This window comes from Lactuca serriola, chromosome 1, assembly GCF_051521515.1.
Source record: "Lactuca serriola cultivar US96UC23 chromosome 1, Lser_US96UC23_V15, whole genome shotgun sequence".
Lineage (NCBI taxonomy): Eukaryota > Viridiplantae > Streptophyta > Magnoliopsida > Asterales > Asteraceae > Lactuca > Lactuca serriola.
This window is the reverse complement of record NC_136408.1, coordinates 150,156,660-150,228,748: the sequence shown is the minus strand read 5'-3', so window position 1 is coordinate 150,228,748 and position 72,089 is coordinate 150,156,660. Positions and strand designations below refer to the sequence as shown.

The 72,089-nt window shown below is 37.1% G+C and overlaps 3 protein-coding genes across 6 annotated transcripts; 2 read left to right on the top strand and 1 right to left on the bottom strand.

The window, feature by feature from the left end:
* The first annotated feature begins 23,874 nt into the window (after positions 1-23,874).
* Positions 23,875-25,492, top strand: LOC145099876 (putative UPF0481 protein At3g02645). Its single transcript, XM_079037381.1, has one exon. The coding sequence runs from the start codon at positions 23,889-23,891 to the stop codon at positions 25,383-25,385; it is 1,497 nt and encodes a 498-aa protein (XP_078893507.1). The 5' UTR covers positions 23,875-23,888; the 3' UTR covers positions 25,386-25,492.
* Positions 25,493-39,843: 14,351 nt separating this feature from the next.
* LOC145099857 (valine--tRNA ligase, mitochondrial 1-like) lies at positions 39,844-43,715 on the top strand. Of its 4 annotated transcripts, XM_079037364.1 has the most exons (11): positions 39,844-40,457; positions 40,712-40,899; positions 40,994-41,396; positions 41,669-41,750; positions 41,953-42,002; positions 42,395-42,446; positions 42,531-42,715; positions 42,802-42,887; positions 42,976-43,030; positions 43,167-43,238; positions 43,507-43,715. In XM_079037364.1, the coding sequence occupies exons 1-3, from the start codon at positions 40,410-40,412 to the stop codon at positions 41,142-41,144; spliced, it is 387 nt and encodes a 128-aa protein (XP_078893490.1). In that variant the 5' UTR covers positions 39,844-40,409; the 3' UTR covers positions 41,145-41,396; positions 41,669-41,750; positions 41,953-42,002; positions 42,395-42,446; positions 42,531-42,715; positions 42,802-42,887; positions 42,976-43,030; positions 43,167-43,238; positions 43,507-43,715. The 4 variants fall into 4 exon arrangements, with proteins under 4 accessions (XP_078893490.1, XP_078893496.1, XP_078893486.1 ...); XM_079037370.1 differs by lacking the exon at positions 43,167-43,238; XM_079037360.1 differs by having other exon boundaries at positions 43,167-43,715.
* Positions 43,716-65,958: 22,243 nt separating this feature from the next.
* Positions 65,959-67,235, bottom strand: LOC145062890 (uncharacterized). Its single transcript, XM_079010483.1, has 2 exons — positions 66,377-67,235; positions 65,959-66,170 (listed from the first exon to the last, which is right to left on the bottom strand). Exons 1-2 carry the CDS (start codon positions 67,233-67,235, stop codon positions 65,959-65,961), a joined length of 1,071 nt encoding a protein of 356 aa, XP_078866609.1.
* Positions 67,236-72,089: the final 4,854 nt, after the last annotated feature.

Below are 72,089 nucleotides of genomic sequence, written 5' to 3'. Positions count from 1 at the left end.
AAGTGTCGGGATGCCCTGAGTGATTTTAAGGACTCGAGAGAGATTTTGGAGAGATTTCACATACTTGCAGAGATTTGGGAGAGATTTGTCATACTTGGAGAGATTTAATATACAGAGAGAGATTTGAGAGAGGTTCCACATTCTTGGAGAGATTTGGGAGAGATTTGACATACTTGGAGAGATTTCACATACGGAGAGACATTTGGGAGAGATTCCACATTCTTGGAGAGATTTGACATACTTGGAGAGATTTCACATACGGAGAGAGATTTGGGAGAGATTACACATTCTTGGAGATTTGGGAGAGATTTGACATACTTGGAGAGATTTCACATACGGAGAGAGAGTTGGGAGAGATTTGACATTCTTGGAGAGATTTGGGAGAGATTTGACATACTTGGAGAGATTTCACATACGGAGAGAGAATATAGAGAGATAGAGTGAAGGATATTAAGAGAGGCTTCTTTTGTGACCTTTTTGAGTGTCCGGCTTCGGAACGCAAGGTTTGTAAACCCCATTAAGCCATGTTTTAGGATCTTACACACTCCAGATGAGTATGCAACATTGTTTTATCGGTTTGGTTCGTTGTTTAGCACTAAGGCTAAGGAAAATTAAACACACGAATTTTCCAAATGATGTTTTCTCATTAAAATAGCGAGTTGTACAGTAATTACGTAATGTAAACCCTAATATACAAGGTTTAATTGAGTCAACCGGTTTGACTTGTTGACTTTGTTTGACTTTGACTTGACCCGAAATTGACAATTGCCACATCATCCCCCCGTTAGAGGGAATTTCGTCCCGAAATTTGCACTTTGACTGGGACTTTAAGAATTTGGAGAAAGGATGGGGGAACTTTTCGTAATATAAGATATTGATTATGGTGAGGAACGATCCACCTTATGTTGAATGACGACTTGGAATTTCTTATTGTAACTAGAGTTAAGTCGATTTAAAAGAGTGATTGTTCTGGAATGATAGTGCATTCTATGTGTCACACCCCAAAACCGGAACGACGGAAACGTTCGGGGGTGGATAACGTCATGTCAAGTATCACAACACATGCATTATAGTAATCAAGGTACAACAACCATTGCATTAATAGTAATAGTTTTACATGGTTTACATTACAATACATCAAAGTAATACAAATAAATAATATAGGTGCAGCTTGGTACTAAACTGTCTTCGTCAGAAGCTCCGGGGATGTACCTGTCTAATGCTGACCTGAGAATACAAGTTATTTGAAAAGTGAGTATCAGCATTTTTTACAAATGCTGGTGAGTTCATAAGTATTTAGTGTCATTTTATTCAAATAACTTTAATAAAAGTGGTAGTTTTAGAGTATCCGTTACATTAGTGTCATTTCTAGAAAAATCCTATATTTTCTTTCAATAAAAGTCGTCTTCTACCAAGACCGGACAGAGATATGTGGTAAAAAGTAGTTTTCCCTTAATCACTATCATTATCAAAACACAGAATTTGATTATTAAAGAAAGCAAGAGAAATCAGGGAAATAACATATGCCTCAACAGTGAAGACTGCTGACTAAGGCAAAGGAATCATAAACTCCAGGAGAGTATCGAACAAACGACACGCTTGGCTCAGTCTAACAAAGAGAGACACAGACCCCAGACGGTACCAAATGAAAGGTACGGCTACCAAGGTCTAAAAACAGTGAATACAGGCCCCAGACAGTATCAAATGAAAGATACAGCTAGTAAGGTCTAAAAACAGAGAATACAGACCCCAGACAGTATCAAATGAAAGATACAGTTAGCAAGGTCTAAAAACAGTGTGACTCTGAGAGTGGGTTTCCAACATACAGTGTAACTTGCTGGTAAAATACCGTTACCTTAAGGCCATGAATTATAAGGTAACCTGGGATACTCGTAACCATACTAAACGACACTAGAGTACCTGTCGCCCTGCAAGCGTCTATAAAACGTGACATTTGTCACCCCTTGGCATGGTAGGCCGTGGACTATAGCTAGCAGTCAGGGTGCGGGGGTGTCAATACCGTATAGATCTATAAACACAATGTCCGCTCTCCCTACAGGAGACTTTGGTTACCAACTAGACGACGGAGAAGGCCGTGTCCCGAAGATGCATCCCAAATAGTGGGTAGTGGGTTTCCAATATAAGTGTTGAACTAGAGGTAGAGACTCATAACTGAACTGACTAGAGTAAACCTATATGTCTATGGTCGTATACATAATATATAACTAATGAATCAAACGACCTTCGGACGGACATCCGATCCCACCAGGCCACATCTCAACGAAGAAAAGGAAATAGGGCGAACAATCCTTCCTAAGTCCTTAAACCATTATTTATATGCATCTATACAATCATATGCACAGATCCAACTACGTTTGAGTGTTTAACAAGTGGAGACATATCGTGAAGTATAACCAAATCGTGATGTATAACCGAATCGTGTGGAATAGCCAAATCGTGGAGTGTATACGAATAGTGTGGAATAACCAACTCGTAGAGTATAAACGTTACCAAATATAAGTGTATCACGAAGTAGAAGCGACAACAAGTGACGTAAGAGCGTCTAATAGGTATAAGCGACTACAAGTATAAGCGAAATAGAGGCAATAACAAGTATAAACGCATCATGAAGTGAAAGTTTTATCAAGTAGGAGTTTAAACTAAGGAGGAGTATCAAAACATGGAAGAAAACCTTTATTCTTGAGAAAATCACGACAGGGTATTCTTTTGTAAAATACGTTTGAAAACCTTTGGAAATTCTTTGGAAAACTCTCATAATTCAGCTTTAAATGAAACATTGATAAAACAATATAACTATAAGATTTGAACAAGTGAAAATATTTTAGAAAACCATTTATAGTGTCATACTCGGTAAAATAGTTTACAGTGTAATAATCCTTGTGCATGCGGGTTATCAATCACATGTGATTGATATGATAACTGGCATGTTTAACTTGTATTCCCCCCATATAAAACATGTAAAAACATTTAAAAGGTTCATTCAGGGGTATGAACTCACCTGGTGTAAATGGATCCGACGAAGGTGCCAGTTGGGTGCCTGGTGTCAAGTAAAGACTTGAACACACTTAGTGACCTATTTAACATATGATAACATATGTTCACATACAATTAGTACATTTAATACTAATAAAAAAAGTATAAGCACCCTAAAGAGCGGAAAACACTTTGGTTAAGTGTTTGGGGTGTCCCGGGTAACATTTAAGGGTGTGAATGGCTTAGGAATGGAGTTTACTCTCCAAGAGTAAACTCTATACATAGTGCTTACTGCCCTGGGACAACTCCCCTTGAGTTTACGGTCGTAAACTCATGGTGAGGGGTTTCTAGGATGTTTAAAGGATTTATCTAGGTCCAAATCCAAAAGGTATGAATGGGTTTAAGTCATTTAAAGGGACCAAATGGGACTTTACGACCCATGAACCACCCCTGTGGGAGTTCACGGCCGTGAACTCCTACCCTCTTGATTTTATGGAAGTTTCAGGCCCTTATTCAATCCTAGCATTTTATAGTGAAGGTATAAGGCCATTTAGGGGGTTTAAACCCTCAAATATGATGTTTTACTGGTCCCAAACTCGATATGAAATTTCCCTAAGTCATATCTCAAGTCCAAACATGCATTGGAATGTTTTTGTGGCATTTTTACAAGGATAAGAGGTGTTTATGGCCTAAGCATGTGCTTGGGCCGGAAACTCTCTTTTATGCCCTAAAACTTTGTGTTTTGATGTTTAAACACTCCTAGATAAATTCCCTAACTAGTATCCAAGCTCAAATAAGGAAGAATCGGGACTTTTGGCCACTTTTTGGGTGTTTACGGCCTAAGGAGGCTCTTAGGCCGTAAACTTCTTTTTCATGTCCCAATAATCTGATTTTTGAGCTATAAAGACAATAATGCATGTTTAGAACAAGTTAGGGTTGAAGATCTTACGTTTTGGAGGCGGAAATTCGCGGATTTGAGGCTAAAACGAGCTTTATGAAAGAGAGTATAGAGAGAGAGTGAAAAAGGGTGGAATGAAGTCCATTCCCCCTTATATAGTGGCTGGAGTTGAGCTCAGTGGGAATCTACCCGATACTGCCGTCAAACAGGGCTTTTTGGTCACACCCGATTTAGTGGTCGTAATAAAATTTAACTTTTTCCCAAATTGATATGGAAATGTAAAGTAATTGTTTTATTTATTTTATTACGACTATAACGACATAAAGAAATATAAATAAATAAATCATTTATTTATTTGGCGACCTCTAATTAACAGAACTTTTATAAAATGGAATATTTCGTTAATGGTAACGGGGTAATGTAACGGAATAAACTTGGGTTGTCACATCATCCCCCCATTAGAGGGAATTTTGTCCCGAAATTCAGGTCTAGGCAAGGTAGTAGGTACGAATGACCGTATAGAGGCAGGAGGGTACTTCCTATTTTGTTTGTCCTCGCATTCCCAATGAACTCTGGAATGTGTTTGTTATTCCAACAAACCTTCAGCTACGGGATGCGGATTCCGTCTCGTGTAGTTAGCGATTTCCGACTGGTGTATCTACTAGGTTAGGGTTCCCAATGGTTTCTATCAAGATGAGTGGGATACGAAGAGTGACGTCGGGTAAACACATATCAAGTCTAAGAAGTGGATCGATCTGGTGTGAAACTTGTGGAATATCCGAAAGTAGTAGTGGTCTGACTGGGGTTGACCAAATCTCCGTGAGGATTCTCAGATGGTCCTAAGCTCTCGGAAGGGTAGAGCTTTTCAGTACTTAGAACATAGTGTACTTCTATGGCAAGATCATCACTGGTGTGACCGCCATTCCGAAGTTCTATACGTTCTCACTCGTACTGGATGTGTAGTCCTTCAGGTTGGTTCTTAGGATGCTCGGGTTGTCTTTGGTTTCGCGTTTTCTGTCAATTGGATTTTAGAGGCTTTCTAGATCACTGGATGGGTTGCGTGTCTACGGTTATCTTTCCGTTGCAGAGTGGCTATCTCAATCTTGTGCAAAATGAACCTGCACTAATGGATCTTGAGATATCCCTAACGGAAACCCTCAGGGTTAGGGAGATAGGGTTTCACCAGACGAGTGTTGGACTATTTCGGGAGGTGGTTCTATTATTTCTGTGTGAGATAGTATTCGTGGAACACCTAATAGTCCAATAAATCTCTAAGACTTTGGTTTATTCTAGTGCGAAAAGCGCATGCTCCTGCATAACCTCTCGACTAACACCAAGGCTGGTGTCAAGTCTATAATCTCTTCGCACTTTGATCAAGTATTCTTGGCTGCGGAGTTTATCTTGTGGTTCTCGGTATTCTAGTGTTCACTTCGGAGAACGAAGTCTATCGTCTACCGGGCGACGACAATTTCCTCCATGCGAGAGGGTTGAGGGTCCTAGGCATTACTCGTCGGTAACGGGTAGACGAAGTGCCTGAGTAGTGCGAGCATCTACTGCAACTACTTTTCCGAAGTTTCTGAGTATTTCCCGGTCTAGTTCAACTCTAGTGAGTATAGTTTCCCATCACTCGGAACCTTTAATCTCTTTTCTAACTGAGGGTGTTAGCTACTATGTGGGTTTAACCGGGATGACAACAAATTTCGGATTTGTGGTCATTATAGTAGCTCAACCCGCAGTGGTTCCCTTGACTCCAGCTCCTATTCTATGGAATAGGATGAAGGGCTTTACTATGAGGTTCGTGGTAGAGCTTATACTTTGCTTAACCACTAATACTTGGTGTATGCAGTCTGTATATAATTGAGGTCGGCAGGATGTTCATTTGTGCGACTCCACCACAGACCCACAACCCAACGAGGAACAGGGAGTAGGGAGGAAGCACACATCTTAAATCTTTTTGATCTCAACTATATACCACCGTTATGCATATACCTGGTTATAGTGGTCAGTCCCATGAGTTCTATCCTCTGGGTTCACGAACCTGATGTGCGAGGTGCGAAGGGTCTTTCTGGAGAATCTACAAAGTATGCTTCGGATGCTCATCGTCTTCTGGAGTATCTTGCAGTGTCTTTCGCTTCGGTTTCCATATGACTAAGAGGGGTCGGTCACCAGCGCGCGGTACCCTTCTCTTGGGTACTTCGGAAGGTTTGAGATAAGAGGGACGACTGACGGATCACATTAGGTTTGATTATTTGTATTATGTTTAGGTTCGGAAGAACCTTTATTTGCCGACATGGGTACGGAGAAAGTTCTTTTTACACAGCACTAGGGATGTACACATGGTTGCACTACGTCAAACCATGATCGATAGAGTCGTCGAAGTTGGCATACCTCGACATGATATAAAACGAGGACTGATAGAGTCATATGCCGAACAGGCACACAAGTTCTATGCATCTCGGGTTTCGTCCTGTGTATCACTGCCGTGGATACTTGGACCGATAGAGTCGACGCGAAACTATAGAGAGTCCTAAGTGTTTCCGAGTAGAGTACCTTTTCATGAATGGATTTCTCACGAGGCATTTCTATATTCGCCTAACATATACTAGTCATGTATAATTAAGGTGGGGATGACTGTTGACTGAGCGACTCCACCCTAAATCCACAACCAAACGAGGAACAGGAAATTAGGCGGCATTCACTCACTCTAGGTCGATCCATCTTAACTATACATGGTCGTAACGTATATGTTTAGCCATTATAGTTTTACCAGATGAATTTTAAATTTTATAACAGTGCTGCGACTTTCGCCTTATTGGGGAAATATTTACATTTTGAATTAGTCTTTTAATGTTTTGCGTTAGTTATCTGAGATCGAGAGACGTACCAAAAATCTACCGGGTTCCTTGATGCTTCTCCCTAAGCAGTAGAGTTAGGCTCCTCCTGTATCTTTGTCTTTTCCTTCGGTTGGGCAGTCCCTTTTGAAGTGTCCCATCTCACCACATAGACGACAAACTGGATCGGTCGTCACATTGGTGATTGATGCAATATGCTCCACCGGGGTTCTGCATACGCGAGCAGTATGCCCCTTCATGTTGCACCTAGCACATAAGAGTTCCCGGCATATACCATGATGATGGTAGCTATACTTGCCGCAATGGGGAAGGTTACCTAGGTATGGTCTTTTTGAAGTCAGGAGGGAAGGATTGACAGGGGTATTGACTGCCTCAGCTCGTTGCCCTCCGGAAGGTCCTTGAGCCGAGGTACCTCCCTCCTCGATATTGAGTTTCCTCTTTAGTGGATTCGGTTGAGGTTCTTGGGTAGCTGGGTATGCAGGGGTTGGTTGCTGCTGTCCATTGCTAGGATCGGAGTTCCCGATAATGCCCTTGCTAACATCGGCGTTGTTAGCATTCAGGTGATCGATGACAGCTGCTACGGCTGCCGAGACTGCAGCTTGGAATGTAGCTTCATCGAATAAGAGAGTAGGTTTCTTGCTAGTGGGTTGGTTACGCTTCTTCAGTGGCATGGTTTTTCCTACACGGAAAGGAACACAAGATAATGAGAGACAATGGCTAACATGGACATATCTGTCCTGAGTGTATTAGGCATAAATTTTTCCCGTGCCTCGGGTACTGGTTGTCTGAGTGTCGACCTACATACCTATGATGTAGTTCCGGTAATCAAGGTAGGAGTGTGAGTATCGGAAAAAGGCCATAAGATGGGAGTCGTTCCTACTAAGTTACCTTTATACTGGGAAAGGTTTCACTCTCCGGCCTGGAAAGATTTGAGAACAGTTCGGAACGAAACCGCGGAAAGAGAGGCTTACAAAGACTTATGGCTAAATACTCTCAATAGAGGTGCGGGGATCTGCTCTAATCGTGTAACTGACAACGGGAAATGACGATTTTTACCTAACACATAGCGTGAGTAGTTGACCACTAACTCACTAAATTGTATTATTTTATGGATGTATTAGCGTGACGAACACGAGGAAAAGACACTTCTCGGGTTCCATGTACTGGCTCCCTCTGTCTGCCTCGTATCTTTGACTGGAATCGGCGTTGGTTTCCTTCGGGTAGTTACCTAGGGTTCTCTTCTCATGAAGACACATTGAATTTCTACTTCACCTAACTTCCGAATCCGACTCCGGGTGTCATCACTTCATGATGGATGATTGGAAATTTCGGAAGTGTAGGCGAATTTCACACCGATGTCCCTAAAATGATATAGGCACTTGGTGAATTCAATAGTCTCGACCCAGTTCATTTATTTCCGAACAGGAAATCTTCTCAATGAACCTCCTCTGGGTCTGAATCAACTCTTCTTCCGAGTACTGAAGTGGATAGGGTTGTCTACAGGGTTCGTGCGAGAATGGAAATGTCTAAAGAATCGTAAGAGATTATTAACATTTCACTGGATAATCCATATCGAGTCCTGCTATGATTACACAGGGTATACAAATCATATATAACTTAGATCCGATAGGCCTTCGAATATGTGATACTACCCTATATCCACATCCAAACAAGGAAAAGGAAGTAGGGCGAAACCACAAATTCTTAGCCTATGGGATCCTTATTATATATAACCTTGGGAGTATACCGTCTGTAGTTGTAGGTATATCAATAAGGATCTTTTTAGTTCTCCACACAAGGTTGGTTATGGATTCTAAAATAACCCGTATTTTAATTTCTTGTTTGTTTCTTATCTTCTGAATATGATTCTGGGATTAGTGTGAGTCTTTTAGTGTTCTAAAATACTCCTATAGTATTTTATCTTTATGTTTGGCTCTAACATTCCTAGTTGGTAAGTTTCGGACCTATTGCACACCACTATCACTCCCAAGCACATGTTCATCGCATCTCGAATAAATGTAGTTGATCAGGTTACATTTATTCTAGCTTACGATTACATAACTGCCCAGGTTTGACGGTAATGCTCAACATCCGAAGACTTTTATTATTGTTCTTCTTGTGATACTTGTGTTCGAGAGTTTAGATTCTGGATGTTATTATACTTTGGTAAAATATGGTTATATTTTAAAGTATAATTCTTGGTTAGAGTGTTTTATCCCATTGTATTTATAGGCTGTATATCTTTTATGAATTGATATACTTAGCTCACTATAAACAATGCTCTGATACCAATCTGTCACACCCCAAAACCGGAACGGCGGAAACGTTCGGGGGTGGATGACGTCATGTCAAGTATCACAACACATGCATTATAGTAATCAAAGTACAACAACCATTGCATTAATAGTAATAGTTTTACATGGTTTACATTACAATACATCAAAGTAATACAAGTAAATATTATAGGTGCAGCTTGGTACTAAACTGTCTTCGTCAGAAGCTCCGGGGATATACCTGTCTAATGCTGACCTGAGAATACAAGTTATTTGAAAAGCGAGTATTAGCATTTTTTACAAATGCTGGTGAGTTCATAAGTATTTAGTTTCATTTTATTCAAATAAGTTTAATAAAAGTGGTAGTTTTAGAGTATCCATTACATTAGTGTCATTTCCAGAAAATCCTATATTTTCTTTCAATAAAAGCCATCTTCTACCAAGACCGGACAGAGATGTGGTAAAAAGTAGTTTTCCCTTAATCGCTATCATTATCAAAACATAAAATTTGATTATTCAAGAAAGCAAGAGAAATCAGGGAAATAACATATGCCTCAACAGTGAAGACTGCTGCCTAAGGCAAAGGAATCATAGACTCCAGGAGAGTATCGAAAAAACGACACGCCTGGCTCAGTCTAACAAAGAGAGACACAGACCCCAGACGGTAACAAATGAAAGGTACGGCTAGCAAGGTCTAAAAACAGTGAATACAGACCCCATAAAGTATCAAATGAAAGATACAACTAGTAAGGTCTAAAAACAGAGAATACAGACCCCAGACAGTATCAAAAGAAAGATACAGTTAGCAAGGTCTAAAAACAGTGTGACTCTGAGAGTGGATTTCCAGCATACAGTGTAAATTGCTGGTAAAATACCGTTACCTTAAGGCCATGAATTATAAGGTAACCTGGGATACTCGTAACCATACTAACCGACACTAGAGTACCTGACGCCCTGCAAGCGTATATAATATGTGACATTTGTCACCCCTTGGCTTGGTAGGCCATGGACTGTAGCTAGCAGTTAGGGTGCCGGGGTGTCAATCCCATATAGATCTATACACACAATGTCCGCTCTCCTTACGGGAGACTCTGGTTACCAACTAGACGACGGAGAAGGCCATGTTCCGAAGATGTATCCCAAATAGTGGGTAGTGGGTTTCCAATATAAGTGTTGAACTAGAGGTAAAGACTCATAACTGAACTGACTAGAGTAAACCTATATGTCTATGCTCGTATACATAATATATAACTAATGAATCAAACGACCTTCGAACGGACATCCAATCCCACCAGACCACATCTCAACGAAGAAAAGGAAATAGGGCGAACAAACCTTCCTAAGTCATTCAACCATTATTTATATGCATCTATACAAGCATAGGCACACATCCAACTACGTTTGAGTGTGTAACAAGTGGAGACATATCATGAAATATAACCAAATCGTGATGTATAACCGAATCGTGTGGAATAACCAAATCGTGGAGTGTATACGAACAGTGTGGAATAAACAACTCGTGGAGTATAAACGTTACCAAATATAAGTGTATCACGAAGGAGAAGCTACAACAAGTGAAGTAAGAGTGTCTAACAGGTATAAGCGACTACAAGTATAAGCGAAATAGAGGCAATAACAAGTATAAACGCATCACGAAGTGAAAGTGTTATCAAGTAGGAGTTTAAACTACGGAGGAGTATCAAAACATGGAAGAAAACCTTTATTCTTGAGAAAATCACGACAGGGTATTCTTTTGTAAAATACGTTTGAAAACCTTTGGAACTTCTTTGGAAAACTCTCATAAATCAATTTTAAATGAAACATTGATAAAAAATATAAGTAAAAGATTTGAACAAGTGAAAATATTTTAGAAAACCATTTATAGTGTCATAATCGGTAAAACAGTTTACAGTGTAATAATCCTTGTGCATGCGGGTTATTAATCACATGTGATTGATATGATAACTGGCATGTTTAACTTGTATTCCCCCCCCCCTATAAAACATGTAAAAACATTTAAAAGGTTCATTCAGGGGTATGAACTCACCTGGTGTAAATGGATCCGACGAAGGTGCCGGTTGGGTGCCCGGTGTCAAGTAAAGACTTGAACACACTTAGTGACCTATTTAACATATGATAACATATGTTCACATATAATTAGTACATTTAATACTAATCTAACAAGTATACGCACCCTAAAGAGCGGAAAAAACTTTGGTTAAGTGTTTGGGGTGTCCCGGGTAACATTTAAGGGTGTGAATGGCTTCGGAACGGAGTTTACTCTCCAAGAGTAAAGTCTATACATAGTGTTTACTGCCCTGGGACAAATCCCCATGAGTTTATGGTTGTAAACTCATGGTGAGGGGTTTCTAGGATGTTTAAAGGCTTTATCTCGATCGTGGAATTTTTCTAGGTCCAAATCCAAAAGGTATGAATGGGTTTAAGTCATTTAAAGGGACCAAATGGGAGTTTACGGCCCATGAACCACCCCTGTGGGAGTTCACGGCCATGAACTCCTACCCTCTTGATTTTATGGAAGTTTAAGGCGCTAATTCAATCCTAGCATTTTATAGTGAAGGTATAAGGCCATTTAGGGGGTTTAAACCCTCATTTGGTGAGGTTTGGGGGAGTTTATGGTCTAAGCGTATGCTTGGGCTGTAAACTCTAAATTACCCCTCAAATATGATGTTTCAAGTCCAAACATGCATTGGAAGGTTTTTGGGGCATTTTTACAAGGATAAGAGGTGTTTACGGCCTAAGCATGTGCTTGGGCCGTAAACTCTCTTTTATGCCCTAAAACTTTGTGTTTTGATGTTTAAACACTCCTAGATAAATTCCCTAACTAGTATCCAAGCTCAAATAAGGAAGAATCGGGACTTTTGGCCACTTTTTGGGTGTTTAAGGCCTAAGGAGGCTCTTAGGCCGTAAACTCCTTTTTCATGTCCCAATCATGTGATTTTTGAGCTATAAAGACAATAATGCATGTTTAGAACAAGTTAGGGTTGAAGATCTTACGTTTTGGAGGCAGAAATTCGCAGATTTGAGGCTAAAACGAGCTTTATGAAAGAGAGTATAGAGAGAGAGTGAAAAAGGGTGGAATGAAGTCCATTCCCCCTTATATAGTGGCTGGAGTTGAGCTCAGTGGGTATCTACCCGATACTGCCTTCAAACGGGGCTTTTTGGTCGCACCCGATTTAGTGGTCGTAATAAAATTTAACTTTTTCCCAAATTGATATGGAAATGTAAAGTAACTGTTTTATTTATTTTATTACGACTATAATGACATAAAGAAATATAAATAAATAAAGCATTTATTTATTTGGCGACCTCTAATTAACGGAACTTTTATAAAATGGAATATTCTGTTAACGGTAACGGGGGTAATGTAACGGAATAAACTTGGGTTGTCACACTATGTATGTCTCTAAGCTCTCTGTTTTGTCCCTGTTGCTACTCTACGACTGCTTCATGTTGTGGTCAGTGAGTACTAGCACCATGAGTGCTTTCACAAATTTTATGACGGAAATTGTAGTATAAGTCCTACCAGTTCGTTTATAATCAAATGGTGTAAACTAGTCGTATATCATTAAGATTGCAAGGGCAGTCGAATGAGTGACTCCGCCTTAAGCCCACAACCAAATAAGGAACAAGAAATAAGGTGGAATTATACATTCTAAGTACTTAGAATCTTAATGATATATGACCATAATGTTTACACCAGCCATCATAGATTTGCTATTAAAACCCTGTTTTTTTTTCTTATATATGTGATAAGACTTATTTAGGTTCGTCGTGTTCGCGAGATTTATGGTTGATAAACCCTAACTTGACACTAATTTTAGTAGAATTTAAATCCTACAGGTGGTGGTCAGGAGCGCGTACCATTATTCACGGGTGGTTCTGGGGAAGTTTCTCCTGCGGTGATCATAAGTACCCTTCCACCGTTACCAGCATTCCTTATCCTTGAACAGTCTCTCTTAAATTGTCCCATTTTATCGCACTCGTAACAAGTTGGGCTTGCTCCAACACCGGGGAACTGGTTGATGGGTCGTACCGGTGCCTTACAGAAACGGGTAGTTTGTCCCTTCCTGTTGCAATTCATGCAATGCAATTCTGTGCAAGACCCAGTGTGATGGAAGCTACATTTGTTAAATTTCAGAAGGGTTCCAACATATCGATTTATGGGTGTGGGAGTGGCACAGGTTGTGGCAGCATGAACAGTGATGGTCTGCTGCTTATTGGTGGGGTCTTGGGTTGATTGATTCTTCATGTTGTCCTCCGCGGTGGTTGTCATAATGCCATGGCTGGCCCTATGGTCGATGAGTTGGTGTGCTAACTCATTGGCACTATCAAAGGTAGTTGGTCTTGAGGCCAACACACTATCTTGAATTTAGGGAGACAATCCCCAAAGGTATCGTTCCACCTTCTTTTCCTCAGGAGTGACCATCGCGGGACAAAGGAGTGCTAGATCATAGAATCGGTCGGTGTAAGTTACAAGGTCAGAGCCTCTAATCTTGACATTCCACAGTGCTTGCTCTAGTTTTTGTACTTTGCCCCTTGGGCAGTACTCTTTCAGCATCAGCGTCTTTAAGTCTTCCCAGCATAACGAGTTAGCCACTGCAAGCGTCAGTGACTTAACGTGGCTTTTCCACCAAGTAAGGGCTCGGCCAGGGAAAGTGCAAGCTGCATATTTGACCTTGCTTGCTTCGGGACATGCACAAACCTTGAAGACTGATTTTGTCTTCTCGAACCATTGCATCAGAGTGATAACGCCCCCGCTTCCATTGAAAGAATCCAGTTTGCAATTGATGAAGTCCTTATAGGAACATTCCCCCGTACGCCCCGTACTGTCCCCATGGTTAGAGTTTGTGGCACCAGATCCAGCACCACCTGTACCATTCGTACCAATTTGCAACATTGCAACAGCTACGGTTGTGGTTACTGCAGCTTGGAACATTGCGGAATCAAACTATGGAAGTGGTGGTGGAGGTGGTGGTGGTGCTGCGCTGCTGGATGGCCTGGACTTTTTCTTTGGCGGCATAGTTCTGTCATAAGTTTGTAAGGACGAACAGACGGTAAGTCTCTAATAGTTGTGACAAGTCAGATGTTATTGTACTAAGTTTTTATGTATTGTATTCCGACTTAAGAGTATCTTGTATGCAACTCATAGTGAAATTTCATCTAAATTAACTTATAAATTTAGTGATAGTGACTCGAATGAAATCTAGTGATTTGTTCCATGCCTGATCCACTCCTAAGATCACTCGATGTATACAAGTTTCGTATAATTAAGGTCCAATGGGCCGTTGAACTTAACGAGTCTGCCCTAGGCCCACACCCAAACAAGAAACAGGACCCAAGGCGGACTCACCATTTCTAAGTCAATCGTCTCTTAATCGTACATAACCTTGAGGTATACATTAAGTAATCTTAGAGTTACTATAAGCAAGTTGTTTGTAATGCTGAGTTATGGAATACATGGAAAATTCCTAATGAATTTTAATACGTGTCAATTTCTTTAATAAAATTTAGTGTATAGGGTTCAGGAAAACTTGACCTTATAATAAGTCTACATCTCATTAATGTAAGGAAAAATTTTGACAGTGCCACGATTCCCTTGAATAGTGTAGTCTTCAAGTTTTTGGATGATTCGAATGTCTTTATACATATATAGGGGTCGTCGTTAGACGCATGCTAGTAGACCAAGTCTATACCGATATGCCAATCGTGTACACCCTACTTGTGGCGGGTCATGCTCTGTGGGTCATATACTAAAGACATGAAAGTCCGCATTGCCCTAACCTCCACTGTGACTTTTGTTCTTCGATTTTCTGCTTTCACCACGCATTTTCTCTAATACTTGTTTGACGTTCCCATTACTCTACGATTCTTGGCTTAAGTTGTGGTCACTTCTATATGTAGCCCTTGATGCGGTTCCTGGCCTGTCATGTCCTCTATCCAGGTGACAAAGGATCATTGCGGTGATCTTGGTGGTAGCGCTTAAATTCCTAATTCGGTTGACTGGTGCTCGTGTTTGTATCCTCTGGTAAGCGATGCGGTATACTATGACAAAGAGGGCCTTGTCTACTGATCCTCCTCCATTGAGGTTGTAAAATCGTCTTTCTATACTCCAGAGGGGTGTTTGATCTTGTTCCAGGTTCTATCTCTTCAAATCTACAGTTCATCAAAGTGTCTGACCATGGAAGTTTCGTCGAGGTGGGGGACACTGGAGGGTGTGTTGCAGACTTCGGGCTCTTCGTCAGAGTCTTCTCCTATTTCCCCTTTGTCTTCGTCTTCATTTGGTTTCGCTTTCTCTGGATTCTCTTCCAGATCATCTTCGGGCCCTTCGCCTGTTACTTCTTTAGGATCCTCTTCAGGATTTTCTTTCTTCTAGCCACCATCGTCCCAGTTAGGATAATAGAGGTCTCTAGGTAGTTGGGTTCCCTCCATGTCGTTCGTGCGAGAACAGGGGTAGAAGAGATATTTAAAAGGTGTTTAATCCTATAATTACTTATAGGGGGTGATCTTTATTAGTCACTTCTATAATCACATAGTGCATACCAGTTATACATAATCTGAGACAAAATAGACCTTCGAATAAATGACTCTACTCTAAATCCACAACCAAACAAGGAACAGGAAGTAGAGCAATAGTCATAGATTCTGAGTCTATAATATCTTTGATTATGTATAACCTTAGCGTATGCACTTAGTCATTTTAGACCTACTAATAGGGGTCTTTTGTTTTCACATAAGTTAGTAATAGTTTCAGAAATACTCCTATAGTATTTTAAATGTTTGTCTTATGTTCTCGATGTTTCTTTGTAGATAGAGTTGGTAAGTTTTTAGACTTGTTGCAGCACCACGATCATTCTTGGGCATATGCTAATCACTTCTGGGTGAGACATAGTTGATCATGCTATGTCATTCCCAGACCTGACTATAAATCCCCAAGCCTACTCATACTGTTCAACAATCACCACTTATGTCCCATCCCACCATGATACTGACCCTAGTGTGTATGCACATGCTCATACTTTTTAACGAGAAACTATTTGTTTCTAAAAGTATAGTAATTTGGAAAATGTTAAATCAGAGACTTTCAGTCCCAAGATATTTATAGTTTGTATATCTTATATGGTTCGATATACTTAGTTCACTATAAACAATGTTCTGATACCAATCTGTCACACCCCCAAACCAGAACGGCGAAAACGTTCGGGGGTGGATGACTTCATGTATAGTATCATAACAACGAGTATAATAGTGAAGAAAGCAAACACAACCATCATCAATATAATTGAAAGAGTTACATCATATAGTAAGTTTACATGTTTCAAAATCAATTACATCATGATGACAAAATAGGTTTTGAATTTAACGCCTTAGCGTCCCGTCCTCGAAAGCAGTTGATTACCTGTTTAGTAATTTCCTGAGAATACAAGTTGTTTGAAAAAGTGTCAGCACAAAGGTAGGTGAGTTCATAAGGTTTTCATTGAGAAATAAACTGTTTTACTTGTAAAAGCAATTAAGTTGTTCCAGAAAATCTGATATTTTCCTTAAAGAGTGAATTGAAAGTTTCTATGTTATGAAATAGTGCATCCTAGAATTCCCTATAGTTTCCTTCCGTAATCTCCAAGTATATATATAAGTTATATAAAATTAAAGTTAGATAAAACGTCGAATGTAATGGGTTTGACCTAGGGCCACAACCAAACAAGGAACAGGAAATAAGGCAGGCCCACCAATTTTAAGTCAATCACGACTAGATTCTATATAACTCTAGCATATACACTTAGAAATTATAGCTGAAAACTAACAATTCTAGATAGAATGTAGTCTTAAAACCAATGACCGAAACCAAATCCTAGTGTAGTGTATGAAATAGTAGTAGTCGCTGTGAACATAAACTATACATATCATAGTTCATCGAATAGTGATAGTGGTAGTGAACATGAACTATGCATATTATAGTTTATCAAATGTGATGGTGATGGTGAACATAAACTATACATATCACAATTCATCAAATAGCGATAGTGGTAGTGAACATGAACTACGCATATTATAGTTTATCAAAAGTGGTGGTGATAGTGAATCCCTTCTTGTAGTGAGTTTGTAGTGTAGATGAAACATAAACTATATCTATTATTGTATATCACATTGTTTGTAATGTATATACGCCGTAACTGTACCGATTATAATTAGCGTATTCGTTCGTGGGGGTATAATAGACTTAACTATACTTATTATAGTTTATCATAATTATTCGTAGTCGTAGTAACCCTTTTGTATATGTAATACCTTTAGTAATGTGTTTGTTATGTAAATGAATCAAAAACTATACCTATTATAGTTTATCAAATAATTGTTGGGGTAGTGAGCATAAACTATACTTGTCATAGTTTACCAATGTTTGTATTTCAATGGATATAACCTTGTAATACCATTTATATATTTACCATACTTATGAAGGTAAGAATCCATTTGTTTTCTAATGTATGTCTATATAACAAGACAAAATGACATATATGGCAATAACATATCATCACATGAAGGTACACACCTTGCTCAACAAGTTACAAGGTGTAAATGAAATTGAAAACATTTTTCTAGTATTACCATTTCTATTCTGTTTTTAGAAAATTCATAGAAAAATCATTAAAGGTCCAAATCAGAATCCGTAAATTCTGAGAGGTTAGAAAATGAGTCTAGTTTGTTCATAATTTTTATTATGATTTTTACTGCTCTCTAACATTTGTGAAAATATCCATATTCACAGACTGGTCCGAATTTGTTCTTGAAATGATAGGCTGTTTTGTAAAAATCACCATAAATTATAGAAAAATCGTATGGAGATGTGAAAGTAGTCATTTTAAAGGTATAAAACTGAACTATTTTCATCTAATACATTTTTGAAAACTAAGATGTTTAAGTTGACCAAAACAGTCCGTGAATGGAGTTAAACTTTCTTGATGAAAGCTGTTGAAAAAGTTTAGTTGTGTTCTTGGTGTTTTAACTTGTATTCCCCCCCCCCCCTAAAAACTTAAGAAAACATGACAATACAGGGGTATGAACTCACCTTATGTGATTTCAGTGGATGGATGTTGAAGCAGAGAAGTGTTCAACTCAAGAACACTTGGGATGTGCTTGAAGATTTGAAGATCTAACACAAATATGACGATATTTGTGTAAGCAATCTATGATTTGGATGAAAGATAGTAGAATATCTAAGTGTGGGTGGAAAATACTTACCAAATGTCGAGGAAAAACCCAAGACCAGCCTTTGAATCTCGAATTTTTAGAGAGAGAAAGTGGAAGGGAGGTGTTTGTTCTTCTTAAGAAAGAGTGAATAAAGTGGGAGGAGAGAGGAGGATATCTCCAGCTTTTGTTCAACATTATGGCTGAAAAAGAGTAGGAAAATGACAATTATTGAATAGGTATGGGTGAATAGTGACTAGGGGTTGTACTATGAAGGTATGGGGATGTTGCTTGTGTCATACCTTAAGGCAAAGTCAACACTCCACCCATAAATCTTACCTACTAGATTGTATTCTTAGGCAAGGATTTTCCGCAAAATATAATTAAAATTTGAATATTTGGGGTTTATTATGTTAAAATACGAGTTTGGGTGAAAATCCCATGTTAAAATCTCGAAAAACGGGCTCAAAACGCTAAAAATATTGAAAATCCGGGCAAAAACTGCCAAATTCCGAAATTCGGGGCCGGAGGTTCGGTCCTAGTCCTTAGAACCGACATTAGGAGAAGAAACCGAGAGAGAAGGGTCCGGCTGCACGGACTCCTCGGATAGAAGGTGAGGCTCGGTTGTGCATGGGAACAGAGAGGTCTCGCAGGCATGCTCATCAGAAGGGACCGAGGGTTAGGATCTCGGACCGAAAGTAAGAAGGGTAGAGTCGAAAGTCAGGTCTCGTTTTAGCATGATTAGAGGACCGAAATAGAGAGTGCTCGGTCCATTTCGGTTGAGAGGGTTTCGGTTCTCTAGAGGTTCGGATCTAAGAGGTTCGGCTACTAAGAGGAGTTTCGGCTCCTAAGAAGGGTTTCCGCTCCTTAAGGCTGTTTTTCACGTAGACTTCCGTTTTCGAGCGGTTTTCGACTAAATTAAGGGTCGGGATGCCCCGAGTGATTTTAAGGAGTTGAGAGAGATTTTAGGATAGATTTTGGAGAGATTTCACATACTTGGAGTGATTTGGGAGAGATTTGACATACTTGGAGAGATTTTACATACGGAGAGAGATTTGGGAGAGAATCCACATTCTTGGAGAGATTTGATATACTTGGAGAGATTTCACATATGGAGAGAGATTTGGGAGAGATTCCACATTCTTGGAGAGATTTGACATACTTGGAGAGATTTCACATACGGAGAGAGATTAGGGAGAGATTCCACATTCTTGGAGAGATTTGGGAGAGATTTGACATACTTGGAGAGGTTTCACATACGGAGAGAGATTTGGGAGAGATTCCACATTCTTAGAGAGATTTGGGAGAGATTTGATATACTTTGAGAGATTTCACATACGGAGAGAGAATATAGAGAGATAGAGTGAAAGATATTAAGAGAGGCTTTTTTGTGACCTTTTTGAGTGTCTCGCTTCACAACGCAAGCTCTGTAAACCCCATTAAGCCATATTTTAGGATCTTACACACTCCAGATGAGTATGCAACATTGTTTTATCGGTTTGGTTCATTGTTTAGCACTAAGGCTAAGGAAAATTAAACACACGAATTTTCCAAATGATGTTTTCTCATTAAAATAATTACTATACAGTAATTACATAACGTAAACCCTAATATACAAGGTTTAATTGAGTCGACCGGTTTGACTTGTTGACTTTGTTTGACTTTGACTTGACCCGAAATTGACTATTGCCACACTCATAAGGTTTCCGCATTCATTTATGGGATTGTACTCTGATTTATATTACTTGTGTGGAGTTGGCTTGAACATGTTTTTATAGTTTTGTTTATAAAATAACATGACTAGGGTAATGCTTTGGTAAACTATGTTGTGAAGTATTTATTAAAAAATGAAATTTTTGGTCTCGAAAATTGGGATGTTACATCCCAAGTCCTCCTCTTAGGACACTAATTCACAGATGCTCTATCCCTCATGGATGTCTGACTCCTTAAGATGAACATCTAGATACTCCTACTAGATAGCTTCCTAACTCTAATCTATCTCGTAAAGATCTCCGCCATCCCTCACAAAATAAATGGCAATAATAATGTCGTTCAAGGACGACCTTCTCGGTTATGCATCATGAATATGGAAACTCTAGCTCTAAATCCCTGAAAATACTTAGCCTATCGTCTAGCATGTAGTGCTAATAGCTCAAAATAACTCATCTCAAAATATTTTCAAGTAAGGGTATTTTGGGAAATCACCGTTCGGGCTCTGGCTAATTGTACACACTGATTCGTCTCGCTTTTCTCCTAAAAGTTCTTTGCTCTTTTAGAAAATCATTTCTTTTGAAAATTTCTCAACTCCTCGATTTGAATCCAGACATACCCGAGAATACATTCGAATCCCTCAAACCAAGGCTTTGATACCAACTTGAAACACTCTAAATTTTCAACCATTTTTTTTTTAAAGGTTTCACAAAATCATACTTCCACAATTCACATGCCAAAATGTATTTTTTCCAAAAACACAAAACATCAATAATTGTTTATCAAATATCACAGAATCCTCAGAAACAAATCATCAAGATGGTGTGTACAATCATGCCGGCATCTTACTGTGATGCTGAGATCTACTTGAAACATATTTACAAAAACACTATAAGCACGAAGCTTAGTGAGTTGCCTAATATACCACATAGACTAATAATTAGCCTCTCATGCCTATGTCTTTATAATGACCCTCTGTTCATGTGTCTCAGTGAGGAACCTCCGGTCTCACGGCTCTGTGTGGACCCTATGGTCCTTTGTCTCAGTGAAGACCCTCCGGTCTCACGGCTCGGTATTGACCCTCCGGTTATGACTCAATATAAACGTACAAGTTAATATAACAACATGAATCACAAAGATAGAATGCATAGTATCACATATCTTAGTATAAGCAAATATGGCCCTCCGGTCGATAACACAAGTAAGACCCTCCGGTCACACAAAATTTCCCACACATGTAACTATAGTGAGAAGACTCACCTCGCAGGGTAAAGCAAGTATATCCCGTACTCGAACTATTGGTCTAGACTCCGACTAACATATATCACATATATCTCTAATTAAAATCTAATATCAGATTCCTCAAAATGTTGCTTAAGTCTCTCTAATAACCTCAGAAAAGGGAAAAGACTATTTTACCCTTCGATGACCCCTAAGGTCCTCAACTAGACCAAAACCCTAAATTCAACAAAAGTCAACAGTCAACTCGTCGAGTCCCGCTCATGGACTTGTCGACTTCCTTCAGAACTTAGTAAATCGCGAAAACCTGAGTCAACTCGCCGAGTTGATAGCCAACTCGTCGAGTCCATGTAGTGTCCAGAAGATCGGGGAAAAACCTTAACCACTCTTCGAGCTGTCCAACCAACTCGTTGAGTTCACTCTGAATCCAAAATGGGAAAACCCGACTTAACTCGTCGAGTTGGTTGCCGAACTGGTCAAGTTCTTTAGCCATTACACAATAAGATCATTCCAGTCGATTCCAATGCTCCAAACTTTAGATGTAACTTCCTAGAATGGCTTTACCATGTAAAGTTGCTAACTTTACGAGCATGCAAGGCCTCACAAGGCTAAAACTCCCAAAACTAAGCTCAAGCAAGGGTTTAGGACATGGGGAAGGGCCAATGTTTGATAAAGTTGATGACTTTATGACTATGTGGGCCTAGAGGAGTCCAGATCTGAAACCATGTCCTTGTGACAAGCTCAAACCTGAAAGTGTCTCCATTATCCCCTAATAATGGCCATAAACACTCCCAAAAGAAGATCCAAGTAAAAAGAGGTGAAGGTATACACTTTATACCTTACTTTGGTTGCCAAAACACAAACGATAATGGATCTACAACCTCCTTCTTGATCCATGCTTCTTAATCTTCCAATCTTCTTCCAAAACTCCTTAAAAGTCACCTTTTAAGCTCTCAAACACACGCAAGAGGGTACCAAGCTCGATCTAGGGTTTTCTCTAGCTAAAAAGGCGATGAAGGAGGCTGCAATGGATTATAAGTTCTTTAAATATGGTGCAAAACCCTGAAATTTAGGGTTTTCAATATACAACCTCAACTCGTCGAGTTGGGTCCTCCAACTCATCGTGTATGCTTCAAAATCCACATGAGCTGATCCACTCCTACACGATGAGTCGGAGCAGCCAGCTCGTTGGGTAGGTCCGAAAATGTGAAAATAAAGGCTTTAAATTTATACCTTGGAATCGGGGTGTTACACTTTTATTTTTCTATTTTTCTATTATTTTTTTTTAATATTTACTAATTAAAAAAATAATTTAAAATCATTTATAAATAAGTGGGTCTAACCACTCCATAATCCATACATCCTTCTCCTTTACCATCCATAATCCACCTCTACCAACCTCCGTTCAACCACCATAGTTCATCTCCATTCATCTTTGGGTGGACCTCCATTTAACCCTCCACTATTCACCTCTATCTACCATCATCAGTCACCCTATCAAATCAAAAGAAATTGAATAAAGAAAAACACAAACTCTACATAATCAAAATCAAAACTTCTAATCAAACCAAACCAACCTCTACCGTCAAACCACCACTTCTGCCATCAAACAACAACAACCTATCCTCCATCAATAATCACTACCACCACTCTTTACAAAATCAAAACCATACCATAATCAAAATAAAAGGTTGTTTGCAAGATCAAAAACTATAATCAATCCTAAACCAAACTAAAATTTAAAAAAAAATTAAAAAAAATGAAAACGGTTCCTAAAATGGAAACTGTTCCATAAATTGGTTCCAAAAATCAAAATAGTTCTTTAATATTGTTTCAAAAGTCAGAATTGTCCCATAAATCAAAACATGTTCCAATTTTTTTTTCTTATTTGCGTCTTATACTCCTTTTTTTCTCCGGTTTACGTTTCAAACATGTTAATGATTTTTAGGAAGAATACACTAAAGATATTTTTCGGTGGCCTGTTTCATGTAGTCGTCCTGATTGATTTTATCGGAGTTTCAAGTGAAAGAATTTATGTGGTGGAGTATGCAGATGTATGTGTTGGCATTTTCTTTGACGTTGTTAGAGTTGGAGAAGGTGGCGATGTAGCTGTCGGAGTTGTAACAGTTATGATGCCACGGTGGTGATGAATAGGCGGCATAACTTATTTAGGGTTGGTTTTTGTTATTCATAGAATACAATAAGAGGGTAAAGGTGGGTGAGGTGGAATCAATACTATAATATTATAAATATAATAATATAATTAAATAAATGTATAATAAGCACAATATAATCCTTTTACGTTAATTAGGCACCAAAATCCCAACAAAAATAAATCACATGGATTGTCCGAATGCAAGAAAAGTTAGGATAAACGCCCAAGTTTATCCGAACCATATGGACGTTTCATTGTCTTGTTCTAATTATTATGCATTAATTAAAGTGTACACTTTAGTTAAAGACAATTTTATGTCACCAAGCAAGTATTCAATGACCAGTATTATTATTATACCAATATTTTGGTGGTTGGTTGGGTGTGAAATGTGTTATTATTTCGTTGCATTAGCTTGTTTAAAATATTAACCACGAGGTTGTCACATTACAAATTTTTAAGACGTACCTATCACGTGCTTGGTGTTGACGAAAAAGCATTTGAATCATTTAAAGTCAAGAAAATATATAGAGAGCATTTGAAGCATCAGAACCATTTGGGAGTATTAGATGGCTTTGGTAAACCCATTTTCTAGCCTAACCTCCGGTGATAAGCAATGGGTAGATCGCATCAGCAAAATCTTGAAAAAACAGCTTGCCATTAAGGTCGATACACCTCCACTGTCCATATTTCAAATTCCTCAAATCCTAAAAGACCAAAAGCCGGAAGTTTACGTCCCTCAAAGGATAGGGCTTGGCCCTAATCATCATTTTCGGCCAGAGCTCTATCAGAACATGGAGCAAAACAAACTCACTTCGGTGAAAAGGGTACTTAAGTCTAATAAAGTTCAAGTCTCTGAGGACCAAGTCGTAGATAAAGTCAAAGAGATCATCCCCATAATTTGTGCTTGCTATGATTTGTACCTTGATGCTGATGATGACACCTTGGCATGGTTATTCACCATTGACAGTCTCTTCTTTATTGATCTACTTGGTGCTTATATTGATCAAAAAGTTGCAATAGACGCAAAAGATATTATCATGTTAGAGAACCAGATTCCACTAATTGTATTGAAGGAAATCTTAAAGGTTCTATCAGGTAGCTATGATGAAACCCATGAAGATTTCTGGGAATCTAAGTTTGGTTATTTCTGTAAGTGCCACTCACCATTTATCCTCTCTAAAGAGAAAATCGATTTTAGTAGAGTAAACCATCTACTTGATTATATGTACCAATCCATCGTGACCAATGAAGAATCGATGTCACCAGAAGTTTACTTTCAAAAATATGGAAGTGGTCCATCTGAAAAAGACGATAAACTAGAACTACTTGAAATGTTTATCCAACTTATGGCACTGATCCCCGGGACTAAGCCATTTCTTCAGATCTTTGAATCCTTCATGAAAACTTTCTCAGAAAGTATTGAGAAGATGGTGACAGCTGAAGAGATCAAGGTGCCTTCAGTTTCAGAGCTTCGCGATATTGCAGGAGTTAAGTTCCATTTGTCACCAACTGACGGAGGAATCAGAAACATTAACTTTGTAGGTGAAAATGAGCGGTTTTGTTATCTTCCTCTTATTACACTTAATATTGATTCAGAGGTGATATTGAGAAACTTGGTGGCTTATGAGCAATTAATGGCAAAGAAAAGTTTTACCACTGGCTATGGTCTTGAACTCACTGAATATGTTGATTTCATGTGTGGTATCATTGACAGTGTTAAGGACGTGTGGTTGCTACGTGAAGAAAAGATCATCATAGGTGACTTGGGTGATGAGGATATTGTTAAGTTGTTTAACGGGATTGGGAGATCTCATGGGAAAATGAATAGGGTGTCGGATTTGAGGAAGACTGTTTATCAATTAAACAAAGTCTACCAAAGCACACCAAGAGTTTGGGTGGAGAAGCAACTTCGGGCTTCTGCCAAGATGATCACATTCCTCATTAGCATTTCGAGCACATTGATCTTGATTCGTGAGGTGTATTTGAAGGATTATGGTTTGAATCCACCAAACATGAATTTGGATGATATTGTTAGGACCACATTGAGTTCTTTTTTTCATTAGTAAGGGGAATGGTTTGTGTATTATCTAACGTACTTGTTTTAATTATTCGATGTACTATATGCCATGAGCTAACATAGTTATAAATACATACCAGTTAGCATTGGATACTTTTCATTTCTACTGTTTAGCATGTGTTCGTAATAATTGGGTTCTACTTCTTGGAGTAACCCACGATTAGGGTAGCTGCATTTTCTGTATTTCAAGTGGTATTTAAGCAATGTACTTTAGTTGTAATAGATTATTCAGAAAATGGGATCACATTACACCACCCACCAACCATACAGATTAATGAAACTTATCGAAGAGAAATTAAACAACAATCAAAATCGCTAGAAGCTTACAACTCCTTCTCTAGCATCTTCCCCTCTTCTTCAACCCGATACCAAAAAAACAGCTCCACCTTCCTTTTCCTACGGGTGTCGGGCACTGCCATGTTACTGCCACCCCCAAAACTTCTACACCACTTGCCTTTACAAAACTTTTCCCCGAAGTAATTCAAGAAAGACATGCTGAAGGTCTTTGTTTCGAATGCGCATCCAAGTTTTACTCAAATCACGTTTCCAGCCCACCTCAGTTCCTTCTTATAGCCGAAAAAGAAGAAGCCTACAATACCACAACCACCATTACCGACCCTGCTGCCATCACGAACCTTCACAACCATACATATTAAAATTCAGACCATGTCTTCACAACACCTCCTCACTTCCTGTCCATATCAGATGTGGCTTTCTTCGGGTTGCAACCCCCTCGAACACTTCACGTCACCGATTACATCAATGGTCACCCCGTCACAACTCTCATTGACTATGGAAGCACACACATCATTATTCAACTAAGAATCGCCTCTCTCATCAAAACAAAACACCCCCATCAACCCATTTCTTGTCATGATCGACACCGGTTAAAATTTGAAATTTATGGGTTTTTCCACATTATACCCCTTGAAGTCAACAAAACCACATTTATAGCACCTCTATTTTTACTTCCTGTGGTTGGATCTGATATAATATTAGTGATGAGTTTTCTAGGTTACAATAAGCACGGGGCAAAGCAAAGGGCAGAGCTTCGAGTGACTTTTTTCTTTGCTCTTCGACAGCCCGTCACTCGAAGCTCCTCTGTCGCGCCCTAGCCGAGCGGTCATCGCCTGCACAAGCAAGCAGATTAGCTCCATTAAAACATAAAACAACACAGCGAAAATTACAAAACTATTTCTGGGCACATGTAACATAGAGTTATATGGCATTTTCTCATTATAGCAACATACTATGAAAAAAGATTTAATCTATTGTTTGCAAAAATAAAATAGATTATAAAGCATACCTTTTTGTATGAAAAAATTATAATAACTCTTGAGTCTTCAAAAGCTCCATGGAAAGCAAACGTCTATAGTGTGTCTCTAATGACTCACACCCAAAAACACTAGAACACTAGAAATCAAGAGGAGATAGGATGAGACTTGTGAAATTCGTATTCCACCTTGTATAAGGTAAAATCCATGAAATTTTGAAGCCAATGGAAATTATTTAGAGCTAGGGGATCTCTAGGAGAAACCATTATTTGAATAATTAAATATTAGATTTAATCTATTAAAAACCGTTATCCTTATCAACTACACGCGCCTTCTAGAATCAATTCTAGAACCTCTAAAACTGTTCAAACTTATGGAGGCTTCTAGAATTGCTTTCCCTTGCTCAATTATGAATAATAACAATTCAACCCTTTCACCTATAATTAATTATAATTATTCCCGAACTAATTCCATATTAACTCTGATCAACAATTATTTAATTCCAATTGTTTCTAATTAATTTATTAATCATATAATAAATTAATAAAAAAAATTATCGCTCTACTATAGTCATTTATGGCCATTTCTAGTTACCGAGGACACCTCAAAAAGGACTTTACTTTTATTTCATAAAATTATACCAATTTAATTATGACCTTGATCAATTTAGTTATACCCTTGGACACATATTCCAACAATTAGGAAACACTTTGCTAAGCTTACTGGGATATATGATTGTCGATTTCTCTATCCCACGAATCTCTTTATAGTCAACGAAACCCATGCACTCTACGAGAGGACCCTTTCCATACCTATTTCAAGCAGCTCATTACACACCTTCATCCGTAAAGATTCCATTGCCTCTTTCCATGCCAAGATAGTTCATCACCGACTACCAACTTCAATGCAAACTACCCAATAACCAAACACTAACCCTATCATCAAACACCTACCTATCAAATTCAAACCTCTATTTGAAACACCCAATGACTTACCTCCACCACGAGATGATGACCAACACATTACTCTTTTACCAAATTCAAACATGTCCTCATCAAACCTTACTAATACCCCTACTACCAGAAAGAGATCAGGACCTAACTCATCATTGACAAGCTCAAAGAAGGCGACATACAACCAAGTCAAAGCCCTTATTCATCACCATTCTTACTAGTTCCAAAAAGATGGAACATAGTAGTTCTGCATCGACTATCGGGGTCTCAATTCCATCAAAATTAGAGATCGCTTTCAAATGCGAATATCAGATGAATTTTTTGGACGAACTGCATGGCGCCACCATATTCTCCAAGGTTGACTCAAGAGTCGGCTATCATCAAATTTAGGTTTGTACAAACGTCATTCACTACTTTTTAAACAATTGATGGCCACTAAGAATTTCGGGTCATGGCTTTCCGCCTCGTCAATACACCATCCACATTTCAAGTAGTCATGAATGACCTCTTTTGATCGATCTTACTTAAGTTCGTCTTGGTTTTTTTCAACTATATCCTTGTCTACAACCCCTCAATCGACGCCTACTAAGAACACCTTAAATTTTTTTCAAACACCAATGACGAATCAGTACCATGTCAAAGCTTCTGAGTGCATGTTCGCAATATAGAGGATACCCTTCTTGGGTCATATTAGTTCAGTCCAAGCCTGGCGCACTCTAACATCCTTTACTACTTTACACGCCTTCTTGGGCTTCATAAACTATTACTTTCAATTTGTCTAATCATATGCCCACATTCCCTCTCCTTTAACGAACCTCTTAATAAAGTAATACTTCATATGGACAGAAAAAGATACAATCACCTTCACCTCCCCTAAACAAACCATGACACCCTAGCTCACCCAAACCTCATTGAAACCTTTGACATAGCTATCGATGCATCGGGTGTCGCCATTGGCGATGTGCTCTCCAAACATGACAAATCCATCCACTTCTTTAGTAAAAAACTTTGTGATCGAATGCAAAGTAAACCCGCTTACATTTTTGAATTATATGCAATCAAAAAAGCCATAAAAGCGATGCCAATATCTTCTGGGCCATAAATTTTTAATGTATACGAATCAACACAATTTAAAACATCTCATCACACATACAATTCAGAAGCCAAACCAACACAAATGGTTAACTAATCTATTAGGGTACTATTTCAAATAAGATTATAAACCCGACTAGGAAAACGAGGTCGTAGATGCCTTGACTCGTATTGACACTGCAACACTAGCAAAACACTGCACATCCACCATACTAGCATCTATCTTCCTACAAGACATATACTGCCTTTATGGCCAACCAAAATCGATCATAACATACAAAGACCCATTGTTTTTAGTCAATTTTTAGCATAACTATTCAAGCAACCAAGTAAGAAACTCAAACACTCAAGTGCATACCACCTGCAGACCGACGGTCAAACGGATGTAGTTAAACGATGTCTCGAATACTACCTTCTCGCATTTGCACACGATAAACTACACTCATGTCAACACTAAATGTACCTTGCAGGGTTTTGGTTCAATACCAATTTTCACACGGCCATCAAAATGACTCCTTTCAAAGGCATGTACAGAACAGACGCCACAACAATCCACGATTACACTCTGGGCACGAAACACACAACTTACGTTGATTCATCATTGTAAGATCATCAAAATGTCATCGATCTTTTAAAAGAATCTCTATAACAAGAACAAGACATTTGAATGAAAATCTATAACAAGAACAAGACATAACTATCTAATAGGCTTATAAACAATGGTTGGACAAGCAATATAAAGTTAGCGATTGGTCTATCTACCTCTACGTAACTACATACAACATTTCATTGTTGCATAGACAACAAAAAACTTTCCAAATGCTTTTTCAACCTATTCAAAATTTTGGAATAGATTAATCCCATCGCCTACCATCTATAACTTCTAGCCTTTTCTTGTATTCACCCTATCTTCCACATTTTGTTATTAAAAGAAAGTCATGATATAACTGTATCCAACGAATTCCCAACCGAATGGCTAACACACATGCCTATCCAAAAACCGATCCCAAAAAGCATTCTCTAACGTTGCCAAGCAGATGATATTGTTGGATTAGGTGTCTAAGCTCATAAATATAATTGGGATGTATTTGATCTAATAGTAGGATGGTCCTTTTGAGTTGCCTTCACCATATCAACTTGATAGGATGACTTATGGAGAAAGAGGTTGATAGATGATTTATTAATATTTTATAAGAATAATATATTAATTGAGAAACCATATTATTTAATTAGTATTTATCAAAAATTAATTTGGAATTAATTTAATGATCAAAAGAGATTGATTAAAAGTAAGGGGACTGATATTGCAAATCATTGATAATTGCAAGTTGGGCTGATGGACTCCTAAAGGAAGGAGTGGACGAAATCAATGGGAAGCCCACAAAGATTTTTTCCAATGGTTTTCCTAAAAGGATTCCATGGACTGCTTAAGGCTTAAGTAGAGAATTAGGGTTTCTACCTAAAACCCTAGAAGCTCAACTATATAAGGAACCCCATGGCTAACAGTTTTTGGCTCTATGCATTCATAGAGAACCCTAGTCGAAATCAAGTAGCCTCCATCACCTCTATCTTGTTCATCCTTTGGTAAGTGGTGTTTAGGAATCCAATAGAGGTGTAACGCTTGAGGCACTAAGCTCTTGATGGTCAAGATCAAGCTATCAACAAGATAGGTATTCTTCTAACTCTAATATGATTAGATATCGATTTTTGTATGCTAGATTAGGGTTCTTGCTTTGGAAAATTAGTTTGCATGTATAACTTGAGAAAAACCTAGATCCAAAGCAATTAGGGTTTCATGTGTATATAGGAATGTTATAATGCTCAAAACCCATCAGTGGTATAAGAGCTTAGGGTGTTTTCTGTTATATATATATATATATATATATATATATATATATATATATATATATATATATATATATATATATATATATATATATATATATATGATGCAATTTTAATGCTTTCAAAACGAGAACAAATTCGTTTTTGGCCACAGTTTGCTGAACTCAACGAGTTCTGTGATGAACTCGACAAGTCCATGCCCTAACTCGACGAATTGGTTCATCTGTTGGCGGATTTTTTGGATTTCAGGCCTAAATTAGATAAGGATCATTACCTTAAATTGTTTTAACAATTTAAAATTGAATTTTATGATATGGTAATGAATATCCTCATCTAATTAAAAGATAATGGTAAAATTTTAAGATAATGTTCAAAATTATATGATTAGTTCAAAATTATATGATGTGTGTATATGAGTCATGAAAATGTGTTTGAGTCAAAGAGTGACTCGAATATGGATAGTCACTATAGTTAAGTAGTTGTAGAATTCACAAATCAATGTGAAATCTAAGTACATTATCCATTTTTTCTAATTTTTTCCAAGTTTCTAGTAGGTTATAACTTAGCTTCTAGTTACTACGTCTAGTATGTGTCGTGCCTATACGTGCAATTAAGTTTATTCAAACCTAGAATTGTCTCGAATTTTCACAGTTGCCACACCCAATCAAAATAGTAGAAGAAAGGGGACCACATGAATGTTGGAAAAGTTTAAAATGAGCCAAAAATCAAGTTTTATGCTGATATGTTATAAGAGCGGGCGACACACATCGTGTGCCCGACATGTTTGTTCAAAAATTGACACTTTTCATCCCAAAAAACTTTTGATACCCTAGATATTAAAAAAATTTATGAGCTTGTTCTATTCAGAAGACTACGGGTAAAGAAGAGAGATTGCCCTAGAATCATAAGCAAATTTCCATTCTTGAGATAAGTTGCTATGGAAGCAACAACATAATACCATAATAAGGAAGCTACATGAGAGTTGCTAGGAAATCAACAATAGCATGTGTTATCAGGGAGAAAACGAAAATGAAAGAAAAGGTACATAGGATGAAAGTAAATTCTTTAGGTTAACAAGCGATAGGAAGACAAGTTGATAGGAACGAAACTCTAGTAGCCTTCAAATAAGAAAATAGTGGTATCACAATAAATCAAGAATAGAATAAAAAACTCCTTATGAAGAACGAGTAACCTTCTTGTTGTCATTTCAGGATAACAACCCGTCAATGCTAACCTTGATTGACCCAACCACCATTCAGACCATGGTTTAATGTCAAGTCTCTGATACGTTAGGGAATCTCATAGCTAGTAAAGATGAGGGAATCAATAAGGAAGCTACTCAAATGACAAAAACCTATCAATATTTTATTAATAATAAGTTGTTATCTTTTTATGGAGACAGAGGAGTAGATAGTATCCAATGGATAAAAGAGATAGAGAGCAAGCGTACTGGTGAACATAGAGTTAGGTTTGCAAGTTGAACATGTATGGGAAGAGTTCCCATCTGATGGAGTATCCAAGTCAAGGCTTTAAGCATATACGAAGCCTATGTAACCCCCTGGGAAGAGTTAAAGAAGAAGATGATAAAGGAATTCCGTTATGCAAAAGACGTGACATAACCAGAGTAGGAGTTCAGTCATCTTAGCACTAAGGAATTAGGCCTGGCCTTCTATACGATCGCTTTGAGTACCTAGTCACAATATGCCCTGAGTTGGTCAACTCAGGGATCAAGAAGATCAATGCATATCGCTAAGGGTTAGCTCCCTATATCAGGATCGAGGTGCAAGCATATTAGCCCAATACATATGAGAAAGCTAAATATTTGGCCTTCAGTCTGAAGGAACCGGTGACCCAAAACTCAAGAATGAGTAAGAAGAAGTCCAAAGAACTTAAGAACAAGTGGGAAGGAATCACCTAGGGTAAATCTAGTCAACCCTTATGGAAGTAAAGACAGGAAAGGAAGCTTCATGAGTGATCACCAACTCCACTAAGGAGATACTTGGGAATAATCTCCTTGTGTAGTAATTGTAGACTTCACCATTTGGAAAAATTTGAGGAGTTTAGGTGTAACAACTGCGGAAGACTAGGGAACATCTCAAACGTTTGCAAGAATCAACTAGGACATTAATAGTTAATACTGGATGTTAGAGTAAGAGATTTAAGAAAAAGTCTCATAGAAATAATCATGTAGTGTTTGATAAGGGAATTGGAAACCTTTGGAGTTGTATTCATGATCATTATATATAAAGATCTATTTTGAGTACAAGTAGTAATAGACAAAGAAACATAGAAATCCTTCTAGAGATCCACACTAATAGTAAGATAAAAAGTTTAGGTTTCCTATTGGTGTAAAATAAGGATAAATCAAATAGAATTTTAAAATAAAAATGTTAGATTCTAATTATAAATTTGAATAATTAGAAGTAGGAACTAAAAAGGAATTTTAGTTGTCTCAAAAAAAGCAAAAATGGATGATCCGTGATTAAGAAACCAGTCTCCCCTAATAAGGTTACCCTAAGGTCCAAATTTCAGGATATAAACCCTAAAATAGAGGGAAAATGTGACACATGGTAAATTCCCGTCATCGACGATCATTAGAGATTAGCATTCACAAATGATGATAATAAAGCTTTTCATATTTCAAGAAAAATATGATCAAATATGTAATAGGGTCAAAAATGAGTGACCAAAAACTTTCACCACTTTTAATAATGGTGAGTGTATTTGGAAAGCACACGACAAAGTGGCTCCAAGTATATAAACTTTTTAAAAATCTAACTCTGATTGGAGTAGTTATGATTTTATAAACAAATAAAAATCAATCGAGTTAATAATACTATTAGCACCAAAATGGCACAAGGAAATCAGTTGAGTTTTGGCTAACGTCATTAAAAGGAAAATTGTAGTACTCTGAGAGATAAGAACTTTGAAAAGAAGGTCAACAATGGAGGTTGTATGAGAAATATATGATTTTAAGATAAATATAAAATATGGGTTAAAACCTAAAAGTTACAATTTGACAATGCAACCTTAAGGAAAGTTGTAGTACTAGTGGAGAGATACATAAATATATAAATAGGGTAACATACAAGATTCATATAAGAAAGATATGAATTTTTATAAAAGATTTAAACGTGCACGCTACATACATGCCATGCTTAAAAAGCATGTCTGACACCTAGATTCTTCGAGATTAGAGGGACGTGGACCATTATAAGTGTGGCATGTGGCAAACTCTGGATGGAGCCACGAGTTGAGTGCACATCGTGCATGAAGTATATATGTATATATATATATATATATATATATATATATATATATATATAAATATCCATCGTTATATAAATCATGAAACCTTAGGATAATGTAGGTATAGATACTATAACTAGTTGTAAGCTATGGTATTATGCCTAAGAGTTATGATGACCGATAGTCTAAGAAGTGATATTATCTAGATGTTATAATGGCTAATTTCCTAGGATAACATAGTACATAGAAGTAATGTTGGTCAAATGAAGGGATATGCATTGTACCTAATCGTTACTCAGCCTAAATATCCAGTTTTCAAAATAACCATAACTAGGGTATATATGTATGGCAAATAGTATATATATATATATATATATATATATATATATATATATATATACACACACACAGTAGATAATTTTGATATCTAAAAGGTATAATTATCAAATATAAAAGTAAAAGGTTTATATTGTGATAGTTATAGGAAATCATTAAGAAGGAAAGATAAAAGATAATGTACCTCAAGTTAATGCGTTAGTGAGCTGTTATTATTCATTCTGAGCCTGATTAAATTTGGCTACCATGGACCCATAATCATTAATCTTGCAAGACCTAGAAAGATATGTATAGACCTACACGGGTTTAACACCCCACTTACGATTGCTAGCTACAATCCCGACATGATAACTTTCTTATTACTTACTATTTGACGTTTGATGAAGTGTAGCACAGGAAAATCACTACTCAAACAACGTTGATTATGCGGGCTCATGGTAATAAATTACATCCTCCTTAGAGATCCAACTAAATGGAGGGTCGCCTTAGAATATTAGATAAAATACGTTTGGATTAATAAAATATCCTAAAAGATAATATGATAGGATCGGTAAATATCCTACAAAGATAGTGAATTAGTATTGGTAAAATATTCTAATAGAGAATAAGATAGTATTGGTAAATATACTACGAAGATAGTAAATTAGGATTGGTTAAATATTCTAAAAGATAATAAGAAAGAATCGATAAATATCTTATAAAGATAGTAAATCAGGATTGGTAAATATCCTAAAATATAATAAGATAGGATCCATAAGCATCCTACAAAGATAGTAAGTTAGGACTGGTAAAGCATCCTATATAGATAATAAGACATGATTAGTAGAATGTCCTAAAAAGAAAATAAGATAAGAGATAATAAAGCATAAATTTAAGAAAAATGAATATAATCATTGTAAAAAATTGAAGAAACTTTTCAAAGAATGTTTATCATTTTTCTCAAAACTTGTGAACTCACCAACAACAAGTTGACATTTCCAAGAATCGCATGTGTTCCTAGGATGGAGTAAGGACCAAGGCAAGGAAGGACTATCAACTCGAAGGTAGATAGGTTTTTTGTTAATAGATAGTTATGGTTTGCGCTTTGTGATTTGGGTAATCTATGTAAATACTATCACCACTCAGCATTTTCGCTAACAGTTAGGGAAGGTGTGATAGTCAAGGGCTCAAGATTAAGAAATTTGTGTGTTATTGACTTGGATAATGTAAATACCCGATGAGGACGCCTTGATCTTTCCATCTTTCAAGTCATGCAAGTATTTGGGATAGCTTCTTCTCCAATGACACTTATCTCCATAATTAAATCAGGTGGCCTCTTTTGGATCACTGATTGTAGGGACATCAAAGCTTGGCTTCTTCTTGGACCCACTGCTAACCTCTATAACATGGACCTTTTCTTTCCTATTAGATTAGGAGGGAACCTTCCACCTTTTCCCTTTTCTATATCCAATGGCTAGGACATGAGTACTTGTTGTAGAAGGAGCATTATTTTTCTTCATCCCTAACTCGACAGTGTCCAACAAGTTATGGAGTCAGGTCAATGTCGTTTCAATGTTGTTCAAATGAAAAGTTACAACAAACTGATCATAACTAGGAGGCAAGGAGTTGAGGACCAGGTCAATGTCTAACTCCTCTTCAAACGGCTGATTGAGCCTTTATAGTTTCCTAACATACCTTTGCATCTTTTGTACGTGAGCAAAAACTGATTCTCCTTCCTTAAACTTGCATGTCATAAGAGACTTGACAACTTTGTAGCGCTCTTGTCTCACATTCTTTTGGACAATATTTTGTAAGGCCAAGACTCATCTCACATGGACAGTAGCCCTCATAAAACGTGGCCAGCTCAGGTGTTATAGTGGCCATCATGATGTAAGCAAACTTAGTGGTGTCATCTGAATGTTTGTTATAGGAAGCAACTTCTTTAATAGTACTAGCCATGCAATGATCGATTTCAACAAGAGGCTTCTCGGGGACATATTCTTTGCCAATGTATTGAAGATTCATCTTCAAGTTTCTCATCCAGTCCATCTATTTAGGACCAATGAGCTTTCCTTTTGACAAAATTGAGAGTAGGGAGAAGTCTGAGTTGGGGGAGACAGATTGAGTAGTAGAGAGATCACTGGCTCCATACATCTACATAAAGAGACATAGTTTTATTTGATGATATAAATCCATAATATTTTAACCCAAAATAAATATTCTAGGCTAAGATCTAAAAATAAAATTCACAAACAAAGAAGAGGGATGTCGTAATCTAATTGCGAATTTATTAAGGCAAGTAATACATATTTACCAATTTCAATTTAACATGAAATTCCTTGATCATTTGAGATTCATTGAATCTTATCAATGACATTTTTAATCCCTATTTAGGCTCTTCAATTTGTAAATGAGATACCGAGGATCACAAATAAGATGTAAATAACCATGCAACCTGCTTGACAACCTTGAGGTCATTCAACATCTCAAATTGACGCGTTGGTAAACCACACACGCTCCGTCAATAATGATAATTTTTTTATCTATCCATAACTCAACTTTATAGTCCCTAATTAGTGTGTTGGTTAACCAAGCACACTCCACTAACTACATATAAAGAGTGATGTGTGTTTTAATGGATTAGCCTATGGTTCACATTTTGTCATAAAGTAACTAGATTTGGGATATCTAAAAGGTTTTGTTACTTTATACTATCTTAATTTTCAAGGTTATGTCATATCAAACCCGTTTAACTAACGACCATCCACCATACAAGGAGACGGTGCGTGAGAGTGGACCCCTCTTAGAGTATAGGTTCGTGAATGAGGCCTACTTTTGATTTAACTTGCTTGTTTTATACATATAATATATTTAACATTTAATAATATATATAGTATAAGGTGTATTTTATTTTTTTTCAAAATACAAGCTTTAAACATTAATTATCTAAATTATCATATAACTAATTAAACAATTTCAACCTAAAATGAATTTTATAATTATCTTTTAATTACTTTACAATTTAATTAATTATTAAATTCACAAGGGATAATTCAATTTAATTTATCTAATTAAAAATTATAAAATAATGATATCTCCTAATATTTAGGGTTTCAATAATTATCACACAAGGCATTCAAAATTTAGAATCAAGCAGAATCAGTACCAGATAATTATAAAAAATAATACCATAAATTAGATTAAGCAGATAATTACCGAAAAATAGGAAAACCTCTTCCATTTCGTTGTAGAAGCACTACCACGTTGTGTAAACAATTTTTGAAAAAACAGGTTTTTCTAGTTCATCTCATGTGCAGAAGCACTGCCAGGTTGTGTAAACAATTTTTGAAAAAAATAGGTTTTTCCAGTTCATCTCATGTGCAATCAATGTTTGACAAGCCTAAGCTCTGATAGTACTAATAGGTTTTATAGAAAACAAAACTTATATAATGTGGAAACCAATTAACAATTATTTGGTGCTTGCATCCTAGAAAAAAGATCTATGTCATACACCTTAAAGGCAATATACAATGAACAACTAAACCTAGCATAACCCCAATGAATTTCGAAAATATCAAGTTTAGGGTTACATACCGTTTGATTTGTTGTTGCAAACAAATCACACTAATCCTTGTAGTTGTAGAACTTGGAAAGCCTAACACCAATGAAATGATGTCTCTATTGGTTTGTACTCAAACCCTAGCAACAAGAACACAAGAAGAGAGAGGAGAGGTGAATAGAAATTTGACTCTTCTGATTGTATATGAGTGCACTAAAATTGAGAACCTAATGAGTCCTATTTATAGTTGATAAGATAATCCTAGAAACCCTAATGTGGAATAAAATAATAATATACTTAATCCAGGTAGTTACCTAGTTTCATTATATCTGGGAGGCTTCTAGAATGCCCCATAAGGGCAATCCAAAACCGTGCACAAGGGAAGGTTCTTGAACCCTTCACTTGTTTAACTTTTGAACATTGTTAGCTATAAGTCCTTGCACTTTAATTATATCTAATTAATCCCAAAATTAATTCCAATAAATTTTTGATTAATTCTAAATTAATCATCACAATTTCCAGTTAATATATTAATCATATAATATATTAAAAAATCATTTATTTTATTTTTCAGTTAATTTATTATTTCCATAATAAACTAACATGTTACTCTCTCTCTCTCTCTCTCTCCAAATGCAATCATTTTCAGTTGCTAGTTCTAAGGGCAACTAAAAAATGATTTTGCTTCTAATTCAAATATATATCAATCAATTTATTGACTCAGACACCTTAATCCAACAACTACAACACATACAAAAACTCAAAACACTTTTCTTTTTCTATTTTACATTATTTGTTTAATATTTACTAATTAAAAAATAATTTAAAATAATTTATAAAAAAGTGGGTCCAACCACTCCGTAGTCCATACATCCTCCTCCCATACTATTTACTATCCACAGTCCACATTCATCAACCTCCATTCAACCACCACAGTTCATCTCCATTCACCTTTGGTTGGACCTTCGTTCAACCCTCCACTGTTCACCTCTATCAACCACTATCGGTTACCATACCAAATCAAAAGAAATTGAATAAAAAAATACAAACTCATAATCAAAATCAAAACTTCTAATCAAACCAAACCAACCTCTACCGTCAAACCACCACTTCTGCCATCAAACAACACCAACCTATCTTCTATCAATAGTCACTACCACCACTGTTTACAAAATCAAAACCACATCATAATCAAAATAAAAGGTTGTGTAGAAGATCAAAACCTATAATCAATACTAAACCGAATAATAATAATAATAATAACAATAATAATAATAATAATAATAAATTAAAAAGAAACTAAAAACGGTTGAAGAAATGGAAACTATTCCTTAAAATGGTTCCAAAAATCGAAATAGTTCTTGAATATTGTTTTAAAGTCAGAATTGTCCCATAAATCAAAACATGTTCCAAATTTTTTTCTTAATTGCATTTTATGATCATTTTTTTCTCCGGTTCACGTTTCAAAAATGTTAAATGATTTTTGGGATGAACACACTAACGATTTTTATCGGCGGCCTGGTCGACGTCGACCTGAATATTGTTATCCATAGAATAGAACAAGAGGGTAAAGGTGGGTGAGGTGGAACCAATGCTATAATATTGAAAAAATATTAATATAATTAATAAATTATATAATAGGCGCAATACAATCTTTTTACGTTAATTAGAGACGAAAACCACAACAAAAATAAATCACAAGGATTGTCCAAATGCAAGAAAAGTTAGGAATAAAGGCCCAAATTTATCCGAACCATAAGGACATTTCATTCTCTTGTTCTAATTATTATGCATTAATTAAAGTGTGACATGGGTATAAACTTTTTCGTGTTATAAAGGTGGAAATTGAGGGTATTACACAATAACGAATAATAAAGGTAGTAACAAAAGTTATTTTTATGGCACCAAGTAGGCATTCAACGACCAGTACTATTATTTTACCAATATTTTGGTGGTTGGTTGGGTGTGAAATGTCTTATTATTTCGTTTCATTAACTAGTTTAATTAAAATATTAACAACGAGGTTGTCAGATTAATATTAAAATTATGAACAATTTTTTTAAGACGTAATCACGTGCTTGGCGTTGACGAAGCTAAAGCATTTGAATCATTTAAAGTCAAAAAAATATACAGAGAGCATTTGATGCATCCGAACCATTTGGGACTTGGGAGTATCATCACATGGCTTTGGTAAACCCATTTTCTAGCCTAACCTCCAGGCTCCAGTGATAAGCAATGGGTAGATCATATTAGCAAAACCTTGAAAAACCAGCTTGCCATTAACGTCGATACACCTCCACTGTCCATATTTCAAATTCCTCAAATCCTAAAAGACGAAAACCTGGAAGCGTATGCCCCACAACGGATAGGGCTTGGTCCTAATCACCATTTCAAGCCAGAGCTCTATCAGAACATGGAGCAAAACAAACTCACTTCCGTGAAAAGGGTACTTAAGTCTAATAAAGTTGAAGTCTCTGTGGACCAAGTCGTAGATAATGTCAAAGAGATCATCCCCATAATTTGTGCTTGCTATGATTTGTACCTTGATGCTGATGATGACACCTTGGCATGGTTATTCACCATTGACAGTCTCTTCTTTATTGATCTACTTGGTGCTTATGTTGATGAACAGGTTGCAATAGATGCAAAAGATATTATAATGTTAGAGAACCAGATTCCTATAATTGTATTGAAGGAAATCCAAAAGGTCCTATCAGGTAGCTATGATGAAGCCCAAGAAGATTTCTGGGAATCTAAGTTCGGGTTTTTCTGTAAGTGCCACTCACCATTTATCCTCTCTAAAGAGAAAATCGATTTTAGTAGAGTAAACCATTTACTTGATTATATGTACCAATCCATCGTGAAAAATGAAGGTTGAGGGTTTGTAAGGATGCCACGTTTTGAAGCTCGTGTTGCAATAACCGAGGCTTTGAAGTCTAACGTTTTTAATACCTTTCTTAACTTTTTGTCCAACCCTAAATGACGCGAATACCCTTCTTATCTTCTTCATCAAATATGCATACAGGGACTTTATAAAGGGGAAGAAAAGAATGAGATGCGTTTAGGCGTTTGTTCTAGAAGCAATGATGTGATTAAGCCTCGGTTGTATGTCAACTGCAATGGTATTGCTAAAGAAGCTCTTGATGCTGTAATGGATGAAAATGACATGAAATTTGATATTCTTCCAAAACAGTATGCTGCTGAATGGAAAAGGTCACCTTCTTTAGTCTTTCATTCTACCTTTAAAATTGATATACAACATTTAAACTTTATTAATTAATTTTAATTTTTTTTTTTGATTTTACAGATGGCTTGAGAACATTCGTGATTGGTGTGTATCAAGGCAGCTTTGGTGGGGCCACCGAGTTCCTGCATGGTATGTGACATTGGAGGATGATAAACTGAAAGAGCTTGGAGCATACATGGATCATTGGGTGGTTGCTAGGGATGAGAAATAGGCTGAAGGTGAGGCTAAAAAGGTCTTTTCAGGGATAAAGTTTGAATTGGCTCAAGATCCTGATGTTTTAGACACCTGGTTTTCTTCATGGCTTTTCCCTTTATCTGTATTGGGGTGGCCTGATGATACTCAAGATTTGAAGACTTTTTATCTAACTGCTATTCTTGAAACTGGGCATGACATTTTGTTCTTTTGGGTTGCTCGTATGGTGATGTTTGGGATGAAATTAGGAGGCGATGTACCTTTCCAAAAGGTTAGTTAAGTTTTTTAAATTATTTAAAATACTATAATGCAATTTTAGAAACAAATGAAAGCAGGATGCTATAGTACATAAACTAAATGAAAGTACGTTGTTTTTGACTTATTTCCCTTTTTTAGCCCTATATCATCACGAGCCCCTGAAACACCGGTTCAGCTACATCTGATGTGAGAGGTTATAGCAGAGATATGGCCTCACTTAGACCAGTGCCAGCATAGGAAATGCCAACAGCCATGGCTAATCTAGATTTAATTTCTTTAATCCAGGTGGTGGGGACACCAAATTACATGTGCCCTGAACTGCTTGCAGATATTCCTTATGGCTTCAAATCAGATATATGGTCCCTAGGTATTTATTTTTTATTACAATTTCAACATCACTTATGACACAAGGGTGAAATGGTCATTTACTCATATAACCCAACTTGGGTTCAGTATGAATAATGATTTCATGAAGTTACCCTTCTTAAACTTGAGCCCAAACTTTAAGCCACATGTTTGTTGCTTTTCATTTCCCACTTATTTTTTGTGTTCAATAATATATATTTTAGGTTGTTGTATGTATGAGATGGCTGCTCATCGCCCAGCATTTTAAGCTTTTGTAAGTCCTCTTGATTCTTGAACAAGTTTTTCTTAATAAATAGTAAATACTCCTTCTCTTAATCACTATTTAACCCATGATTAGGGTTATTTCCAGTGTTTACCTTTATTGTTAGAACAGCTATTTGTATTGTCTTTACTAGTTTTCAGCTTCATCATAAATTGAGGTTTGATCATCAGAATAATTATTTGATGATTGAATGAATCCTGTATTGGTCCTTTGCCTCCTTGTTATTCTCCATCTCTGTAAGTCAATTAGTTATATAAAGTATAAATAAACTTACTCTCATTTATATAATCTTCAAAAACACAAATATTTAAACAACAATTTCATGATTTAAACAATAAACCTTTCGGAAGTTGTAAAATAAAATCAATTTTTTTTCTCTTCAGAAAAACCCTTATCGAAGGAATGCTGCGTAAAAACCCAAAACATCGACCCACTGTAAGCATTTTCCTAATTGCACAAATTTCAAGGAATATCAATATACATTATTTTTTAAACTTATCTTCTTCTTAAATTAATTAGGAAACTGAAATCTTGAAACATCCATATCTACAACCATATGTTGACCAATACCAGCCTTAAACATAATTTTGAAGAAATCTGATTTAGAGAAAAAGGGAATCCAACCTGTTCAGGTTCACTGACATCCGATACAGCAAAGTGCAACAACTGTCTAATAACGGAGATTTGCACTACTCATAAGGGAGGTCTGTCATCTCATCTGTGGTCAAAATTTATATTAATTATTTTTCTTTTCTTATTTTTTATTTATTAAATGTTTTTTAATAATAAGCCTATAAGGGAAGGGGATTTCATAATTCAACCAAAGGTGGACTTTGACATCAGTATCAGTATAGTTTCTGGCCTTCTTAATATTGGGTACTTAACATAATTTTATATTTTTATATTTATATGAAGCAATTATTATCTTTTATATAAATATTTTATCTATTAAAATGGTTTTCAGGTATCAAGCTGTAGCTTACATTGAAGCATCTACGTATATCTACCAATATGGAAAGGTAAAATATTTTTATGTGTAAAATTACAGAATTGGTCATCTGAATTTTTTTATTACCTTGCACATACAGTCCTCATGGTTTCTGTTGTTAAATCTAACACTTAGCTTTTTTTAATATGACCATTTTGCCCTTGTAGCTTTTAATGGAGGTTGATCATTTGCAAGATGTCCTGGGGCCATATATACAGAACAGGATAACACTTGCTAAGGTTGCTATAAAACCTCCAAGAAAACGACTTTGTCCAGAACCCATGTTGATGTTAGCTTCAATGTTCAGCCCCTTTTAATGGATTTATGTTAAAGTGCTAAAGTTGAAGTTTAAAGTGTCAAGGGTTGGAATGCTAGTAAAGAAAGTTGAAGGATTGACTAGTAAACATAAAATTTTAAGCAACCAATTTAGTAAAGAAAGTTGAAGGGTTGACTAGTAAACATAAAAGTAGAATGACAATCACAAGTGATTTTGTGTTGTGTTTACAGGGTTGATGAAAGCGAATAGATTTGGAGTTAAAAGTGGAAAAGAAAGCTCAAGCTGAAAGAGATAAGATGCTGAAAATGCAAGTGTTGTATTCTTCATTTCAATTGTTGGTATGAAACATAGAGTAGATTAGATAAATGCAAATTTATATATTGTAAGAAATAGAATTGTATGACATTAAATTTGATGCAATGGATTGTATTTTTTTGTATATGGTGTTTTATTTCTATTATGACACATTAAATGCAAATTTAATTTAAAATTTAATAAATATTTAAATATATATTTTTTAAATATTTAAATTTACGATACGCAAAAATGTGTGTTATCTTCATTTATGACATGGCCTTTCTTGATAGGGGCTTTCTTGATACGCATTGCGTGTCATTAACACACGCGTCGTAACGTTACGACACGCGAATGCGTGTCATCTTCGTTTATGACAGGACCTTCCTTTATGCGCATTGTGTGTCGTAAACGCGCGTTGTAAATGAGCGTTGTAAATGCGCGTCATCTATAGACGACGCGCAAAAGCGTGTCGTCTCTCTTTATGACAGGGCCTTCCTTGACGCGCATTTGCATGTCGTCTGAGCCTTTTACGACGTGCAATGAGCGTCGTAAAAGGATGTTTTTCTAGTAGTGATTTTGACTCTCCAATGTTTAGTATATATATCCTAGGTATAAAATTTTACTTACCAAATAAGTAATTTACCTATAATTCTCATATACTATAAATATAAGTGTTTGTAATTCCATACAAAAGAAAGTTGCTACGTATAAATCTTATTTCAATTCTATACGAGTAAAAGCTACTACGTATAAATCTATTTCAATTCTATACGAGTATGTGTGTTAGGTATAATTATCTACTTAATATACAAGTAGTACCTAGGGTACAAGTATGGGAAACTTATAATTAACAATAATACTTGTATACGACAAAGTATACTGTTTCTAATAAGTTGCTACCATGAGTCTATAACCGCTGCTTGACAACAAAACCTCTGACAAAACCCACTCATGATTTCCGTGAGGACAACCCACTCATGATTTCCATGAGGACAACCCACTCATGATTTCCATGAGGACATCATACTCATGATTTCCATGAGGACATCACACTCATGATTTCTATGAGGACAACCCACTCATGATTTCCATGAGGACAACACCGTACGCTTCATCAACGCCTAAACAATAACAAGTAAAAGGATAGTTCATCACTTGCTTATGGTTGACTGTAGCTAACAATCACAAGTGGGGTGGTCAACCCGTATACTAATTTTACACAACTTCCTCGCTCACACGGGATTAACGGTTACAGTTCAGAGGATTTCCACTAAGATCCTCAATCTTAGTTGATGAATGAGGTAGCTCATGTAGATTTTAACGGCGTTCTATATTCATAACAACAAAAGCATTTTCATGTCTAAAACCCTAAGTTACTAGACTATGTTTTTAAATAGTACTCCTAACTTCATAACATTTAAGTAGTATAAAAACTACAACTTGATGTAAAACCAGGTTTTATCTTGACATAAAACCAATAACAACAACATATAACATACCAAGTTTTATCTTGTCATAAAACTAACAATAACACCATACTTTATAAATTAACATATAGAACTTTCGAATATAACTTCAGAACTATATCGCACACAACATATATATAGAATCCTAAGTATAATTCAAGATCTACATTAGTAAACTGCTATAACAATAACATGCTAACAAATTTACGATAGTTGTATACTTTCAGATACAAAATAACTATATCCCGGTTATTATAACTATCTATGTTGATACTAATATACTATGATATAGATATAATAATAACATATATATATATATATATATATATATATATATATATATATATATATATAATATTTAGCATGCGTTTCCCCCAAAAAAAACATTAGAAAGTGGGGCCGTGAAACTGACCTTAGTAGCGTGGCTTTATGTAATCTAAGCAGAAACAGTTAGCAGTATGAGGTCGTCGGGGCTTGGGAAGCGAAATGGATTCAGAAAACGTGAGAGAGAGAAAAGAAATGGTGTAAGGAAGTGTCAAGGTCAGACCTACTATTTATAGGAAGGATTTTGGACCCTCACGACGTGAGAATCTCATTGTTCACGACATGAGTTTTGAGCTTATCTCTTCATAGACTTGTCATCCGTCTTCTAGCTTCTGAAGGTGGCAATATGACTCCTCACGTCACGAAATATCAATGTTCACGTCGTGATTTTGGATCTTATTACTTCGTATCCTCATCACGTACCTTCTGGATCCGAAATGTGGCAAAATGACTCCTCACGTTGTGAGTTTTTGACAGCTGAATCTTCGGAAGGTCATAACTTTCGCATACGAACTCCATTTTTGACGTTCTTTATATCCACACGTAGGTATTCACGACTACTACAACTATCTTTTAGACTCAGTAGCTAATTATAAGTCTATTTTTAATTCCTATTATTATCGAGATTTATAGTGTTCGGTTTATCATAACTTCTTCACGCGAAGTCAATTTCAGACGCTCTCTATATTTTTGGAATCGTATGGACGTACACTTTGATTTATACTATAAAGTATGTATGAAAGTTCATATTTATATTAGAATTATCATGAAATACATAGTTAGTTTACTACATTATTTTTTGACAAAATCACATTACATGATTGGTATAATCACATGTGATTGTTATTGACCTAATGTTGACTAGTGTTACAATCAGCAATGATTTGGCGTACTAGAAAAGCATATTAGATTGGAAGATCTACTCCCCAAACTTCCATGGACATTAACAATGGAAACATTGAAAGTATAGTAAGGATTTTTCTTTCCAAAGGAAAGAGAAAGGCAAAGTCTGAGTTTGTCCCGTGTACCATTCCCAAAGAGTCTATATGTTTCTATTGCCAAGAGAAAGGACATTGGTTGCGAAGCTGACCTGACTACATGAATTATCTGAGAAAAGGTAGATTCAAAAAGTTTGACTTTGCTTTAGGTTATTCTACTGTCTAACTCTATTAAGTTCCTAATTGCTAATCCTTAATATATGATGTGACAAGGTTAAATTTTGATATTTTGTAGGATCATGTAGAGAAATGGATGAGAGAACAAAACAGATCTAATGCGTAGGGACAAGGTTTGAAAACTCAAACCATGAGTGAATGCTTAAGATCAATGTCTGCTTACTAATAAATGTTCAAGTCAAGGCTGGAAAGACCAGTCAACTCTTAGATAATATATTCAACAAATGATCAAGTCATAAATGAAGTATGAGAATAAATGATCAAGGTAAAGCTAATAAATGAAGAATAAGAAGAATGTGAAAGAAGTATTGAATAACAGAGTAAATTCCAATAGTTAAGTAAAAGATCCGTATTTGACTTTGCGTTGAAAGCTCCTATAAATAGGAGTGAAGGTTACAACGAATTAACTACAAAGCTTACATAGGACTGGACAATAGAGATGTTTCTGACATTCTGATTGTCTAATATAACAAAAGACTAAGTCCTATGAAATGTTACATAAATACAAAGATAAACTTAATAAATGCACAAGGACAAAATATTGTTATTTCGGATCACCATTCATTCCGGACATGAGAGTCATTCCGGAATACCTTCAGCTTCGTGTCTTCTTCTCTACTGGTCCATATAGATTCTGGACCACTCTTCCCCATTGACTCCGGACCATACATTTCGAAACACTAGGATTTCAGACTTCAGAATTAGGATTGCTAGAGGTTCACTTTCAGGTTCCAAAAATCTCCCCCTAAGTGAACTTAGCAATCCATTTAATTGAATTGCTTCTTCCTTGACGAAAGTGTAAGCACGAAACAACCATTCTCCGACTTCAATGTACTAGGCCAGTTGACTTACAAACTTTTCTTTGACCTTTTCTGGAGCTTTGGATTTTAATGCACGAGATATGAACTTCCGAAAAAGCCCTTCTTGTTTGTCAAGGACACGGAAAAAGCCCTTCTTGTTTGTGTTTTTGGTAGTGTAGACAAACCCTAGAACCGGATCATCAATTGGATCATCCTCAAGTAGCTCAGCGTCCAAAAGAACATAAGTGATCTTCATAACGAAGTCTTCAGTTCCGTAGACATGAGTGTAACAAATCGTTATTTCAAACATATGTAATAGTATAGGTCAATCTGTAGTTCTTTTTAAAATAATAAAGAGAAATTTTAGCATACTATGTACATTTACAAAATTCACCATCAAAAATAAAGTAGTAAACAATCTCGATTGGGATGAACAAAGTGATAGAGACTGTAACAAGGTTTCCAAAAATATAAAGAACAAAAAAATCCGAGTTATAACGAAGAAGTTATGACCAATCGAAAATCTACGATAAAACCGGCAAAACACAGTTCAATGTAAAAAGTGAATTTTCAATAAAAGGCTTTTTAGCCTTAATAATTTAAATGAAAGTTGTAGAATATGCTAAACCAAGAACTTTCATAAAAAGAACGTCAAAAGCTGACTTCGTATGAGGAAGTTATGATTTTTCTAAGTTTCAGTATAGCAGTATACAACTAAAAACACGAAATAAATATCGAATGATTTTTAGCCAACACAACCTAAACGAGAATTGAAGGTCTCGTCAATAGTAGTATAGCGGTAAAAAGACTGACAAAAACGGACATCGGATGAAGAGCTTATGAATTTTTAACGAATTTTCCTGTCTCAGTATGTTAAATATAATAATATTAAAAATAAAATCAAAATTAGCTGACGAAGTCTAAACGAAAGTTGTAGATTATATTCCCGCCTACGCGTGCATATAAATAACATCAAAAGCGGAGTTTGTATGCGAAAGTTATGAATTTCGGAAGATTTAGGCCCAAAAACTGAGAAAAATTGGATAATACCCGGGTATCTCGCATGAACAGTAACCGCTACACCCGGGTCCTACACACGTCGCCTTCTGATTCGACCGAAGTCGCGATCCAGTGCGCGTCCAACGCGCCTCGCCTCTGTGTCTCGCATCCGAACTTCAGCCTCGTGGCCTTTGCTGCTGCTGACTCGTGTCCGGTGACTCACCCCTTCGGCTGAACCGTCGCACCGTATATAAGGGCTGCGCGATTTCTCGGATTTAACACATTTCTTCACCATTTTCCTTCCTTTTTCACCCCTTTCACTTCCACAAACTTACATACGACCCCCAAAGCCCCGATATCATATCTAAAACCCTAAGCAAGCTTCGAGGCCCCAAGATTCCCGAGAAAAACAACCTTCTCCAGTCAAAACTCTATCCAAATAAAGCCGGTTTTTAACCAAATAAACTCCTTTCCAGAAAACGAAACGCTATCCAAATCTCCACTTATCAGTGAGTTAATACACCCGTAATTTCATAATTTTTACTGTTTTAAGGAGGGGGGGGATACAAGTCTAACACAAGAAATTTTGTGTTACAAACAAATGATTACAAATTATGATAAAATGATATTAAGTCATCAAAAATACTTTAAAATATTAAACTCTTATATAAACTTATATTTTTCCACAAAATTCATATATATATATATATATATATATATATATATATATATATATATATATATGACAAAACTTCAAAAATGATCCTTTTGGTTTCCGAAAATATAAAGTTTAGTCTCTTAGTTCAAAAAACCTCACGGATCCTCCCTGTGGTTTCAAAACTTTTAACATTTGGTCCTTCCGGCTCACTCCGTTAAATTTCTGTGATGAAGTTTTGCCTTATTTATAAAAAAAATATTTAATATTAAAGGTCTCTCTCTCTCTCTCTCTCTCGGTCTCTCTCTGTCTCTCTCGTTTTCTTTTCCGTCTCACGAACAGCACAAGGAAACCAAATATCCACCCACTGCTATTTCCCCCTCGTTCGTATCTCACCAGCTGACCAAATTCAAGATTATATTGAGTCAATGATTTCCCTGTCGTTCTTTATTCAAGTTTGATTATGCTGGAGGTAAACATCCTGCTGCGTCTTCTTCGTTCATAGGTTATCGCACCAGAGAAAAAAAAAGAAACCGATTTTCGTTGCTTTGAATGTGGAACTCAACTGGAGTTTATTATTCACGAAGGATTTAGGAGGACTTTTGGTAGTGGAGTAGTAGCAGCCTCACAGGTGGTGATGGCAGTGATTTGGAACAACGATTGGGGTGGCAGGAGGCCACTTCGGTAGTCTTCTAATGCCCTGTTCTTGCTTCCTTCGACTATATTCAATGAAAGGAGTGTGGAGAAGCTCACTAAGTAGCTTAGGGGTGGGCAGGGACAGGATCCCCCTGATAGCTGTTATGATCCATTTAAATCAGTGATAAAATCCAATCCATAGTGCTTATGTAGTATGATAAGCAATCAAGGTACTAAAAATGCTGAGAATGCTAGTATCAATGTCACTAAGGCCCAAGAATTACCAGCAAGATGTGGTCAATGTGTCAACCCGATCTCATGCATCACCTCCACCTCTAAGACTACTCCAGGTATCACGATCGGATCGATCATACATTCCCCGACCTTTTTCTATCTTTCTTGTTTCTCTTCAGCAAACTTATAATCTTCATGTGTGTTTCAGGTACAAGTGATTCCTAAAGCTTAGGAAATTCCATGGTCTACTTATTGTACCCATTGATGCTAATCGCAGTTGTATATTCTTGATCCATTTTATTTTATTTTTTATTGCATAATTAAACTGAATGTACACAGGAGGTGGCGTTAGGCAGTAGGAGGCTGCCTCGGTGGCCTTCTGCTTCTTCTTTCTTGCTTAGAATTTCTAGTGAAAACAAATAGGATGATGGAGAGAGCTGTGGTGATCGAAAACAACAGCAACAAAGGGTTGGGGATATGCTCTCCGGTGGTAGTAGTGAAGGGTGGGGTGGTGGCAGTTTGGTGGCAGCAAGGTGGATGCCACCTCTTCCTTCCTTTTTTTGGGCAGAAACAGTTGAGAGGGAGATGTGAGGTGGTGTTTGGGGTGACGTTTTTTTTATCAGAAGAGGGAGGTATAAGGGTGGTTTTGGGTGGTGGGTTATGGTGATTTCTTGGTTGGAGAGAGAGAGAGAGGGAGAGAGAGAAATGGCCTTCACTTAACGGCCAAAAGGTAATGGAGTTAACGAAAAGGACCATTTCTTAAAAGTTTTGAAACCACATGGACGATCCGTGAGGTTTTTTGAACTTAGGGACTAAGCTTGATATTTTCGGAAACCACAGGGACCATTTTTGAAGTTTTCTATATATATATATATATATATATATATATATATATATATATATATATATATATATATAAGATTAAAAAGGCTTAGGACTAATAACTCATTATGGGTCCTTTTCCTTGTTTGGATGTTGGCTTATAGTATCTGTTATTTGTCCGAATTTTGTTTAAATATTACTTATATAATTGCATATATATATATATATATATATATATATATATATATATGTGTGTGTAAATATAAAAGTTATTTCATTTAGTTTAGATACCCTTTGTAACATGTTGAGCAAGGGGTTACATTAAAAAATAGTTAATACCAATTCAGAAAGTAAATATAAATTATAATAGGTATAATTTATGATACATAGAGCATTAATTCATGATTCAAGTATACTAGAATACACTGTTTTACAAGAAACAAAGGTTTGATTTAAAAACTAATCAAGGATATACAACTTTCAAATACATGAATATACAATCAATCATTATTTCAGGATGATTGGGTTTTCATAACTATTATACATGTAACATTTATATGCTTTTTATGAGTCATTCAATTCAGGTTGTTTAATTCATTTAACCAACATAGTTAAAGTCCTGATATTATAACCAGAATCTCCAGTCAGGGGATCGAAACAAGTTGTGTGTAGATCTATATTGGGATTGACAACCCCACACTCAGGCTACTAGCTACAGTCAGGCATACACGCCAATGAGTGACAATTGTTATCAACAGTTTAAACGCCTACAAAGCGTTTGTTTCAGGACATCTAGTCTCGGTATTGTTATAATAACTCATTAAAAAGATATTAACAATACGTTAGTGTATAATCAACTAAACATAAGTACATTTTCAAAGTACTAGTTTACAAAATACAAACTACAGTAGTACATTAACAGCTGGTAGAACCAGGCACACTCACACTTACAAGTTTTACATAAAGGAATACAAATACAAAACATTGGTTTACAAATAAGAACGGTTCTATGAGATTAAAACTACTTTTCATATACAACAGAAAATATAGGACTTTATGGAACAGCTTACAGATTCATGGAACATAAAACATACTTTTATACATAAATACTTATGCACTCACTCAACTTTATGTTGATACTCTCTTTTCAAATTACATGTATTCTCAAGGAAACAATAAACAGGTTCTCCCCGAGCTTTTTGAGAAGATGGAGCTATTTTGAGTCATATCTTCTTCTTATGTATAACTATTTTGGTTTCAATATACAATGATTGAACACATGTAAATACTTATACTTTTAAATACAATGGTTGTTTGTACTTTGATTACTATGATGGATGTGTTGTGATACTATAAATGAAGTCCTCCACCCCCGGACGTTTCCGCCGTCTGGTTTGGGGGTGTGACAGATTGGTATCAGAGCATTGTTTATAGTGAACTTAGTATATCAATCCATAAGAGATATAACATTGGGACTGAGAGCTCTGACTACAAGAATTGTTTTTAAAAATTGAAGTATTTTTACAAGAAGTATAGTAATACTCATACCTACAAGTACAGTATCACAATCATAAGAACTTAAAAGTATTTGGATGTTGAACAATATAGTCAAACCTGGGCAATTATGTAATCATATATGGGATTAATAAAGCCTGATCAACTATATTGATTTGGGATATGACCAGCATTTGTTTTGGAGTGATAGTAGTGTTGTGACATGTCTAAAACTTACCAACCATACATATTCAGAAGAACTATAGAACAGAACATAAAGATTGAAATACTATAGGAGTATTTTACTATTCTTATCCTTACATCTACTACAGACAATATGGCTGAATACAATTTAGCTGGAGACCCCTACAATCAACAAGATCCAGATTCAGATGAGGAACCTTTCAAAGATAGTGAATCAAGTGGTACCAACACGAAACCACAAGTCTACAATCCAGGGGAACGTTCCCTTAGACAAGATGAAGCAGAACCTATACCAGAATAGGGCGAGTATATAAACCACTGGAGTCAGCAAGATGGCCAACGCCCTCCTTACGGGATGGCAAGAGGTTTCTATAATGTCTCTCGAGGAGGAACAACCGATAGATCTCTTCCGGTTATTGTAAATCGAATAGCCCGTCAAGCCGATCAAACAACGATTTCGATCAATCGAATCCTACAAGTAAATACGGTTAAATAGGTCAACACTGCAGATATCCTTCGTCTTGATGAAATGCAGGATGACACCCAGCATTATACAGAAGCCCTTCAAAGTCAAGTCAATGCTGCTCAATCTAAGATAAGAGAATTGAGAGAGCATCAAGTTGCACAAGAAAGGTGATAGAAAGCACAAGATGAAGCAGGACCCATCAATCATCGTAGCAACCACCGCAAGTAGTGTTTACACTACTTCTACTTTATATTTTTATATATCGAATGTATATACTACTTTTCACGATATTCACAAAACCGTGTATCAATAAAATAATAAGCACTTTACTTCAACAAGAGTTATTACAATTTTCATAAACAATCCTATTTCAAAGTTTTGGTTATAAACAATCCTAATGTTATTTTTCATGTTTTTGAATACAACCGTGAAAATTTTATTTTTGGTAGGTTGGTTTGATGTCGACGGTTTCTCAGTATTGTGGTATATTATAGACCTGCTTTAAGGTCAAGTTTTCTAAATTACATATACTTAATATACTAATACAATCGACATATATTTTCATGCTCTTTGAAAAATAAACACTCAAATTCATATTACTCTGTTGCAAGTTGTACTTGTAGTGGACTTCTATTTCCAATTCTTTACAAGATCCATATTGAATTAAGTGTTTAGTTCAGAGATATCAAATTCATATTCATTCTTGATATCTTACCATCTTTTTATATTTTTAACTTTTATAGAAAAAGATGCCTCCTCGTAGAAATCCAAGACGTAACAATGTTAATGAAGCACCGACGCCACCTCCACCACCACCTCGTCAATTCGATGCTACTATGTTTCAAGCAGCGGTCACGGCAGTTGTAGTTGCTGCCATGTCTCATATCAATACTCCTGGTGCTAGTAGGTCGGGAGATGGTGCACATCCTTCTAACCATGGCGAGAGTCATGAGCACTCACGAGAGTGCACTTATAAAGACTTCTCGAATGCCAAACCCAGGACCTTTAATGGAACTGGAGCAGTGATGGTTTTAAGGCAACGGATTGAGAAGACAAGCAATCTTTGAAATTTGCTCCTGTCCAAAGGGTAGCAAAGTTAAATTTATTGCATGTACTTTTTTAGATAGGGCCCTAACATGGTGGAACGGCCATGTTAAGTCACTAACTTTAATAGTGGCTAATACTATAAGTTGGGAGAACTTAAAAACCATTTTGATGCAGGAATATTGTCTGCGAGGGGAAATTCGAAAACTTGAGCAAGAGCTCTGGGGTCTCCCCATGGTCGGTGCAGACATAACAACTTAGACGAATTGATTCTATGACTTAGCGATTTTGTGTCCAGAAATGGTTGCTCTAGAGAGCAAAAATATTGAAAGGTATATTTGGGGACCGTCTCCCCAGATACAGGCAAGTGTCATTGCTTCTAGGACTGTCACCTTTGATAGTGCCAAGGAGCTGGCACAGTCACTTATTGACCATGGAAATCGACAAAACTCTATGGTTGTTGCCCCAGAACAACCTAAAGAAAACCACAACAACAACATGAAGAAGGTTTGGAACAAGCGAAAGGGCAAATCTCTTTTGGAACCTTCAAAGAAGCAACAAGAGGTGGCAGTCCATGCCACTACTGTACTTGCTACGATACCTGCTACTGTACCTGCTGCTGTCCCTAATAACACTACACAAACTAATCCCTATGCTGGTACCCTCTCTAAATGAAACAAGTGTAATTTTCACCACAATGGAAATTGCTGAGAAATGTTGTGCCGTAACTGCAACAAGAAAGGGCAAACTGCCCAATTCTGTAGAACACCACCCCAAGCGATTAACCAAGTAACTGCCGTTGGAGAAGGTGAAGCATGCTACCAGTGCAGTGATGTGGGGCATTTGAAGAGAGATTGTCAAAAATATGGAAATACCGGTGGAGTTGGGAGGATTCTAGCACTTGGTCACGAAGAAGCAATGGCAGACCCTACGGTGTTCACGGGAACGTTCCTTCTCAAAAATACTTATGCATCCATTCTATTTGATTGTGGTGCTGAGAGGAGCTTCGTGAGCCATAATTTTAAACATCTACTAAATCAAAACTCCCAACCACTAAATGAAACTTTCGCAGTCTAGATGGCTAACGGGAAATCTGAATCCACCAACAATATATAAATAGGATGTACTCTTACCTTCAATGACTTGTCTTTCCCAATAGACCTTGTATCGGTCTGTATCAAATGTTTTGATGTCATAATAGGTATGGATTGGTTGTGCCCTAACCATGCCAACATCCTATGCTATGAAAGAGCTATTCGCTTGAACTTTCCAACCAATGAAACTCTTATTATTTACAGCGACAAACCCAAAATGAACCTTCAGATCATTTCTTGCGAAAGGCACAAAAATACCATCGCAAGGAGCTAGTACTGTGCATTCTTAGCCCACGTGGTAGAGAAAAAGCAAGAAGTGAATGACATCACAAGCATTCCTGAGGTCTGCAACTTTTCCGATATATTTCCTGATGATCTTCTAGGAGTGCCTCCCGAATGACAAGTCGAATTCAGAATCGACTTAATCCCTAGAGCTATTCATGTAGCCAAATCCCCCTTTCCTCTTGCACCTTCTAAAATGCTGGAATTATCTAGCCAGCTTAACAAACTCCTAAGCAAAGGTTTCATAAGACCAAGCTTCTCACCTTGGGGAGCACTGGTTTTCTTGGTAAAGAAGAAGGATGGATCATTGCACATGTGCATAGACTACCACGAACTGAATAAAGTTACTATCAAGAATCGATATCCTCTGCCTCGCATTGATGATCTGGTCGAGCAACTTCAAGGTGCGAACTACTTCTTAAAAATAGACTTAAGATCCGGGTATCACCAATTATGGATTTTGGAAGAAGACATTCCCAAAACCACGTACATATTTCGTTATGGTCATTACAAGTTTATAGTGATGCCATTCGGATTGACAAATGCACCTGCTGTGTTCATCGACCTAATGAACAGAGTGTGTCATCCATTCCTGGACAAATTCATCATAGTCTTCATTGACGACATCCTTATCTACTCAAGAAGCAAAGAGGAACATGGCCAACATCATCGTCAAGTAATACAAACTCTTAGAACAGAAAAACTCTATGCGAGGTTCTCAAAGTGCAAGTATTGGATCAGGAAGGTTGATTTCCTAGGTCATGTAGTCAGTTCATAAGGAATACACGTCGACCCTTCCAAAATAAAGGCAATTAAAAACTGGTCAGCACCCAAAAGACAAACAAAATTTATCAATTATTAGGTCTTACTGGCTATTATCACAGATTCATCTAGAATTTATCTCGAATAGCTAAGCCTCTTACCACCCTGACGCAAAAGGGTGTAACCTTTAACTGGGGAGAAAAGCAAGAAACAACGTTCCAAACGTTGAAGCGAGCGTTTGTAGTGCACCAATCCTGTCTCTTCCTGAAGGGACAGAGGATTTCGTAGTGTACTGTGATGCTTCTAATCAAGGGCTTGGATGTGTTCTTATGCAAAGAGGAAAGGTTATATCCTATGCCTCAAGACAGCTAAAGACACATGAAGTCAACTATAGAACACACGACCTTGAACTAGGAGCATTGGTATTTGCTCTGAAGATCTGGAGACATTAGTTACATGGCACAAAATGCACAATATTCACGGACCATAAAAGTCTCCTGCATATCTTCGATCAGAAAGAGTTGAACATGAGACAACAACATTGGGTCGAGCTACTAAATGATTACGAATGTGAAATTCTTTATCACCCTGGTAAAGCAAACATGGTAGATGACGCCCTTAGTAGAAAATAATACTCAGGATGTCGGATAAAGTTGTTGACCATGACAATCCATTCACATCTGTCCACACAGATCAAAGAAGCTCAACTTGAAGCCTTGAAACCCAAAAATGTGGCAGGTGAAACCTTGAGAGGAATGGATAAGAACTTCGAAGTCAGGGATGATGGAGTCTATTATTTCATGAACCAGATCTGGACACCAAAGTTAGGTGGTTACAGAGACGTGGTTATGAATGAAGTATACAAAACCAAATACTCCATCCACCCAGGTTCAGACAAGATGTATTTGGACCTCAAGAAACTATACAGGTGGCCTTAGATGAAGGCTTAAATCACTACCTTTGTGGGCAAGTGCCTTACTTGTGCCAAAGTCAAGGTAGAGTACCAGAAACCTTCAGGTTTATTACAATAACCTGAAATCCCTGAATGGAAGTGGGAGCGGATTACAATGGATTTCATAAGTTACCCAAGACATCTAGCGGTTATGATATCATTTGGGTAATCGTCGATAGATTAACCAACTCCGCACACTTCTTGCCAATAAAAGAAACCGACAAGATGGAGAAACTAACAAGAACTTACCTCAAGGAGGTTGTTAGACTGCATGGTGTGCCAATATCTATTATTTTTGATTGAGATAATAGATTTATTTCTCATTTATGGCCATCTTTACAAAACTCTCTGGGAACTAGGGTAGACATGAGTACAGCCTACCATCCACAAACCGATGGACAAAGTGAGAGGACGATTCAAACTTTAGAAGACATGTTACGAGCTTGCATGCTAGACTTTGGAAAGGCATGGGATACTTATTTACCCTTTGTCAAGTTCTCTTATAACAACAGTTATCACACTAGCATAAAGGCTGATCCATTCAAAGCTCTCTATGGTCGCAAGTGCAGATCACCTCTGTGCTGGGATGAAGTGGGTGACACGCAGCTAGCTAGAGGTCAAACTCCTGACAGTGCTCTCACTAGTACGGAAATTATTCAAGAAACTACAAAAGAAATCATACAAATTCGGGAGCGACTTAAAGCTTCCAGAGATAGACAGAAAAGCTAATATGACAAAAGGAAAAAAAACCCTTGGAATTCCAGGTTGGTGACCGTGTCTTGTTAAAGGTTTCACCCTGGAAGGGTATGATACGCTTTGGAAAGCATGAAAAACTGAATACAAGGTACATAGGACCATTCGAGATTCTTGCCAGAATCGGTCCTGTAGCTTACATAATTCCACTACCCAAGAACTAAGTAACATTCATCCGACCTTCCATGTTTCGAACTTGAAAAAGTGTCTATCCGACGAGACTCTTGTTCTCCCACTCGAGGAAATTGAGTTAAACAAGAGCCTCAACTTTGTGAAAGAACCTTTAGAGATTCTAGACAGGGAAGTTAAGAAAACTAAACAAATCCGTATCCTGATAATGAAGGTTCGCTGGAATACAAAACGGGGACCTATATTCACTTAGGAGCGGGAGAATTAAATGCAAAAGAAATATCCACATCTTTTTGCATAGTCTATCTGTAATGATAATTTCGGGATGAAATTCTCTCTAATGGAGGGATCAATTTGTAGTTCTTTTTAAAATAATAAAGAGAAATTTTAGCATACTATGTACATTTACATAATTGAACCTAAAAAATAAAGCATTAAAAAATCTCGATTAGGATGAACAAAGTGATAGAGATTGTAACATGGTTTCCAAAAATATAAAGAACACAAAAATCTGAGTTATAACAAAGAAGTTATGATCAATCGAAAATCCGCGACAAAACTGGCAAAACACTGTTCAGTGTAAAAAGTGAGTTTTCAATAAAAGGCTTTTTAGCCTTAGTAATCTAAATGAAAGTTGTAGAATATGCAAAACCGAGAACTTTCATAAAAAGAACGTCAAAATCTGAATTTATATGAGGAAGTTATGATTTTTCTAAGTTTTAGTATAGTAGTATACATCTAAAAACTCGAAATAAAGATCGAATGATTTTTTTTTCAACACAACCTAAACAAGAATTGAAGGTCTCGTCAATAGTTGTACAACGGTAAAAAGACAGACAAAAATGGACGTCGGATGAAGAAGTTATGAATTTTTAACAAATTTTCCTCTCCTGATCTGTTAAAAATAATAATATTAAAAAGAAATTCAAAGTTAGCCGACGAAGTCTAAACAAAAGTTGTAGATTATATTCCCTCCTACGCGTGCATATAAAGAACGTCTAAAACGGAGTTCATATGCGAAAGTTATGAATTTCGGAAGATTTAGGCTCAAAACCCGTGAAAATTTTGATAATATCAGGGAATCTGACATGAACAATAACCGCCACACCTGGGTCCGACATGCGTCGCCTTCTGATTCGACCGATGTCGCGGTCTAGTGCACGTCCGACGGGCCTCTCCTCTGTGTCTCGCATCCGAACTTCGGCCTCGTGGCCTTTGCTGCTGCTGACTCGTGTCCGGTGACTCACCCCTTCGGCTGAACCGTCGCACCGTATATAAGGGCTGCGCGATTTCTCGGATTTAACACATTTCTTCACCATTTTCCATCCTTTTTCACCCCTTTCACTTCCACAAACTTATATACAACCCCCAAAGTCCCGGTATCATATCTAAAACCCTAAGCAAGCCTCGAGGCCCCGAGATTCCCGAGAAAAACAACCTTCTCCAGTCTAAACTCTGTCCAAATAAAGGCGGTTATTCACCAAATAAACTCCTTTCCAGAAAACGAAACACTATCCAAATCACCATTTATAAAGTGAGTTCATAGCCCCATACTTTCATAATTTTTACTGTTTTAGGAGAGGGGGGGGGGGGGGAGGGAATACAAGTCTAACACAAGAAATTTTGTATTACAAACAAATGATTACAAATTATGATAAAATGGTATTAAGTCATCAAAAATACTTCAAAATATTAAACTCTAATATAAACTTATATTTTCCCCAAAATTCATATATATATATATATATATATATATATATATATATATATATATATATATATATATATATATATATAACATTTAAAAGGCTTAGGACTGATAACTCATTATGGGTCCTTTTCCATGTTTGGATGTGGGCATTAATTCATGATTATAATAGGTATAATTTATTATACATAGAGCATTAATTCATGATTCAAGTATACTAGAACACACCGTTTTACAAGAAACAAAGGTTTGATTTAAAAACTAATCAAGGATATACAACTTTCAAATACATGAATATACAATCAATCATTATTTCATGATGATTGGGTTTTCATAACTATTATACATATAACATTTATATGCTTTTTATGACTCATTCGATTCAGGTTGTTTAATTTATTTAAGCAACATAGTTAAAGTCATGATATTATAACTAGAATGTCTAGTCAGGGGATCGAAACAAGTTGTGTGTAGATCGAGATTGGGATTGACAACCCCGCACTCAGGCTGCTAGCTACAGTCAGGCAGACACGCCAATGAGTGACAATTCTTATCAATAGTTTAAACGCCTACACATCGTTTATTTTAGGCCATCTAGTCTCAGTATGGTTATAATAACTCTATAAAAAGATATTAACAATACATTAGTGTATAATCAACTAAACATAAGTACATTTTCAAAGTACTAGTTTACAAAATACAAACTACAGTAGTACATTAATAGCTTGTTGAACCAGGCACAGTCAGAGTTACAAGTTTTACATATAGGAATACAAGTACAGAACATTGTTTTACAAATAAGAATGGTTTTATGAGATTAAAACTACTTTTCATATACCACAGAAAATATAGGATTTTCTGGAACAGCTTATAGATTCATGCAACAATAACATACTTTTATACATAAATACTTATGCACTCACTCAACTTTATGTTTATACTCTTTTTCAAATTACTTGTATTATCAGGGAAACAATAAACAGATACTCCCTGAGCTTTTTGAGAAGATGGAGCTATTTTGAGTCATATCATCTTCTTTTGTATAACTATTTTGGTTTCAATATACAATGATTGAACACATGTAAATACTTATACTTTTAAATACAATGGTTTTTTCTCCTTTGATTACTATGATCCATGTGTTGTGATACTACAAATGAAGTCCTCAACCCCAGGATGTTTCTGCCGTCTGGTTTGGGGGTGTGACAATGAGCCAGCTCATAATCGCATCTAGAAAATTCCGCGACATAATCTTTCAGGAAGCTTAGAGCGACATGAAGAGCACCCATGTCAATGTCGTTTTTTTGCATTCCTCGAAAGTGAGCAACCAGAGTTGGTATGTCCTTCAGATTCATGGAAGGGAAGTCTGCATCAGTAATGGTTCAGTGTGAAGGCTTGTTTCGGAGGACATGAAATCGAAAGAGTGGGCAGTTAAGATCGAATTTCACTAGGATTTTTCTTGCAAATCCATGGACTTGAGTGATTCTATTTCTGGTCCATACCTCCTTAAACGGTTGAGCATTCTTGGAATAGAATGTTTCAAGCCTTTCACGTTCGCTCCGGATGATTACTTCCAGATTATCATTTGGGTGAAGCGAAGGAAATTTGATGTTGTACTTGCTATATGGAGAGAGAGGAAGATTGAGTTGTTCGGAATCGTTGGATTGAAGATCGTAGTACATACACGGAACAATTTCATGGTCTTAGAGTAGGCCTTCATGACAAAAAGGAGATATCCCATGCATCGGATCATGATTATCCTTAAGAGCTTGAAACCGGATATTGTCCTCTAATTCCTGATTGATTTCCTCCAAGGACCATCCTTGTTTTTGCTTGATAGGATGTCCAGAATGGAAGGCTTGTTGATCATCAGTCAAGAGGTTTTTGCATTTGTCTCATTTTAGAGTGGCCATGATGACCTACATATTTTCATCCACTATATATTCCGGAGTGGGGTTCAGAAGGGGATCTTCTGGAATATCATCAGGGATCCGGAGTTGAGAGCCCTTACAGGAACTTTTGGGTCCGGAATTGGTGGGAGCATGGAAGGAGTGGCTCTGAAGGCTTGAGCTGTGAGAAAGGATTTGGCTTTTTCCATTTGAATAGCCCCTTGAAGAGCATATGGTAAGGATGATGGCCAAGACGTTGCGTACCATATTCTCCTCTCTTCCTCAGTCACTGCCTTGGGAAATAGCTGCTTTGGAGCCTCGAGACCTAGAGCTCCTTTGGTGACATATTTATCTTCTTCACTATAATCTTCCTCTTCGGAGGAGATTCCTAGAAGTCTGGACACGACTTGGACTTCATCCTCGGAATTCAGGTCTACATCGGAGTGTAAACTTCGAAGCGGGTTTGCAAGGTTAGCTTGGGCTTTCTCCCCCTCTTGCATCGGGAAACCTTCGGACTGGTGGAAGCATTAAGGACTCCTTTACTTTATCAAATTTCTCAAACACTTTTTGGAGACCAGTGTTGAGTTGTTTGGTAAGATTGCCATAGGCCTCAGAAGTAGGTGCTTGAGCAGCCAGGTGATCGAACAGATGCCCTAGGACGGCTAGCATCTCATCAAACTTTCGACTCGAACATCAACAGTGTTCCAAGTGGATCGAAGAAGTTTGATGAGGACTTGTTGGATGATGAGATTTATCTCGTCCTTATTCCGTATCTCCTTCTCTAGTCTCTAGATTTGTTTCTCATGACGCACATGGGTCTGCTTAATGAGATCATTGGTAGCACACACCAAGTTGTCATGGAATTTGAGCATCGAGGTGATGGTGACAAGATAATGTTCGACCGAAGCATCGTATTTCGCTTCAAATTCTTCCAGAGAGTGCTTGAGCCGGATAGAGATTAGTTGGTCAAGCTAGGCTTCTCGTTCTGCAACTGAGGGTCCGGACTGATATGACAGAGACTGTAGGATGGCATCAATTTTGGAATCAAGTCCGGAGTCTTTTTGATCCATTTTCGTGTTGAGCTCAATTACGGATGTTTGGTGGATTATGTCGAGTCTCCCCATGAGTGTGTGCAGGTGATGTTGAAACATTGGGGGGTACTTCAGATAAGTGGGTAGGAGGGATGTTCGGACGGCCAGAGTCAGCTTGAATGTCATGAGCATCTTCCTTTGGAGAAGAAGATTTGAATTTGGGTCTCTTTTTAGACTTTGATTTGGTGGGAGAACTCTTTTGTTTGGCATATTTCTAAACCTTAGGTCCGGACGTGGTAGGATTGGCCTCTTCCAAAGTGGGCTTAACTGAGACTGGGGCAGGTTGTGTTGGGTTGAACACAACTGAAGTCTCTAAGTGTTGTTTTAGATAAATTGAATCGGAAGGGATTAAGGCCATCATGTGGTCCGGAAGTCGTCTAATTGGACCAAAAGAGGATTAGTCCGGAATTCTATAGGCCTTGACAACTTTGAAGGAAACACATACCTCCAGAGGAATTATGGAGACCAGAATTGGTTTGGAAAGCTTGTTGAAGACTTGTTGAATCGTCTGTGCCCAGAATCTAGGGCTTGAAATTTCAATGTCCTTCCTTTTGATGGAAAACTTGCAGAAATCTTGCCATAAGACCTCCGAAAGATCAACCACGTTGTCAAGTCCTTAGTAGATGCTATACAAAACATGAAGCCAGTCATTGCTAAGTGTATCGGTTCCTCCGTGCTTACCCGATAGCCCACGAATGATAAAGTGCATCAGCACAGTCCAGAGTCCGGAGACAATGGATTTCTTGAAGTCTTTGGCCCTATAATCTTGATTGTAGCCAATGTGATTCAGAAAGGTCTGATACTCTTCAGTGGTTGGTTCTTGGACTGTGAATCCTTTGGGGTTTGGTTTAACACCGATGACCTTGAGAAAGGTTGATTTGTAGATAGGAATGATTCGATCTCCAATGATTTGCGTCTCCAATGTACTATTGACTTCTTTGATTCTTATCAAAGCTCTGTGAATATGATGAAGTAGAAGAGGTGGCTCAGGAACTTTAGTGAGAGGGATGGAGATGGGATGGTTTGCGGTGAACTCCACCATAACACGAATTGATTCATCATAATCTTTAGGGTTAAGGGAAAAGCATTGCGGCGTGTCCCTTAGAAACGGTTCAGGGGAGGTTGATGAAGATTAACCCTTTGACTGTTTCTTCTTGGCAATTCACTTCTTGGGAGTGGAAGAGGTTGGAGCAGTTTTTGGTGGTGAAGGAAGGGAAGCCAATGTTGTAGAGTTATCAATGCTTGAAGAACACGAAGAACTCAGAGAATTTTGGGGGGTTATGGAAGTATTGGGGGCATAAAGAGGTAAAAGGATTAATCAATGTGTATTTATAGGTAAGGTAATCGTGTAGGGTCAAGGTAGGTAATGATGAGGATCCATGTTCAAAACGGGACCCATTAAATGCGTAACTGTTTTTAGGGGGTTGAGTTGACCTGGGAGGAGCAAGGTTGGGTGGTTTTTAGCTTGAAATGGAAAACCCTAAACAACGAATACATTGTTGCTTTATGGGGGCGTGCAGACATGTTACGAAATTCGAGGAAGATAGGATAAGGATCTTCTAAAAAAGTAACCGTTGCAAAAACATTTCGCCTTATTAACCTTTGCAATTCCGAATGAGCGGTTCTGGACAGAGTATGATCCGGAGGATAAAGATTTGTGTTCTGGGACATATTTGTATTTGAAAAGTGGTCCGGAATTAGATGTAATCAAGAGTGAGTTTTGGTTCCGAAACAAAGAAAGTTTAGTGTGATTCTGGAAAAGGTTTGAGATTTCGAAGCAAAAAAATTTTCGGAATAGTGATTTGAAAATGGTTTTCTGAACATGATTTTGAAAAACATACCGATGAGAAATCTAAGAAAAGTTTCTAGAGTAAATTTGATGAAAACTTTTGGGATGAATTTGAAAAAGTTTCCAAAATATGATTTGGAAAGCATTCCGGAGTGAGAGTTGAGAAAACTTCCGGAGTAAATTTTGACCCGAAGTGCAGAATGCAATACCTTTCTGAAGTGGAATTTCGGAATGCCATTATAAAGTATATTCCGAGATGAAAATCCGATTATAATGACAATGTGGACTTTGAATAAAAATCAATCAGGATGAATTGTACAACTTAAAACTCAAGTGCAGAAATAAAGACAAGTAAAATGTTCCTATGTATTCCGAGAGAATGTAGTTCCGAGATAAAAAGATTTTGAGATCGGAACTAATTTTGCTTTCTAATACGTCTATGAAAGAGAACAGGTCTCTTGAAAGAACTGAGGATCTAGTATCATCATACCCATCTTGCTCAAAAAACCATTGAATTTGGTTTCATATAATGCCTTAGTAAAGACATTAGCAATCCCATCATCAGATCGAACAAAAATGAGTTCAATGTTACCATTTAGAATATGATCTTTTATGAAATGGTGACTTATATCAATGTGCTTAGTCATTGAATGCTGAATTGGATTGTGAGAAATCGCAATGGCACTTTGAGAATCACAATAGGTAGGAATGTGTTGAAAGCGATAACCATAATCGATGAGTTGAGATTTCATCTAGATAACCTGAGATCTACAGCTGGCAGCAACGATGTATTCGGATTCGACTGTATAGAGTGCAATGTAGTTCTGTTTCTTGGATGACCAACTGACCAAATGAACACCAAAGAATTGACAGCCACCTAAAGTTCTTTTTATATCAAGTTAAACACCATCATTGTTTGAATCTGAGTAGGCTTGGAGTAGGAAGCTCTCATTTGCTGGGTACCAGATTCTAAGACTCTTTGTACCTTTGAGGTATCGGAAATTTTGTTTCACAGCCAGGAGTTGAGACATTTTTGGGTTGACTTGAAATCTGGCACACAAACATGTAGAAAACATAATATCTGGATGAATTGATGCGAGATAGATCAGGGATCCAATCATTCTATGGTACTTCTTTTCATCAACCGAAACACCTGAGGGATCAACAAAGATCTTGTGACCGAAGCCCATAGATACCTTGGCTGAGGCATCGGTGTCCATTGAGTATTTCTTGAGGAGTTCTGAAATATACTTCTCTTGGTGAATGAAGATTCCTATGTTAGTTTGTTTGATTTGAAGGCCAAGAAAGAAGCTTAACTCCTGATTCATGCTCATTTGGAATCGATTAATCATTAGTTTAGCAAAGTCATCAACCATAGATGAATTCGTAGATCCAAAAATGATAATGTCCAGATAAATTTGTACCAGCATGATATGTTTTCCATTTGATCTTCAGAACAAGGTAGGATCTAGAATTCCTCTTTGGAAACCAGAGCGCTTGAGAAAATCAGTGAGGGTCTCGTACAATGCCCGAGGAGCCTACTTGTTTCTATAGACTGCCTTCTGGAGTTTGTAACAGTAGTTGAGAAAAAGAAATATTAATAAAACCTAGAGGATGTTAAAGGTACACTTCAGTGTCGAGTTTACCATTAAGAAAAGCACTTTTAACGTCCATTTGGTAAACTATGAAGCCTTTGTGGGCAGAAAAAGCAAGAAAGATTCTGATAGCTTCAAGACGTGCAATAGGAGCAAAGGTCTCATCGTAGTCGAGTCCTTCAATCTGTGTAAATCCTTTTGGCACCAACCTTGCTTTATTCTGAATAATGACTCCTGCATCATCAAGCTTGTTGGGAAATACCCACCGATAATGGGATGATCCGATGGTGGAGGTACAAGAGTCCAAATTTCATTTAAGTTAAATTATTCCAGTTCTTCTTGCATGGATGTAATCCAATCAGCATGCTCTAATGCTTCCTTCATGAATTTGGGTTCAACCATGGATATAAATGTAGAGAAATGACATTCATTTTGAATACTTGTAGCAGAACGAGTTTGTACACCAGCAGTGAGGTTTCTAATTACTTGATTCGGAGGATGATCCTTTGTCCAGACATGTAATTTTGGGAGTTCTTGTGCAACCGTCGACCCTATATCAACAGTAGAATTGATTTCCCCCCCCCCTGTGAATGGTTTGGTTGTGAGGATGATGCTCCCCCTGAACTTCTGAACCAGATAGATTGACATCGTCATCAGAAGGAAAATCAAAGAAATGTTCATTTTCATCAATGTTAATAGGACTGGGGTCATCGAAATTAGTAGCTGCATCATCGAAATTAGCAGTTGCATCTTGGAAGCCATCCACATTTGATTCAAGAGAGGGATGAGCATTCTCGCCCTTAACCTGAGAAGGTTGAAATGGTTCGGAATCAAATGGAGAGAGGCTTGGTTTGAACCGGAGACGTTTTGCGAGGTAAAGGATTCCGAAGGAAATATTCGATTGGAATTAGGCTGTGTTTGGGATTCCGAATCTAGCACGGTTTCGGAAAGACCATAGAGAGTTTCAAAGTCAACTTCAAGACTTGTTTCAGTGTTCGGACATCCTGGTAGAGGAGCATCAGACTCCATAATGTGAGTTGTGATGTGGATTGGGCCATAATTTCGAACGAAGTTGTCACCGAAGGTAACGTCAAAGCATTCTGCCAGAACACGAGTTCTCCGGTTAAGAACTCTATAAGCTTTTGATTTTGAGAAGTACCCAAGAAAGTTGTCTTCATCAGCTTTAGGTTGGAACTTGGTGAGCTGATCACGGTTCTTCTTGATGAAGCATCTACATCCAAAAACATGTAGAAACGATATTCTTGGCTTCCGACCATTCATAGCTTCGTATGGTGTCATGTTGAGGCGTCGATTGATGATACTCCAATTTTGAATAAAGCATGCAGTGGACACGACTTCAACTCAAAGATAGAGTGGTAGATTTGCGAAGTTTAACATAGATCGAGCAGCTTCGACGAGAGTTCTATTTTTTCTTTCGACTACACCGTTTTATTGTGGAGTATATGGAGCTGAGAAGTTGTGATTGACCGCTTTTCCATCAAACGCTCTATGCAAGCACTTCAAATAGTCAACAAAGAATTGGAAACCCTAGAAATCCCGGTTTAAGTCCATTATGGACTAGGATTTGCTTATTGGACCTAATAGGCCAATAAGCTTCCAATTTGACTATTTTGGGCTTCGAACTCTTAAATTGGCTCTAATTGGACCCACTTCCATTTATTTTAATATTTTGGGCCATATTGGGCATAGAATGAAATAAAATACCCTAATGGACCTTATTGGGCCATAACTAAACTAATTAGCCCTAATGGGCCATAAAACTCATACTTGATGAATATTGGGCCGTGAATTTCTCTAAGTGGGCCAATGGGCCGAAAACCATCAAATTGGGCCCATATTATGGACTCAAACTCAAAAAGGCCCAACGCATTCCTCTCCTTAGCCCATTCTCGGCCAACATATATAAACAAAAGAAAAAAAAATGAAAAAAGGAAAATAGATAATGAACTCTAACCTTGCCACCTCAATTTTATTTAAAGGTTAACCAAGCTTATTATAACACATACAACAAGGCAAATCCCATGTTTCCATGCACCCTCCTCACACCTCTCCTCTCTTATTCTTCTTCGGCCGAGATCAAGAGGAAAACACACACACACACACACACACCTCACAAATTCTCTATAAACACTCTCAAGGAACACTCTTGATACTACATCAAAATTTTGAGATCTATGGCATTTGAAGGAAGTTCTTCCACAAAAATCATCATTCTTTGAAAACTCCTTAAGCTCGAAATTTACAGCAAGGTGTTGCTAGGGCCGAAAATAGCATCAAACTTCTTCCCTTTCTTCTTCAAATCAAAATCAACAAGCAAAGGTGAGTTCATACCCCTCTATTTTTGGTTTTCATATGTTTTATGGGGAAGAATACAAGTAAAATGTGTAGATCTATGTGTATGTGTGTGCTATGTATGATTTCATGTCTATATGTGCTAAATATGTGCCAAAAATGAAAGATATTTCGAGTTCTATAGTTCATAAGGGAAAAATATGTGATCTAGGGTGTATTACACATAACTAGTTTAGAAAAATCTACCATATAAGGGTTAAAATAAACATGTTACAACATAAGACTAATCATTGGGTTATTTTTGTCAAATAAGCAAAAGTTTGGGGAAAGATTGTCATTCATGGTTTCTTAAGGACTAAAAGAGTCAAATCAGTAAAAATAAATGTTTTTATGGATATCATACTCTTTTAGGGGCTAGAAGTGTAAATTGTAGCTTAATGGGCCAAATTTTGGGCTTTTCGGCCCAATAAGCCATAACTTGTGAAAAAATCAACTTTCAAGGGAGTGAAATGATAAACTTCTCAAAACAGGGGGTAAAAAGGGTAAACAAAACTATTTCAGGGGTTAAAATGAAGTATTTTCCAAACAAGGATAAAAAATGTAAACTTTTTGGATTTTGGGCCAAAATTGTAAAAGTTGCAAAAGTTTGGCCTTTAACCGAAAAAATACTTTTCCAAAAAGGCCTGAAACTGCCAAAGAATAAGTTTTGAGTTAAAAATATCACTTGAACAAATCTTTGGGTCAAAAGTGTCAAGAAAATGGTTTAAGGGCTTAAAATGCCTTTTTTTATATCGGACTAAAATTATCAATTTTACCAAAGAAGGGCTGAAAGGGGTTCAAACCAAGATTTTTGAGTCAATTATTTTAGTTTTTAAGATATTTGAGTTAAAATAAACATACCAAACTACCATTCATGAAAATGGAAAGATGAAAATATGTAACATTCCAAACATCGTTAAAAATAACCAACCGACCTTGTTCCAGTGCGAAATTAACAATCACCCAATCAAACTTTCCAACAATTAAACTACGTCTAAAACAAGTAAACATTCAAATCTTTGGGCTTGAAAGTTCCAATCATGCTTCTTGGGCCTTTGTGACCCATTAACATGATTTTTGGGCCCAAAGGATAATAATAAATGTTATTGGGCCTTCTATGACCGAATTTCATATTTAAGGGACCTTCAATGGCTTTTAAGTGCTATTGGGCCTTAGTGGCCCATTAGCGTTGCTACTAAGGTCCAACTAAATCAAATGCAAAATGGGCCAGCGTGTCCTTCGTATAATCAATAGCCATAGATAAAACACAGGAATAGTAGGATCTTGTAATCCTCTTCTCCTCGTTTATTAGGCCTATCATCAATCCAAGTAAATAGATACGGGTCGATAATCAATAGTAATCAAATTCAATTGGGATTTAGTGAGTAATATCGGGTGGCACCAACGTGTATCGGCCGTAGTCTGTAGTTATAATCAAAGTCTCATGGAGGGAGAGTGAGAGCTTGTGTATATATAGATCTATAGGGGGTGACTCCCCCACACCTCAGCTGTTTGCTACAATTAGACTCGGTCAGTCTAGGGTGACAAAATCTTCAGCTCAATTCCGACAGCAGAGTGCCAAGACAGAAGAACTACTCATTATCATGCATGGTCATAACGACTCACATAAATAAATCCAATATTAATCAAGTAATCAAGGTAAATCAAAATCATTCACGGGATGGGATAACAATTCGAACAGTTATATGATATTTTTTTATTTTATTTTCAGAAAACATCGGGTTTTCCGGGGAAGTTCAACATTTTTCACTGGTACTTTTAATACGAAGTTTTTCAACTATACACGTTTTGAAATCATCATGCATATATTTATGGATCTTCACACTTTTATATAAACAATGGTCTTTTTAGAAAATATCTGATTTTATGGGTTGTTTTCTTACAAACTACACAAAATATTTTCACATCAAACCTGCTTATGAACACACCAACATTCCATATGTTGACCGTTTTCAAAACAACTTGTATTCTCATGTAACAGGTAAGCTGAGGAGTAGTACCAAGTATGTTAGGGTGTTGTGCTTTTGATAATTATCAAACAATTTATGTTATGGAATTTTAATGTTAAAAACAATGTACTTGATGTGAATAAAGTCAATTGTAAAATATTGATGCATGGTGATGCTTATGTTATTATTCATGTATATTCATTGTGATGATATTCAAATTTAGTCATGTGAGCCCTATTTGATGGTTTTCGGCCCATTGGCCCTCTTAGAGAAATTCACGGACCAATATTCATCAAGTATGAGTTTTATGGCCCATTAGGGCTAATTAGGTTAGTTATGGCCCAATAAGGTCCATTAGGGAATTTTATTTCATTCTAGGCCCAATATGGCCTAAAATGTTAAAATAAATGGAAGTGGGTCCAATTAGAGCCCATTTAAGAGTTCTAAGCCGAAAATAGTCAAATTGGAAGCTTATTGGCCCATTAGTCTCAATAAGGAAATCCTAGTCCATAATGGACTTAAACCGTGATTTCTAGGGTTTCCAATTCTGTGTTTACTATTTGAAGTGCTTGCATAGAGCATTTGATGGAAAATTTGTCGTTATTGAATAAGCATCATGCGTGCATTCACATTTTTGGTTCACAAATAATATCATTGTTGTTGTTACATGTTATAGAATTCCTAGTTGTGACATCATCCCCCCGTTAGAGGGAATTTCGTCCCGAAATTCTTTCTAAAGCTAGATTCAAGAATGCGAGAATAGGTGAGGGTACTTCTGCTTCATCTAGTCTTCGCGTTCCCATGTGAATTCTGGCCCACGCTTCGCGTTCCACTATACCTTCACAATTGGATTGCAACTTTGCTTAGTACACTTCACCTCCCTGTCCATGATTTCAATTGGTTCTTCGACGAACAGGAGATTCTCGTTGATTTCTATTTCTTCAAGTGGAATGACGAGGGTTTCGTCGGATAAACACTTTTCAAATTGGAAACATGGAACACGGGGTGTACACTGCTGAGCTTGGCAGGTAGCTGTAGTATGTAAGCCACTAGACCGATTTGGGCAAGGATCTCGATGGGTCCAATGTATCGTGGGTTCAACTTTCCCCTTTTTCCAAAACGAATAACCCCTTTCCTGTGAGACACCTTTAACAACACTCGATCCCCGACTTGAAACTCTAAGACTTTCGCCGTTTATCAGCGTAGCTCTTCTGTCGGTCTCATGATGCTTGTAGTCGAGCTCTGATTTGAACTATTTTCTCCGTTGTTTAACGAATGATCTCCGGTCCCGTTAACACATTGCCTGGTGTCATTCCTCTTGCTAGCTGGGTGTCACCTACCTCTGCCCAACACAACGGTGATCTACATTTACGTCCATACAACGCCTCGAAGGGAGCAACTTTGATGCTTGAGTGATAACTGTTGTTGTACGAGAATTCGATTAAGGGCAAGTGGGTATCCCATGACTTTCCAAAGTCTATCACACACGCGCAAAGCATGTCTAAATGGTTCATGCGCATTGACCGTCCGTTTGCGGATGATAAACAATGCTCATGTCGAGATGTGTTCCTAGTGCTTTCTGAAGTGATTGCCAAAAACGTGAAGTGAATCTACTATCTCTATCTGAGATGATAGATACTGGCACTCCATGGAGTCTCACAATTTCCTTGATGTATATCCTCGTCAACCTCTCCATCTTGTAGGATTCTTTTATTGGCAGGAAATGAGCAGATTTCGTCAATCTGTCGACTATTACCCATATGGTATCCAATCCATTTGTTGACTTGGGTAATTTAGTCACAAAGTCCATAGTAATCCTTTTCCATTTCCA

Coding starts and splice junctions, on each gene's coding strand:
- LOC145099876 (XM_079037381.1), top strand. CDS start 23,889: ATGGCTTTGGTAAACCCATTTTCTAGCCTAACCTCCGGTGATAAGCAA.
- LOC145062890 (XM_079010483.1), bottom strand. CDS start 67,235: ATGACACCATACGAAGCTATGAATGGTCGGAAGCCAAGAATATCGTTT. Junction 66,171..66,376: donor ACAAACTCGTTCTGCTACAA/GTATTCAAAATG, acceptor TTGATGATGCAG/GAGTCATTATTCAGAATAAA.
- LOC145099857 (XM_079037370.1), top strand. CDS start 40,410: ATGATGAAGCCCAAGAAGATTTCTGGGAATCTAAGTTCGGGTTTTTCT. Junction 40,458..40,711: donor ATCTAAGTTCGGGTTTTTCT/GTAAGTGCCACT, acceptor ATATGCATACAG/GGACTTTATAAAGGGGAAGA. Junction 40,900..40,993: donor TATGCTGCTGAATGGAAAAG/GTCACCTTCTTT, acceptor TTGATTTTACAG/ATGGCTTGAGAACATTCGTG.